General features: G+C 56.2%; 6 protein-coding genes across 6 annotated transcripts in view; 2 read left to right on the top strand and 4 right to left on the bottom strand.

Moving 5' to 3' along the window:
* Positions 1 to 11,673: 11,673 nt before the first annotated feature.
* Positions 11,674 to 15,702, top strand: phV19 (extracellular matrix glycoprotein pherophorin-V19; the record flags this gene model as incomplete). The annotated part of the gene is made up of 7 exons (XM_002956878.1): positions 11,674 to 11,909; positions 12,495 to 12,618; positions 12,940 to 12,973; positions 13,783 to 13,899; positions 14,548 to 14,653; positions 14,945 to 15,060; positions 15,291 to 15,702. The coding sequence occupies 6 exons, from the start codon at positions 11,674 to 11,676 to the stop codon at positions 15,012 to 15,014; spliced, it is 687 nt and encodes a 228-aa protein (XP_002956924.1). The 3' UTR covers positions 15,015 to 15,060; positions 15,291 to 15,702.
* A 2,816-nt stretch (positions 15,703 to 18,518) lies between these two features.
* On the bottom strand, positions 18,519 to 30,032 carry VOLCADRAFT_107448 (uncharacterized protein; the record flags this gene model as incomplete). The annotated part of the gene is made up of 17 exons (XM_002956846.1): positions 18,519 to 18,779; positions 19,143 to 19,314; positions 19,862 to 19,989; positions 20,253 to 20,546; positions 20,977 to 21,277; positions 21,623 to 21,756; positions 22,296 to 22,455; positions 22,755 to 22,987; positions 23,924 to 24,085; positions 24,614 to 24,700; positions 25,061 to 25,297; positions 26,008 to 26,169; positions 27,125 to 27,281; positions 27,537 to 27,689; positions 29,308 to 29,493; positions 29,655 to 29,711; positions 29,980 to 30,032. The coding sequence occupies 17 exons, from the start codon at positions 30,030 to 30,032 to the stop codon at positions 18,519 to 18,521; spliced, it is 2,937 nt and encodes a 978-aa protein (XP_002956892.1).
* Positions 30,033 to 30,734: 702 nt separating this feature from the next.
* On the top strand, positions 30,735 to 35,487 carry VOLCADRAFT_97953 (uncharacterized protein; the record flags this gene model as incomplete). The annotated part of the gene is made up of 6 exons (XM_002956877.1): positions 30,735 to 30,977; positions 32,147 to 33,673; positions 33,934 to 34,297; positions 34,473 to 34,609; positions 34,773 to 34,877; positions 35,185 to 35,487. The coding sequence occupies 6 exons, from the start codon at positions 30,735 to 30,737 to the stop codon at positions 35,485 to 35,487; spliced, it is 2,679 nt and encodes an 892-aa protein (XP_002956923.1).
* A 2,103-nt stretch (positions 35,488 to 37,590) lies between these two features.
* On the bottom strand, positions 37,591 to 43,940 carry VOLCADRAFT_97952 (uncharacterized protein; the record flags this gene model as incomplete). The annotated part of the gene is made up of 4 exons (XM_002956845.1): positions 37,591 to 39,691; positions 40,018 to 40,324; positions 41,221 to 42,130; positions 43,914 to 43,940. 4 exons carry the CDS (start codon positions 43,938 to 43,940, stop codon positions 37,591 to 37,593), a joined length of 3,345 nt encoding a protein of 1,114 aa, XP_002956891.1.
* A 9,428-nt stretch (positions 43,941 to 53,368) lies between these two features.
* On the bottom strand, positions 53,369 to 63,009 carry VOLCADRAFT_119548 (uncharacterized protein; the record flags this gene model as incomplete). Its single annotated transcript, XM_002956844.1, has 8 exons — positions 53,369 to 53,593; positions 53,930 to 54,019; positions 54,815 to 54,847; positions 56,395 to 56,711; positions 59,298 to 61,594; positions 61,908 to 62,125; positions 62,452 to 62,623; positions 62,906 to 63,009. Coding segments are annotated over 8 exons (3,456 nt in total), but the record flags the coding sequence as incomplete, so codon positions are not given.
* Positions 63,010 to 69,116: 6,107 nt separating this feature from the next.
* Positions 69,117 to 70,545, bottom strand: part of VOLCADRAFT_119547 (uncharacterized protein) — a gene marked incomplete at both ends in the record, with an annotated part of 29,406 nt that continues 27,977 nt past the window's right edge. The window contains 2 exons of the mRNA XM_002956843.1: positions 69,117 to 69,442; positions 70,482 to 70,504. Of these exons, the coding sequence (XP_002956889.1) occupies positions 69,117 to 69,442; positions 70,482 to 70,504 (349 nt within the window). The remainder of the gene's footprint in view (positions 69,443 to 70,481; positions 70,505 to 70,545) is intronic.

Genomic DNA, 70,545 nt, shown 5'->3' with positions numbered 1-70,545 from the left:
AAGCCCACCCACGCACGGACAGCCCAGTCAGGGTGCTCAAAAGCTTGGGGCAAGAGCTACTCATGGATTACCTCGAGCGGATGGAAAGCACCTTTCAGGCCCCCGGGGCCCCCGGGGCCCCCTGCTGGGCTAAATCCAGTGAGTGCGTGCGTGCGTGCGTGAGTGAGTGGGTGCGTGAGTGAGTGAGTGGGTGCGTGAATGCGTGAGTGCGTGAGTGCGTGCGTGAGTGCGTGAGTGAGTCAGTCAGGCAGTCAGGCAGCGTCGTACGTTATAGGCTGGGCAATCCAATAACACGTGTTTTTCATCCTCGACTCAGCTATTGGTACCACAACAGCGGCAAAACCGCTGCTCCCTGGGGACATGATACTTGCCCCTTCGTGCTCTATTTGCCTCCAAAGCCCAGCAACATAAACGAAACTGCGTTAGCTTACGATGTGCTAAGCGTCGTACGTGTCTCAGAGAAGGTAGCGGCCCATGGCTTTTGACTTCCCCCACCGCTCGCGGCCTGCCTCGCACCGCTTAACCGACACTTGTTGTATCTAAAAGCTACTACAGTCCTCCATCGATATCCCATGAATTATTTCACATAGATCTGCGCGCAACAATAGCTTTCCGCGGCCGATGGCTTTGGCTTCCTAGGCGCCCCCGGCCTCAAAACGCATCCTCAACTCACCATCGCGAAATTCATGCCAACCGCGACCATCTGATGCCGCTCAGCTCCGGGGCCACACTCCGCAACTCCAGCAGCCCATCCAACTGCCAACTGCTCCAGCACTTCCTTCCTTGCCTCCTGCTCCGTCTAACGCACATCTCATACATGTCCTCCAGTTCTCCAGTTCGGCTGGCAATGGGGAACTGGGTTCGCGCACTACCAGGGGGCTATAGATGCTCAGTCCGTTCTTGGTGAGATGGAGGCGGCGCGACAATGCACCGAATCCAGATTCTTATGGATTCGCATTCACTCCAACACCGGTACCGCCGGCCGCTGCACCCGGCCCTCGCAGCCTTCCATAACAATGAGCTCCGTATGGTCCAAACACGACACTTTTCCTCCGCTTGCAGCCCAGCGCCGTACAGCCTCCCCTGCGGAGTGTTGCGGGGCGACTGGCTGCACCGGGGCCGAGCCCTTTCCGGCTCTTTCGAAGAAGCCGCTGACTACCCTAGTTCCCTCTGTTGTGCAATCCCCCTGCGTAATTGTTCGCTTGTGCAGCATGATCTTATCTTCGTTTGGGAAGGATGATGCTGTATCCGATAATCCGGTAATATAGTGGTACATACATACGGAATGGTATGTATGTATGGTCTTTCGCTGACGGAGTGTGCTATCTATCTCTTTATGCTGTAGCTGGAATCGAGCATCACCGAGGTTTTGTGAGCACCCCTCCACCCCCTCGCTGACAGTGTACTTTGATTGATGAACAAGGTTGACGTCGCCAACGTTTGCTGATGCTTTTGACTTGTGATTGGATGAGGGTGCTGTCGCATTTGTTTGAACTTATAACTGTAGGTTTTCTGTGTATTTGCCGAGAGCGTACTCGGTTGAATGTCGTTGGTGCGTACGGCTGGACCGTACAGGGCTACAGCAGCGTTTTTTTAAGTAATATATTATTCAAAGGGAAAAAATGGGCTTTTCGCCTTTGGAAAAAAGGAAAAAACGACCATCGCTGCCAGATTGCTCCGTAGTGTGCAGAACTTAGTATTTTCAATCATAGAATAGATATGAGGGGCCGTAAGAAGGTCAGTGAGGGGAGTTGTAACTTATCGCGAGTTCATAGCGTCAGAGTACTGACAGGTTTCCGCTGCGGCTTCTGCCTAATCTACAGGCTTCAGAAGCAGAGTCGCTCGGTAAGTCAGGCTCGCCCCCTCCCACGGAAGCAAGCACATCTTTCGGGAACAGATTTGGCTGCTTGTCCAAGCCCCACAAGCAGTGCAACAATGTGTTTGAGATGTTGTGGCTCTTGCTGCAGTGTCAGCCATGGAGCATGGGAGACGATCGATATATGGCTGCAACCATGAACACCGAACCGTCACTGTTACCTGGCCCTTCCCTTACAGAAGGAGCCATTTATCGAGTTGTGGTCGACTTTGGGGGCCGCCTTCCGGTTTCGCAGCCCGGGGAGTTCCACGGAAAGGTTGGGATTCTGTTGGGGCACATCACCCCTTCTTGCGAATTGTGTCAGGCAAATCTGAGCCTTCCATTTGGTCGCAGTTTTGGCTCTCTAATTGACTTGCGTTGTCTCATCTGGCTGGTAGCCTAGTTTGTATGTTAGTCTCTAGTGCAGTGCACGGCCAGCTGGCCTGCTGGCTCTTCACGAGTCTGGAGCCCACTGTAACAACCACACACACACAACTTTCCTGCCTGCAGGTACCCCTCCGTCTGTACGACCCCTAAGCGGTAAGGCAACTACTCAAGAAAACATACTCTTGGAGGCATTCATATTCAAGCGGAGTGTATGTAATGCGTGCTTGCGTATGTATTACCGAAGGGCCTCTCACCTAGCTGTGCTATCGAAGCTAAAGGAAATGCGCGTCCAATACTATTTGCACCTACCTCGAGGAGTTCTCCTTCATTTCTTCGCGGAGTTCTCCTTCATTGCAAATATCCCTGTGCGTGTGGGACAGGTCAGCCTGGCGGGGTAGCTGTGATCAGGCTGCTGCTGTTAAGGTATCCTTCCATATGTAACCAGATGTCCTGACTACATAATAAGGGGAGGTTCGCGACTAATTAGGCCAAGGGCTCTTCATCTGCGCCTCTTCATCCTTCTCCTTTGTAAGGCCAGACCTTCACTTCTACCTATCACATCATTATATGCGTGCTTGCAAGTACCTGCCCGCCAGCTGGCGGATCCCTGGTTAATTTAGTCCCAAGCAAGGTCCACAAGGCCCAACTCGCTTGCTAGCACTGCCGCCCTTATATATCGCGGCATACATCGGCTCTCGGCTCATAAACTGTTCAGACCAGCAAAGCCCCGGACCCCCATTGGGTCCTATTACTGCTGTTACCATGTTACAAGTTACAAGTTCCGCACTTGTGTGCGAGTGTGTGCGTCCACTGGTATGAGTGTCATTTCCAACATCGGGCTATAAAGGCCGTCGGCATTCTGGATACGAAAAACGAAGAATCCAAAACGCACCCGCGGCTGCAATGCAACCCAACGTTTCCTTTCATGCAGGTTAGCATTCCATATCGGGAAGCTTGTTGCTGTGGGTCGCTTAGCTGGGGACACGGATGTAGCCTATCTGGGGCGATATTGCACTTTCCTAACTAGGCCATAGGAACGTTCGGAATAGCGAAGTACGTCACGGCAAGTTGCGCTAGACAAAACCGCGTGTAAGATGTATATACCATAACCTTTTCCAATACAACAACCGGGCTGCCTGAAGTTACCTTGCCATTTCGGGAGCTGTGTTGGTGACAATATGGGAGTTGCAGTTGTCGATATTTTTTACTAGTGCCGTCCCAACAGTGCGATTCAGCAGGAGTCATCATGCGCAAGCTTCAAGCAACCACACAGAGCCAATGTTCCTATAAACTAAGATAGGCGCATGTGCTATTTCCGTGCTTGACAAGTCGGGTGTCGGCTTCCTCGAAGCCGGAAAAAGGGCGGGCCCCCCCTGCATCCGTACAGGCCGGTAGCTACCGCGGCACGTGTGACAATTGATGGGTAGTGTCAACGCGGTGGGAGATGTGCTTTGTTGCAGCAGTGCTGATGGTGTGGGAGCTAAGCTTGCACCGGCGGAATCGTCAGCACCGCCTGCGGGCTCCACGCGAATCGCATCCATCCCGGGTGCATGCCGCATGGACAGTGCGGCAGACCGCAAGTTGGAATGCCCATGCGGGCAAATGGTAACGAAAGCTGGGTGTATTTCGGTGCTGTCTGTGATGTTTATCCCCGATGCGCCAGCGGCCTCAGCAATCCGCCCCACAGCCGAGAGCTTCATCGGGGCACACCGCAAGTCTCCGGAGGCCCCGAGCATTGGTTAAGGAAATGTACAAATGAGCAGCTTGCGTATTTCATAGAGATATGTAAGCAAATTTGTCGGCCTGCTGGTGGCAAGTCGGAATGCCCATGCGGGCAACAAGCTGGGTGTTCAAATTATCATACGCTGTCATCTCAGAATTCAATTATGAGATACGCGGTACCTTTTGAGATTAAATGTAGCCCGAGAGGCGTTGATGTGACTTTTGAGGTCGGTGAATGGAGGCAGCTAAACTTGCTTGTGCTCATACGGTCTTTGTTAGCTACATGCGAGATACCTTGCAATAGAGAATGCTGTATAGTACCGATAACGCGTTTCAGCCGGGTGAAATATTATGTTTGGTCCGTTACACACTCAAGGCCCGGGTTCGAGTTATCATACGCCGTCATCTAAGAATTCAAATACGAGATACGCGGTACCTTTCGGGATGAAATTTAGCGCGAGAGGCGTTGATGTGACTTTGGCCTCGGTCAATTGAGGCAGCCAAACTTGTTGGTGCTCATACGATTTTTGTTGGCTACATGCGAGATACCTTGCAATAGAGAATGCTGTATAGTACCTATAACGCGTTTCAGCCGGGCGAGATATTATGTTTGGTCCGTTACACACACACACACACACACACACACACACACACACACACACACACACACACACACACGGACATGGGCAATCCTACAGGTCGGGGCCCCCCTGGGCGCTTCGCGCTGGGGCCCCGCCCAAAAACAGTTGGCTGATAGGGTTAGGCGGTTAACAAGCGAGTGGACATGCAATTGATTGCGTCTCGCCATGTGCGCATTGAAAAATGATTGAGCTTATGAACGAATTCGCGTAGCTAGGTGCTTGCTGAACTTGCCACATGCGATGCCGTATACGCCTGGTGCTGCAACAAGTCGCGACGGACGTATTATGACATATGATGTCGGCCCAAGTTCTTCAAAGTTTTGAAGTGTAATGGATTAATGGATGCAGCTGCTTTGTGTAGTGATCAAGGGGTACATACATTCAAATCACGATAGAAAGGTGCTCAAATTTATTGGGTATGCAGCAGACTTCGGATGAATTTCCTTAGCAGATGAAAAAGTGGATACAAAGCCAGTTAGGAAAAAATGAATGCGTTGCAACTTGTGTGATTTAGGTTAGAATGAAAAAAAGAAGGCTTTACAACCGCCCTCCATCACGGCCCGCCATTGGCTCGCTTTCTGTTCGATGTAAATAGTAAGGCCCACACCAATTCATGTCCAGAGGCACAAATAAGGCTACGATATGAAATTGCGCGTATTAATTTTTGTAACTGCCTGAACAGTGCGTATATGGCAATAGTTTCAATGGCGGGACATGTTCTCGTCCCTGCAGCTGCTGTAGTTTTGCTATCGACATGGTGGTAAGCTAAGCACTCGTGTTGCTGGCTGTAACTCGTACCTAGCAAATTTTCTATCGACGTTGCGCGTCTTTTGGGCTGTCGATCATGGCAATAGTACACGCATGAACTTCATTCCATCCACAAACTCGTGGCCGCTTCTGTCCCTTCTCCTGAAACCGAGGACCTGAAGCCACTTGGTCGCCTGAACGCCAACACAATGCCATATCGACTGCGATAATCCTTGACAAAATGTCTAACGAAATTTGTTGAAATCCTACTTTGCTGCCTACCGGCATTGTCGGGTTAGCTTAATTAGGACAGCTGAACGACGACTCTGACTACCGCCATTTCACAACACAAACACACTTTTCATCACATGTAATTAGTTTCATGTGCATCTGTGCATGCTGGTGATTTTGGCCATCCGTTCGCGAGCCGTTGCGTGCAGGATATCGTGTACATGCAGTAACAAGCAGTCTAGAGCGAAGCACATCCGCATTCGAACAATCCACTTCACTTTTGTATACCCCCTTGAGTTAACTACACGCCTATCGCTCGCTTATGTTTGCTGCTATGCCATTGCGTGTGTGTCACAGGACCACTGTCATTCTTGTGGTTGCTGGGGGCCCTCTTCCTGATAGCAGCTTGTCGATCCGACAACAAACTGGCTCGACACCCGATTTTCCATTCAGCAAGTGCGACACCACCTGTGGCATGTTCAAACTGGCGCCCGAATGGCAGATCCAGCAGCAGCAAGATGGGCAGTACTACTGCTTCATGCTCCAAGTCCAGGACCAGAATTGCTCAACTGGGTCACACCGGTGCTTAAATGACAGCCTTCGGAAACTTGCGGTAAGGATTGGTGGCGCGCTGGTACAGGGGCACAGCAGCAATGGAAAACACGCCTACCAGCAACGCCACCCTCCGCTTGCCATAACTCCAAACGGCTTGTATAGCAAATGGGTTGAGGATCAGTGGAATAGCCAGGGCGAGGCAGTGGGTGCAGCGCTATCATGATTAAGGGAAAGTGGACGCTATTAACCCGCCGTGTATTGATAGCAAACAATTCCACCGTACATTTTCACGCGCTGTACGCTTGTAGTATCTGGCCACTGAAAAGGCCTCTCGAGGAAAAGGCCATTTCGGCCATTTATTGCCATTAACAGTTGATTCATGGCGCGGCTGAATGGCTTACTAATAGCGTAGGTAATGCACATACATAATGATAAATCTTCTCCACCAACCTTGCCAAACATTCACGTACATAAGCGGCTGCATAGAGGTTGCGAATTGCCATCTAGCGGGTATGTATGATATTGTTATAGGGTGGGTATAGCTTTACCAGCGGCCCCCTTTCCCGAGGCAGTTCCCTGCTCTCCCCTGTGAGAGGGGCACCCGAATCCATTCACCCCATCCGACTTCAGAATGTATTCGTTGGGTTCAGTAACTCACCACCAGCATCCAGCCAAATCTAGCAGATCTACGGCGCCACAACTTAGTTCTTGGTCAGCTCGCAAGATATAATGACGTCCTACACTGTCCACAAGATAGGGGGCCACCTCCCAATTCAACACCCCTCACCCACCGAGAGGTTGGCAGGCAGATTTGAACCCGGGAGCCGAAGTCAGGCCTTAACTTCTGAAGCCACCTGCCATGTATGATGTGTGAAACAGGGGGGTGTATCTTCACCCGTGGCAGCTACCCTGCGAAACCCTGCCTTCCCCGGTATTTCGGGGCACCCTCATCCAGTCACCCTAGTCAACTTCTCAGTGGATCGCTCAGGTTCCGCACCCACCACCAGCATCCAACGGAATCTGCCGGGTCGACAGCGGCCCAACTCCGTTCCTGGTCGGCTCGCAGGTTAACTATATCCTAGGTCACCACCGTCCATCAACCAGGGGCGCAATGCCTTCCACCATCGGAAGGACTTTTGACCCTAATGGGTAACGATCGCGGGATCTCCCGGGGGCAATGGTCGCGCCTTATGCCATGTATGAATGTATGTTTGGTTGTTTATAAGAATGTATTCGCTTTTGTGTTGCCACTCCTAGAATCCGCCCTTTGCGCGTGCTTTCCTCAACCCACACCAAACCCTGCCCTGCATCCTCCCACCACATGCCATCCCGCCATGTCCGCAGTTCAACGTGTCCAGCAGCTGCCTGGTGGCCGGGGCTTCAGTTGTCGCCACCGTGAATGGAGCACCCACTCGGGTTGGTGCGTCCTTCGACAAGCCCCCGACCGGCCCACCTGGCTCCGCCATTCTGCGGCTCACCCAGCTGGGGCTTGACACCACGACCGCCCAGGATGCGGAGGTGTGCATCACCCTCAAGACCAACCGCGGAGGCCAGGGCTGCACCACCCTGGAGCAACTGTGCTCGTCGCCAGGCTTTTCTGCAGGCACCTGTACGGCAGCATTCTTCAGCAGTGACAGCAATTGCTGTCCGATATCATCAGCGGCCAGGCCAGCCATCAGCGAGCCACCCCAGCCTCCATCAACACGCCCCGACTCACCCGTTATCATCCCTATGCCCAGCTTCATCTGCGTTGCAACTCAATTGCAAGCCCCGGACCCGGATAATAATCGCCCTTACCGCTACGATGACAACACCTGTGAAGCAATTCAGCAGATCATTGCCGACTCCATCAACACCGCCGCCTTGGAAAAGGGTTTCCTTATTCACTTCTCACCACGTCCCGAGCTCTGCAGTGACTACAAGGTGGAGGTCTGCAGCAGCTTCGACCTCAACGCCTCAAGTGATGAAATTATAGCTTCCATCCGGTCTATTCTCACTGAGCAGGCCCCGACCTGGGCTGTGGCTGCCTCCGGAGGGGGTGACTCCTGCCTTCCAGAAATGCAAGGATACAGTGTGCAGGTCATACTGAAAGGGGTCCACGGATTAGATGACGTTTTCGCATCACGTAATTGCACAAAGACCGCGCCACCCCCTCCTCCTGTGACACCACCACTGCCACCACCACCACCGCCGCCGCCGCCACCGCCGCCTGCGCCACCACCACCACCACCACCGCCGCCGCCACCGCCGCCTGTGCTGCAGCCGCCTCCACCATCACTGCCACAATCTTCTCCATCACAGCCTCAACCTCCTCTAACTCCTCCTTCGTCACCGCTTCCTGTTGACGAGTTCAGCAAAGTATGCATTTCGGCTGTGCTGGATTTAACAGACATCTTCCCCTACCGCTTCAATGCCGCCAGCTGCACCACCATCCAACAGGCCATTGCCAACTCTGCCAACACCGCCGCCTCTACGAACGGCATCCATTTACTAGAGGTTTTCACACCTAATGTGTCGCTGTGCGGCGGCATGGAGGCCTCCGTTTGCGGCCTGCTTTCCAGCTATGATAAGGTGGCCTTTGAAGCTATCGTCGGTCAGCTGCTTGGCTTCTGGCTTGAGCTTGCCGGCAGCGGCAGCGACTGTTCCTCAAACGAATACCGATTGACCGTAGCAGTGTCTGTAGGGGAGAAGGTGGTCTCTATGTCTATCGCCTGCTCTCCGATTATTTTTGCACCAGGTTTCCCTTCTTCCCTACCATCCTCCCCACCTCCACCGCCCCCGCCGCCCCCTCCACCTCCACCTTACCCTCCCCCACCACCAACGTACCCTCCGACAACGCCCCCATTCCCTACCGATATTGTAATCGAAGGTCACCAGGTCTGCATCTCTGCTTTGCTGAGAGAAAAACCGTTGTTTGTCGAAGTCCCCCCCCCGTACCGCTACGACGCCGCCAGTTGCGCCACCATCCAACAGACCATCGCCCACGACGCCAACACCGCCGCCAATGACAATGGCATCTACTTGTTCGAGGACTTCAGGCCCGATCCGATGTTGTGCAGCGATACCGAGGTCAGGGTATGCGGTGACATACCTTTGGTTGACCGCAAGGCCCTGGAAGAAGCTCTCAAGCCGTTGCTCCTCAAATGGTTTAGCCTAGCTGTCGGCTATGATGGCGTGTGTCGACCGGAGCTACGAGGATACGAAGTGGTGGTGGTTGCAGGGGATAATCAGTTAACAATCTCTACAACCTGTTTGATGCCTGACGAGCACCTAGCACCCCCACCCCCACCTCCACCGCCACCTCCACCTGCCCCACCTGCCTCGCTGCCGTTTGGATACCCGCCGCCATCTACACCTCCACCTCCCACGCAACCCGATGGCCCAACCATCGTGACCACATTCAATCAGCTCTGCATCTCTGCTTCGCTGGAAAAAGTATCCCCGCCTTTCGAAGTCCCCCCCTCGTACCACTACGACGCCGCCCGCTGCACCACCATCCAACAGACCATTGCCAACGATGCTAACACCGCCGCCAATGACAATGGCATTTACTTGCTCGAGGACTTCAAGCCCGATATGTCGATGTGCAGTGATACCGAGGCCACAGTATGCGGCATGCTAATCAACTATGAGGACCGTAAAGTCCTTGAAAGCACCATTAAAGCGCGGCACATCCTTACCTGGTGGGAACTGGCGGCGGGTGGTACTGCATGCCGGCCGGAGCTTCAGGGATATGCAGTATATATAATTGTGGGCGGCAGGAGGTTTTCTGTCACGGGAAGTTGCATGTGGCATGGGCCATCACGGCCAGCCAAACCATCGCCTCCTGCATCCCCACCACCACCTCCACCGCCCCCGCCGCCCCCGCCACCTCCACCTTACCCTCCCCCACCACCAACGTACCCTCCGACACCGCCCCCATTCCCTAACGATATTGTAATCGAAGGTCACCAGGTCTGCATCTCTGTTTTGCTGAGAAAAAAACCGTTGTCTGTCGAAGTCCCCCCCTCGTACCGCTACGACGCTGCCAGTTGTGCCGCCATCCAACAGACCATTGCCAACGATGCCAACACCGCCGCCAATGACAATGGCATCTACTTGTTCGAGGACTTCAGGCCCGATCCGATGTTGTGCAGCGATACCGAGGTCACGGTATGCGGTGACATACCTTTGGTTGACCGCAAGGCCCTGGAAGAAGCTCTCGAGCCGTTGCTCCTCAAATGGTTTAGCTTAGCTGTCGGCTATGAAGGCGTGTGTCGACCGGAGCTACGAGGATACGAAGTGGTGGTGGTTGCAGGGGATAATCAGTTAACAATCTCTACAACCTGTTTGATGCCTGACGAGCACGTAGCACCCCCACCCCCACCCCCACCGCCACCTCCACCGCCCCCGCCGCCCCTGCCACCTCCACCTTACCCTCCCCCACCACCGTACCCTCCGACAACGCCATCAGAGCCTTCAAGGACCCCGCCTCCAACAATGAATGGTGACTACGCCACTTGTGAAGTCTGTTTGTTCGCCGAGCTTAAACCTCCCGCTTACCCGGGTGCTCAATCCTTCCAATACGATGATGCCGCCTGCACCACAATACGGCAGCACTTCGCCGACTCCCTCAACGCCATTTCTGCACAGCTGGGCTTGTATCCCAAAACGCATCCTGCATGGTTTTGTTCGGAAAGACAGGTTGTATATTGTGGCGGAGACGTCATTAGGGATCCATCCAAAAGGATCGATGGAGCGGACGATTTGCTTTTCTCGTGGCGGGAAGTCGCGTCAGGCGGTAAGGGCTGTCTAGAGCTCGCCGGCTACCAGGTAATAGTCGGCTTTTCAGAACATCAACAACAAAAAGGCTGCATCTGGGATCTCTATACCAGTTTCTCCTGCCCAATGCACCCAATGCTGCCGCAGCCTGCATACCCACCACCACCGCCACCAGCGCCACCGCCGCCGCCGCCACCACCACCACCTCCACCGCCATCGCCTCCACCGCCACCGCCACCAGCGCCACCTCCGCCGCCGCCACCACCACCACCACCTCCACCGCCATCGCCTCCACCGCCGCCGCCTCCACCACCGCCACCGCCACCAGCGCCACCTCCACCTCCACCACCACCACCACCTCTACCGCCATCGCCTCCACCGCCGCCGCCTCCACCACCGCCACCGCCACCAGCGCCACCTCCACCTCCACCACCACCACCACCTCCACCGCCATCGCCTCCACCGCCTCCACCACCCCCATCACCGCTTCCGCCTCCTCCACCACCTCCACCACCACCGCCGCCACCGCCACCGCCACCGTACCCTCCGTCATGGGCCCCACCACTGCAGCCGCCAGTGCCTGACGATAACGCCATCAAATCTAGCCAGCTCTGCATCTCTGCTTCGCTGGGAAAAAAAAGCCCGCCTTTCGATGTCTTCCCCTACCCCTTCAATGTCGCCCGCTGCACCACCATCCAACAGACCATTGCCAACGATGCCAACACCGCCGCAAATGAGAAGGGCATTTACTTGCTCGAGGACTTCAAGCCCGATATGTCGCTGTGCAACTATGCCAAGGTTACGGTATGCGGCCGCCTTCGTTTAAGGGACCGTGTGGCCCTGGAAAATGCTCTCGAGCAGAAGGCACGCCACTGGATTACTTTGGCCGCCGGTTATGACCTTTGTGATCCAGAGCTGCAGAGCTATTCAGTATCGGTGACTGTAGGAGAACACACGTACGCAATGGGCACTAGCTGCGATCTAACTCCTACGGCCGTGACAACCCGTATGTAAGTGCGTGTGTGTATGTATGCGTGTGTGTCTGTATGTGTGTATGCGTGTGTGTATGCGTGTGTGTATGCGTGTGTGTATGCGTGTGTGTATGCGTGTGTGTATGAGTGTGTGTATGCGTCATGATCTGTTCCATCCAAAACCCGGCAGAAAGACAGCATAAGTATGCTTATAAGCTTTATGCGGGGCAGTCCAAAATTTAGGGAGGGATCTTCCCCACACCGCACTCTTCATGCACACCACCACATGTCACCCCCGTGCCCAAGTGTACACACATACATACACACACACACGGATGCGTGCCTAGCAGGCCGTTGTGCGATACTCAAAACCATTATTACATTGCATGTCTGCTATATGCATGTTAACAGTGTGAGTAGTGAGTAGTGAGTAGTGAGTAGTGAATGCACCACCACCCTGCCAACCTCCTATATACATGTATATAGCAGGGCCTCTACCTTCTGGAATGGTATTCACACAGACTCTCCCTTCCGTGTGCAATACATCCGCGTGCGCAATTTGCATTTTGTTTTCGTGCCTTATATTTTATCACAACTCTACCTTCCCCTTGTTCTGTTCTGCAGATGCGACCCGAGCCAGGGCGGCCTGCCGTACATCGTGGCACCTAGATATTTCCTGCTAGCCCAGACCAACAACAGGAGCTCTACAAACGAGTACTGCTTCGGCCTCAGCACGTGGGCCGCAGAGGTGCGGTTATATGCCATAACCCATAACCGTTATGGGTGATACAATCCCGTACTGTTTATACTGTCGTATAAACACCTCGTTCGCTTCCCACATATGTATGCTCGCCTATAGCACTGCCAAATGCTTGTTGCCTTGTATGCCTACATTCACACCGCGTTGTTAGTGCTGGGGGGGTTCGCAAGCTGGGGGGGGGGCTGCAGGGGGCTCCATCCGTTCGTACGTGTCGCGGCAGCGGTGGGTGTTCTCTCCCTTCACATAAATTCATCGTAAGTTAAGCCTGTCTCCTATTTGCGACTGCTGCCTGCTGCCTGCTGCCCGCAGGGCGACTCCCTCTCGCGGATGGAGTGGTATGCAAGTGAGTCTCCGCTGCCTGCGCTGGATAGATGACAGTACTGCTGCCACTTGGCTGGTGGCTGTGCAAATATAGACACATGAGCGCGTGCGTGCGCGCAAGCTTGCGCAATACATGTGCACAAATTGCCGTGCTTGCTTGCCTACCAAAACAAATCTGCATTAAATATGTCTTATTTATAAAATTGAATAGTCAGCCAATCCGTCATATGGAACTGAAAACGTTGCGCAACAGCAGCCGCAGCAGCAGCAGCAGCAACAACAGCAGGGCCCGCGTGCTGCAGCCAATAGCACGTAGTAGGTATGGACACGAAAGACAGCTGCTTCTGAGCGATCACGTGTATGTAGCCCAGCCAGCCATCCCTTTCCCGCACCTTCATAAGCATGAGTCCATAAGCATGTATTTATGGAGGAATGGGTGAACATACATGCATGCCTATTCGCCATGGCGGGGGACGGGGTTACCTGCTGCCGTGTTCCGGTGATATACGCGATATACCCAGCTGGGTATATCCTGCAGGATACAAAATGAAGCGCTTCACACGTAGAGGTGGCCATCTGGACTCCGTACCCAGCCGGCATGGCGAATAATGCTCTGCTTGCAATAGATGCAGCGCAGCAATGTTGATGGCTAGTTGATTGACTGATTGATTGATTGATTAATTACCTAAACTCTACATTACGCGCTCAGTCGCTTGTCCCGTTTCATAGTTCCACGACGCGTTTTCGCGCGCCAGACGTTCTTAGTTGCATCGCTTGGTCATTTGCTCCTGCCTGCCTACCTCTACCTGCCTGTCCTGCCTATCCCCGCAGACAGGAGCCTGAGCGCGTGGGTCGCAGGCTTCACCCTCTACTCCAGCACGGGTAACATCACCGCACTGCCCGCCAGATGGGCAACTGGCAGCAACGGCAGCACAGACATACTTCAAGGTACGTATGGATGTATGCATGTATGCATGTATGCATGTATGCATGTATGCATGTATGCATGTATGCATGTATGCATGTATGCATGTATGCATGTATGCATGTATGCATGTATGCATGTATGCATGTATGCATGTGGTGCTGCTGTAGCGAGTAGCATCTATCTGGCCTCTCGCGGTGCTAGTGATAATACACGCATTCACACGTATATGTGTATTGACGGTGTGTGTGCCGCAATGCACGACAGCGACTACGGGTGCCCACCAGGCCGCCGCTCACGCTGTGGTGTGGGTGCGCGAATAATGGAAGTGCACCGCAGCTGCTGCCGTAATAACGCTGTGATGTTTACGACGTAGCGAGCTAGCTAGTAATATTCTTCTTGGCAGCAGCGGCGCCGCCCATCATCCTCGCTCTTACGAGGAAGGATGATGATGACCTCCCTCGTCAATACCCGCATCAATACCAATACAACGTCCATGGGCGCCCCGCGGCTTGTACGGACACACCTGCAGAACTTGTAACTTGTAACTTACGATTACGTGTATAAGTACGGTTATGCACAAGTACGTCCGCCGCCATTCCGCCGGTCACCATAATTTTGTTGCCCCGTTCCTGCTTCCCTCTTTCCCGCGTGGCGGCGCACATACGTAGCCAACGAAATCAACTGGACCACCACGCAAGCCAATGGTGCTATGGTTTGTGTGCGGGTCAAAAAGCCGAGGACTCTACAACAGCTGTGCTTTGAAGATAGGCTGTGGTAGGATGGGTACATGGGGGATGGCAGAGGGGGAAAGTACGCACGCACTCATCGCCGACCAAACGCTGCCCTCCGATGATGATGATGATATTAGCTAGAGGACTCGGCTGCTCGCGCTCCCTCACCCTACTTCCCTTTTCCTACCTTCTGCTAACCGCTGCTGCAATGCTCCATTAATTCGTTTTCATTCTGCTGCATTCGCATCAAGTCCATGTATCACCCTTGTGCTTTTATTTTTTGTTTTTGATTTCTCGCTTGCGCGTGTGAACATATGTGTGCACATATATGCAGCTACGTCTCCTTATTCGGCAGTAGCGGGGATCGCTGTCCCACCTTCAAGACGGCGCTTCGGCAGACCTGATGACGGCAACTTCGGGAAAGTGTCACATTCGCGCAAGAAGATATCTGTAAGTGGCGGCAAAGTACAGACATACATGCATACAGCCTTACAACCGACCACGGCGGCAAATTACATCTTTGGGCTAGATTTCTGCACAGCCAAGCAATAAATAGTTACCCGGAGCGCGTGCGTTTGCTTTTACTAACACGTTGTTAGTTATCAGGCAAGTCAGCAAATGCAACCCTCGGCGACCAGCCCGTTGCATGTGTAAATGTCGCCTTGCCTTGCTTCCGACAGGGCTGACGCCATCCACGTGGCCATCTTGGGGAGTTTTTGAGTCCGAGCACGATCGATGGATGCGACTTAACTTTCCTACACAAGATATATACATACATACCGGTTCAAATCCGCCTGCCGGCTCCTCGGGTGTTTGAGGAGTGATGAAATGGGAGGTGGCCCCCCATCATATGGACGATGTAGGACGTGATAATATCAACTTGCGAGCTGACCAGGAACTAAGTTGATGCGCCGTTGATCCGCTAGATTTGGTTGGATGCTGGTGGTGAGTTGCCGAACCCAACGAATACATTCTGAAGTCGGATGGGGTGACGGATTAGGGTGCCCCTCTAGCAGGGCAGAGCAGGGACTGCCCCGGGAAAGGGGGCCGCTGGCGAAGTTAACCACCCTGTAACAACATACATACCTGCGTACTCATAGCAGCAGGTCCACGTGCATGCGTCTAAATCTGCAAGCGGGACATGCCTCCTATTTGCTTGCGGAACGATCGCATAAGGTTACTGGTTGTCGTATCGCCGTACTGGTACCGTCGCGATACGGCATGCACGACATGGCTGTTACTAGTTCGTTTCGTCCTTGATCGTGTGCAGGGGTGGTGTGCCTGCTGTGTGCATATTCCGCCAAAAAGGATATCTCGACTGACACGACTGAGATGTGGTGGGTTGCTGCTTTCCGTCGATTGATTACCCGCAATTACCCTCGTTATCCTTTATACCCGTGTCGAACTTGTTAACGGCCGATTTTATGTTTGGTGTGTTGTGAAAGTGCATGCACACAACGGGGGAAAAGTTGATGTCCCCCATCAGCTCACTACTGCTGGTGGCTACTGCTGTGGTGTCACTAAAACCGGGACCCAGTTGGTATTTGCTGGAGGACTCTGGCGGATGCACGCTTGTTTTATCCGTTTCCTCTTTTTTCTGACACCGTCGTACATAGGTACGGACTCGCCCCAAAAAAAAGCGGATCGCATTTGCGACTTGCTAGACATTCACGACTGCCATATAGTCACAGCGTTGTCAGAAACGTGCATGGCGCACTGTGTTTGGTGTTGTTGCTGGTTGGCACGGATGTGCGACGCCCGAATAACTTGCTTGGTTGCGTGCCTAGGCGTCTCGACGGCTTGCTACAAAGCTGCTGATGAGTTGCTGCAGCGTTCTTTGTTCGCGGTATTACTTCATTATTAAGCAGATATAGCGTCCCCTCGAATGGTAAAGTGAAACTACAGCACGGGCACATACACACGCCCGATGCATGCACACGCCCGGCGTGTATCGAGCTAACCCGACTGACCTCCTCACTTTCGTTTCAATACCTATATTTTACTTGATAATGTTTTCTTTTGCCCATCATTCTTACGAATGCGCACCGAGCGATGAACGCCCCGTGAATTCGGTGATCAACGGGAATGTGAGCGTACTTGCGCCGCTACGTGAATACGACTCACATACCTTGGCTGTTGTTGCATGCATGGCGTGCAGTACTCACTCACTTGTGCACGCGCTGGTGAATGGATTATCGGGCTGCACAGTGGATGGCCGTCTGTATGCTTGCTTTTTGCCTGCCTGACTGTCTGCTGCTTTGTTCCCGGACGAGTGCATGAATGGGTGAGTCTGACGGATACATGTTTGTACTTGGTCACGTGTCGAGAAGATACCTATCGACGGTCGCAAGCATGCTGTAATACGCATTTTTCCATTCTGCGTGGACGCCTCGTTGCACAGGCCAATCGGGTGACCAACAAACCACCTTGCTGCCGTCACCCTTGCTTTACCTCCGCGTCCCCTGAGCCTTTCTTTTCTGCTGTCCCTCCTACACAAACCCACTACTGCTGCTCTTAATCATGACGTCGTTTTGTCATTATATATACGGTAATTTTCTGGGGTGCAGTTCCATGGCAACATATCACGGCCACTGACATGTGTCACACCGTCTGTGTGCCGAACCCGAATATTAAGACTGCGGCGATACTTCCGTGCAGCTCGTACGGGTACAGCAATTACGCTGCGTGAAAGACCGGTTCTGCTTACATACATACCACAACACGCTTGATAGTGAACATACGCGTCAAACCAAATATTGCGTTGCTCAAGAACTCCAACCATCACATCCAAAACATACTAGTCTCTTAGATAGTATCCCCCCATTCACTATGTACATGGTGATGACAGCGACGTGAAGGATCCAGCTACCTACACACGCCCAATCAAGTCGTACATGTTTCAACGTTCGTTCATCTTCGGGAGGTCAACCCGGCAATCCCTGACAGCCTCATCCTAGACAGACGGCAGGTGCTAACTAGGATTCTGCTGCATGGCGAGACCGGCTGCACGATGTATGTCAGGTACCATCGCGCTTTCGCCCCCTGGTGATGCCTTCATCTCTAGACCTATGTTGCCACCGACCCCGCCCCAACACATCGCCCAGTCAGCCGTAAGTCAAATCCTAGAAGCTATGTAACCTGCCCCATCCGCATCCCTCTCTCCTATCTCCAGACGTGCCCCACCCATGAAACTGGGTCCGACCGTTGCTGATAGTTCACCATTTGCCTCAAATGGATGAAAGGAGGAGCCCATGGAATAAAGGCCAACCCGCAAGGCCACCAAATGATTCATTTCACCCTAAACTCTAAGTCACCAAACACGTACCAAACTTGCGAATGACGACAGCGAGGACTTACTCACGGAGGGCAAAAAGCAGCACCGCGTATTTGCCTGCGATGCCGATGCCCCAAAATTGGACCTCACACACTGCCGCATCACTTCACCTCGCTCCCGCCCTCGCTCCCTCTCCAGCTGCCGCGGCTTCGCGAAAGGTTGATTAACAAAAACCTAACAGGCGGACAAAACGCTCTCATGGGGAGCTGACACACAGAGAAAAGCAGGAGGGCGAAACGCATGTTCTTTTCATCCAGTCATGTCCAGCCGCCCATGGAGACCAACCCATCAAGCCGCAACCATCACGAACCACCGCATCAAGACAACATAACGGTCGGCCGCGCTTTTGCACCAGAACCAAAGCACCGATCATCAGCACCGAAAGAGCACCACCCTAGACTGCGCAGCGATCCTCGTGGCAGACCCGCTGCGCCAAACTCCATCACCACGCAATAACGACACAACATCACTAAAAAAACAAAACCAATGTGCCAGCAACCACCGCGTTAGGGCCGCCGGCACAGGCCCTATGGCAGCGTATCGCTCTCTGCTAAAATTTATTGTAACATTCGTTTTATGCGGTAGCAGCCACTGGCTCCGCCGCCTCGGCGGACGCCCACCGAGTGACGAGGTTGCGGTCGCCGTACACGTTGTCGACGCGACTGACGGTCGGCCAGAACTTGGCCTGCCAGACCCACGGCGCAGGGTAGGCGGCGCGTTCGCGGGTGTATGGCCGGTCCCAGGTGTCCACAAGAACCACCGACGGCGCATGCGGCGCATGCTTGAGGACGTTGTTCTCGCGGTCAGCCCTGCCCTGCTCGATCTCGCGAATCTCCTGCGTGGGCCAAACCGTCGGCGCGGCACGTCATGCATGGCAGGTGACAAAATGGGAATATGAGGTAGGGCCTGACAGGGTTTTGCTTCGAAGTCGATACGCGCAGCCGCGTCAGGTCATCTACACAGATGTGGGATGTAACAGGCGACCCGAGGTACATGTAGAGCCGCTTCCATGAAATGTAAACCCCCCGCATCGCTCGCATTCTACGGACATAACACGCAACGACGACGACGACCTCCCGGCAACCACCAGACAGACCGCAGCGTTTTTTGTCGACCATTCCGAGGTGGCGCCCATGGAGCTCAACTGTTCGGTTCTCCCAGCTGGCTTCCCTCTCCCTCTCTCAACTACCCAGCGTACCTCCCGGATAGAAATCATGGCCTCGCAGAAGCGATCCAGCTCGTCCTTGGACTCGGACTCCGTGGGCTCAATCATGAGCGTGCCCGGTACCGGCCAGGACATGGTGGGAGCGTGGAAGCCGTAGTCCATCAGGCGCTTGGCCACATCCTCAGCCTCAATGCCAGCAGTCTCCCTGCACGCGGAGGGAAGAGATACGGGTGTAAGAAAAAGGCAAGGTGTGCGCGCGTGGGTAAGTGCTTGCGTAAAGCTCAAGATGTGTATATGTGTGAGAAGCTTGGGAGGAGGGCTATGCGGCAAGCAGAGTGAGCCAAGGGGACGTGCATTTGCATTTACAGGCAAATTAATTACGTGTTGCGTTTTTAGGCAAAGGTTCAGCTTGGAGGAGGAAGGTATGTCAGGGGTCAGGGGGGAAGACCGCGCTAATGATGCCTGTGCACAGTACGGCGCGTTGCAAGGCACCACACTTGTTTGTAAACACTGCACAATACGGCACGTGAAAAGTCCCCCACCATGCATTCCTCAGCCCTAATAACCCACAACCCACGATCAGTTTTAGGAGTAGCCACTCATAAAACTGCCACAGATTCGGGTTGAAGCCTCTAACAAGGATCAGCCTCACCCAACGGCCTGAGCTCTCATTTATCCAAGCACCCTACGGTTACGAGCGCCGCAAACCTTATCAAGCCCCAACCAACCCACTCTCGAGTGTTAGAACTCACTTGAGTGGTCGCAAGTCCAGGATGAACTCATGCGCGCAGGTACCGTTAGGCCCGGTGAACAGCACGGGGTAGTGGCCGGCAAGACGCTTGGCCATGTAGTTGGCCTTCAGGATGGCGAGCTTGGAGGCCTGCGTGCAGTTGAGCAATTGGCGGTCAGGAGGAAAGGGTACTACTTTACTAAGCGCGGAAATAAAGGGCGATAGGAGAAGGAGAAAGCCACAGACTCAGATTACGCGACGAGTTCGCCCGCACGGCCCAAGCGCGAATGCTGAATGGTCCTCTGCTCAAGTGGATAGTGCCCGCCATGCATTCGCGTAACCATTGGCACATGCCTTCGCTACCAACCATGTCAGACAGTATCTGTGTCACGTGCGCACGCCGCATCACTCACCATCGTTAGACCCCCCGATCCCATCATGGAGATGTAGGCAAAGGAGATGGGCAAGATGAGCGAAGAGCCATACGGCGCCGCCGCCATGGTGCCGAAGGGCTGTGGAGCGGCGGGCCGTACAGGCAGCGCGCCGGTGGGTATGACAGGGTGCGTGGGCAGGTAGGGAGCCAGGTGGGCCTTGACGCCGATGGGACCCATGCCGGGCCCGCCGCCACCGTGGGGGATGCAGAATGTCTTGTGCAGGTTAAGGTGGCAGACGTCAGCGCCGATGATGCCGGGGGCTGTGAGGCCGACCTGAAGAACATACAAGGGAGGCGGGAGGCGGGGGGAGGGGGACCGCAGCAGCACAAGAGGAAGCCGCGCGGGGTGGATGTGGACGGCATGTGTTGAGGCGAGTAGCTCTGAGGAGGGACACGTGAAAACATGCCATGTAATCTCTGTGGTACGTCTTTCTCTGTTACGAACAGCCGTTCAACTCGAAAGCATAGGGAACAGTAACTCATGGAAGGGTTCCAAAAGACTGATGTGTGACATGATACACTTGTGTATGGGAAATATGCACGAGGAAACAAACACCAGGAGGATTGAAGTGTGTATTAACACAATTCTACGTGTGTAAAAATCAATTTCCCCAATCCAGGCTGAGGTTGCCCGGTTGCTTAAAACACAAGCATTTACATACACAAATCCCATGCAAAAATCCCGTGCACACGCCCTATCGTACCTGCGCATTCATGTTTGCCCCGTCCATGTACACCTGGCCGCCGTGCTGATGAATAATACGGCAAATTTCGTCCACGCCCTCCTCGTACACGCCGTGCGTAGAAGGGTACGTGATCATCAACGCCGCCAAGTTCTTGCTGTGCTGCTCGGCCTTCTGCTTGAGCTCCGCGATGTTCACATTACCATGGGCGTCCGTGGACACGGTGACGATCTTCATGCCCGCCATGACAGCGGAGGCGGGGTTGGTGCCGTGCGCGGAGACCGGGATGATGCAGATGTTGCGGTGGGCGTCGCCACGGGCGCTGCGAAGAATGCGCAAGAGGAATAGCTACGTGGGTAAGTGAGGCGTCGCTTAGGATGAGAAAAACATGTGTGCGGGAAGGGCGAAGTAGGGGCAGAGCGGTGCGCGTCGGAAGAAAATATCGTTTGGTAAGGTGGTGAGAAGGCAGAGAGGCCTGGACCGGAACCACGGAGGGGAACTGTCATCGGGAAGCTTACTCGGCCTTACAAGTGCTGCGCTTGCACAGACGGGCCTTGCGTATTTCGTTGGGCAGATATCACGTGGGGTTCAATCGCGAGGAGCTTATCTAAGCTTACCGGACCCTAAGTTCACGCCCTAGGGCACACAGGAGACCGGACCGACTCACAGGTGATAGGACCGGATGGCCATAAGGCCCGCATACTCCCCACTGGCTCCGCTGTTGGGCTGCAGCGACACCGCATCGAAACCCGTGATGGAGCACAACTGGGCAGCCAGGTCCCGGAACATCTCATTGTAGCCCTGCAGGGCGGGCAGAGCGAATCATATACAACCAAGGGGGAGCTATAAGCAGAGCGCAGTTCACTGGTACGTCGGGGGAGGAGGAGAGGGGGCCGACTGAATAGTGGTGTTTGGTGAGTAGACAGACAGACAGACAGACAGGACATGTGTTCAAGTGGCCCAGAAGCCTCCCACTCTGTAATAATTCAATTCAATTCAGGTAGGACATGACACACGGTGGCTGACTTGCAGAACTAGATGTGGAGGTAAGAGATGGTAGGCAAGATATAGTAGGTAGACAGGTGGTAGTCGAGACTACGAAGCGGAGACTTTGCATTGATGCAGGGTTAAAGACATTGCCGCTCAATTTATCCATATAAGCCGAAGAACCGGATGGATAGGCGTTCGTGTGCCATCCTCATCCTCTCAAGGCGCGACGACGAGAGCCGTCTCCCGCTCTCCCAACAACTTCCAACAACAGCGAGAGAGAAACATTTCCACCAAAACGTATCATTAACAGTGGCATCAAGGGCCCATCCCGCTCCTCCCTGTCTCCTCACCTCCGCCTGATCGGGCGGGCAGTACGGGTGCAGGTTGGCCAGCTCAGGCCAGGTGACCGGCATCATCTCCGAAGTGGCATTGAGCTTCATGGTGCAGGAGCCCAGCGGGATCATGCTATGAGCCAGACTCAGGTCCTTGTTCTCGAGGCGCTTGAGGTAGCTGCGCAAGGGAGGAGGTGGTAGAGAAGGTAGTAGTAAGGTGTGAAAAAATCGCTGGGTGAGAAGGGTTGCCAAGAAGAACCCCGACTCACGATGCCAAGCTCCCCAGACCCCCAAGATCCCCCAGCTCGTTTGCCCCCGCCTGCTCTTCATCGGCCCTAAATCACCCAACCAAGCAGGCAACCATTTATTCACTTCGATAGACCCCGTTGAGGTTGGCACCGTAGACCTTCGACTCTAAATACTGCACGTACATGTCATAATCACACAAACCACGCACACCCCGCAGAAGGCACCCACCGCAGCATGTCGTGCTCGTTGTGGTATGTGTTGAAGATGGGCTGCTGCAGGAAAGGTGACTGGCGAGCAAAGGGCCCCACGCCGCCCTCCACTGCTGGCGCCAGCGCGGCGGCGTTGAATGGCGCGTCCTGGCCGTTGTTGAGCACCCGCAGCAGCGCATCGACGTCAGCCAGGGTGCTGGTCTCGTCGAAGGCGATGCTGATGGCGTTGGGCGCAATCTTGCGGATGTTCATCTGCCATCATGCCGCGGGGCACAGAGAGCAGCAGCAGCAGCAGCAGCAGTAGCAACAACAAGAGGAGGCAAGATATGGAAGTACGTTCAGAATTGGCCACCAGGCTGAGGTTTCAGTAAACAGATGTTAACTGCTGACGGGTCCAGATAATGTTGGGTCCAGAAGCGCGTCGCTGGCAGACGCGGTGCAGGAAAAGAATGGAAAGCAGACACCGTCAGATGAGCGTCAGCGTCGGGTGGGCATCCGTACTTGAAAAAAATGCGATGCGGCTCAGCAGTTATAGTTTGATTGAACACCACCATGAACGCAACGGTCGGTCGACCGCGTGCGTTTCTGCGTGTTGTTGTTTCTCGTCACAGCCGCGGGCCGTAGGGGGCCCACAACGCTCCCTCCTCACGGTCAGCCAGTGCCTCAAGAGTCAGGCCCAGAGGAGTGCAGTACACTGCGCCAAGAGCAGCGGATGGCGCCAGGCATGTGGTGCTCCAGCAGCCTTACTTGTGATAATAGGCTGACGTCAAATATGACGCAACCAAACCAAACCCGAGCAGCGCAATGGCTCCATTACGAAACGTAACCACCATCACCGTATGTATGGTCGCAGCAGCGCTGGCAGGGCTCAACAGTTACAAGTAAAAATTCTTCTACCATCACGATAAGGTCTGTTTTTCCCAGCTGTTTCCTCGTAGCTCTGCCGGTGTACACACAGACCGCAGCAGCTACGGCCGCGTACACGCTCGGGTAGTTGGGTAGTTCATGAGCTCGTCAGTCAGTATCATTCCTTGACGTGCACCATCCTGCGCCCGCATAACCACCTCCTTCCATACCAGCTTGTCTCTGGTACGGTTCAACGCACCGCCGCTACTTACACACGCACCATACCTTCTCGTTCAGCGCAAGCTTAACGTACTTGTCCGCGTCGCCGTCCTTGAGCGTCACCGTGACGGTGTCGAAGAAGGGCGCCGAGGGCACACCGTGGCCGAGCTTGGACGCTCCGGCAGCCAGCACGGAGGCCAAACCGTTGACGCGGCGCGCAATGGTCTTGAGGCCCTCGGGGCCGTGGTACACCGCGTAGAGCGCCGCCATGTTGGCAAGGAGCGCCTGGAGGTGCGTGGGGATGGTGGTGTTCGTGCACGGGCCGCGGTCGAAGGGTTTGGCAGATCGTGCCATCATGAGTCCGTCAGTGAACTCGGCAACGCGGGTACGAGTACGGATCAAAGTTACGCTAAGATAACGGTGTTTATCGTGGATGAGCGCCAGCCAGCTTAATGGCGATAATGGCGATGACAGGAAAGTTTTTTACGCGTAGTCCCAAGGGCCGATCTCTCTGAACTCTCAGGGTCTGTGGTTTTGGAGCTTTCAAGACAACAGAGACTGTGGAGTGCGAGATCTGCGGAAGTGCTTTTGATCATATAATCGCGCATCAGCTGCGTTGTGCGGATGACACCTCAACCCGCACCGTTATCCCGCATGCACCAGCATCTCTCGCGACTCAACACACGCCCTTCTGCCCTTCTCCAGGCCACCGCATGGATGACACGTTACATGGAAAAAATTCTCTTCTCGGTCTTTCTTGCGTTGTGCATGTCTACGTCCCCCTGGCACGACCTCTTCTTCCCGGCCCCTTACCTGCGCCGTGCAGATGTTGGACGTGGCCTTGTCACGACGGATGTGCTGCTCGCGGGTCTGCATGGCCATACGCAGAGCCGGCTTGCCCTGTAATGTGGTCAATCGTGGTGGGACAGGAAGTACGTGGAGTTAAGATCTTCGCCAACCAAAACAGGAAATCACCCAGAGCAGGGGAAAAGGAGGAGGACAAACGGCGAGAGGTGGGCAACGATTCTGTATATTGTTATGGAGGCATATCACGTTCCTTCCACATATATTTCCAGTAAACTCCAAGGACTTGCTAGTGAGCATACGTGTTGTGTACGTGTTGCATAAGTCTCGTACTCCCTCACGAAGCAACCATAACCCAGCGCACACAGACCGGTCGTTCAAAGTTCCATAATCGCAACACGCACAAACGGTCATTCGTTTGTTCTTTAATCACATCCACGTGAAACAACCACGCACCTGCGCATCGATGGACATGCCGATGATGCGACCCGGCATGAGGCGCTTGTACTCGTCATGGCAGGCCAGGAAGGCGGCGTGGGGGCCGCCATAGCCCATGGGCACACCGAACCGCTGCGCCGAGCCCACCACGATGTCGGCACCCCATTCGCCCGGCGGAGTGAGCATGGTCAGCGCCAACAGGTCCGTGGACACGCAAACCTTGACGTTGGCAGCATGGGCTGCGGCCACCAGGGCCTGTGGTGAGGTGCAGGAGAGGAGAGAAGAGCGGGTTTTACGGATTTGCATGGAAATAAAGACAGGTAAATGGTAATTTCATTCATGTGCTCGTGACTTTGGTGTCGTCACTTCGCCATCAACGCCCACATGAATGGTAGACTGGGGTTACGAACGCTGTCCTTAGGACATTGTGCGCATATGTGGCTGTAAATGGCGCTGGTTTCAGGCGTCGACAGGGCTCAGTAGTTATAGTTTATTAAAAGCTACCACCAGCGTAAGGTCTGGCTTTTCGGTTGTCGTCATAGCCCTGTCTGCCGAGTCGCTGAGACCGCCGCTGCCGCGCCATCCTTCCCGTGCACATGTCCAGGACCTCACGAACCTCACGACAATCCCCTTAGGCGAACACCAATACCGAATTGCACCCACATACGTAGCGCGTACGAGACTGTAGCACGCTAGTACATTACGTCGTCGCTGTGCACATGTCGTCCACCCCCGCTGGGGGAGTCATATGCCAAGTTCCGGCTTGGGAGGAAGCAGATTGCCGCATTACCCGCCATCGATTTACATCACGCGCTAGGCAGTCAGCGCGCCTGCCCTTGAGCCTTAGCCCCCCTTACTTCCCCTTGCCAGCTTTCGCCCTTTCCTCCCCGCCCATCCATGCGCACCCCAAACCATACGCACCCACCCCCCCACACACACCCAAGAGCACCCACACAAGAACGCACCTTGTAGTCCGACACAGTGCCATCCGTCGCGGGGTACTGCACCAACACGCCGCACACGTCCTTGCCGTACACGAACTTATCCTCGTCCGCCACCACCGCCTCCAGGCCAAGTCCCTCAGCGCGCGTCTGACACACCGCAATGGTCTGCGGGTGACACTTGCTCTGAGGGAAGGTGAGGGAGCGTGGGGCCCATGGCGGCGGTGGAGGTGTAAGCGTATCGGTCATCGGTGGAGGTGTAAGAGTATCGACGAGTCAGTGATCGGTCAGGAAATGGGGTTGGAAAAGGACGCGAGGACGGTGAGTCTACACCCCACCCCTCGATCCGGGGGAAGCGCGGGTTCGGTCCAAGCAAGGACAGGAACAGGCTTTCGCCGATAACACAACAATTACAGCAAGGCAACCCCCAAAGGCCAGTAGCTGGGGACAAGGAGGCAGCAGAGCATAAATGCACAAGGCAGAGACGCGCCTTCCTCGTGCCGACGCCGCCGTCCGGAAGAAAGAAAAGTGCTCACCTCCTTATAGAAGGAAACCGACCCCCTCCTCCCTAAGTCCTTTACTCCTTAGGACCTCAATCCCTAACCCCAGTCACGCTCCAGGGCCCAGCTGGTTCAGGACCTCAATCCCTAACCCCAGTCACGCTCCAGGGCCCAGCTGGTTCAGGACCTCAATCCCTAACCCCAGTCACGCTCCAGGGCCCAGCTGGTTCAGGACCTCAATCCCTAACCCCAGTCACGCTCCAGGGCCCAGCTGGTTCAGGACCTCAATCCCTAACCCCAGTCACGCTCCAGGGCCCAGCTGGTTCAGGACCTCAATCCCTAACCCCAGTCACGCTCCAGGGCCCAGCTGGTTCAGAAGCACTCGCAAACATATGCAACCACCCCGCCCATGTCCGCTGGCGTCGGCAGTTACTCCTCCCTTATTAATCCTTGAGCATGATTCCCCCTCCCCCGCCTTCACCACCGCCACGTAAATAAACACCCTTGGGCCTTCGGCGCGTATGGGTAGTCTTACAGGTACGGGGTCACGCACCCCCAACCATGTAACACACACACACACACAAATAAACACTCAGCAAAAACAGCAGCACACAGAACCATTGCAGCGTTCATTCACTCACCGACACGAGGAACTTGGGCTTCTTGCCTCGGGCCACCGCAGAGCACATGGTCATGGCCTCCGCAGCCGCAGTGGCCTCATCCAGCAGGGAAGCGTTGCTGATGGACATGCCAGTCAGGTCGCACACCATGGTCTGGAAGTTGAGCAGGGACTCCAACCTGAGTTGGATATGTGTGTGTGTATGTGTCATGGAGGGAGGGGCAGGGGAGGGAAGAAAGTCATGTGAACAAAGCCATCGAAACAACTCCTGCCCGGAAGGAGAGGCGGTGAGCGGGAGTAGAGACTGCACGGGTAGGGACCACACGGGTGTCCATAGGACCTACCATGACGGCCAGGGGGGGCTGACTAAAATTTCACCCCTCTCCCCCCCGCACGCGGCCTATTCTCCGAGAACCCCCAGGCGCTACACGCACCTGCCCTGCGCGATTTCCGCTTGGTACGGCGTGTACTGCGTGTACCATCCAGGGTTCTCCAGCACGTTGCGCAAGATAACCGGCGGCACGTGTACGTCGTAGTAGCCCATGCCCAGGAAGCTCTTGAGCACCTTGTTCTTGCCGGCCATGGACCTAAAACACCCCCGCACAAACAGGCAGATAAAAAGATAGGCCGACATACAGGGAAACAGGCCGACGGGCAGGCAGGCAGGCAGGACAGCTTCAGTGCGTGCGAGGACATAGACGCACACTGAGGTGTATGACATTGGGCAGAGCTCCGTATAATTAAAAACCCATAAGGGATTATTGGGCAGAGCTCGGACCGATCTACACTCAGGCCGGTGTAAAGGGAAACCCGAAGGAAAGAAAGAAGTTGTGGAAATACAGACAGACAGACACAGACCACCACCCCAAGACCACGACTATCGCCATCGGGAAGGTACGTCATCAGGGCGCCATCAGGTAATCGACTGGGAGTGGGAATAGGGCCACGCGGTGGAGTGGTGGCTGCCCGTCCTGACTAAATCGTTTCCAAATCCTGGCAGGTTATCAAGTTGTAGCTACACTGCACGGGACACTTTATTAACTACAGGCCCCGGTTCCGTACAGGCGACAGCTCGAGGCAGGAAAGAAGCTCAGGCCCAAAGGCGCAGCAGCAGTTTTCCTGCAGGCGCTTTCGTCCACTCCCATTGGTCCGCTCTGGACGGCGGCGTTCCGGACGATAATTTCGAGGCCAACAGCGACACCAGACACACAGATACCGTTACCTGTGCATACGTAAGATATACATGCAGACACACATCGCACCCCGCAGGCACACATAGGACTACACCCGCGCTCGAAAGCTATACGTACACATACGTGAAGAAAGCCCGTAGAGAAACACATGAGACGGTCGGCGACAGCCGCCGAGAGACATGGAGTAGCCGGCGGCATGGCACCAGCCGCACGTACAAGGGGATCCATTCACCCCACACACCCCAGCCCACCAACACAAGACCGAACGTACTGCACGTGGCCCCCATAGAGCTGCAAGTGACTGTCCTCCGAGTCCAAGCTCGTGACACGCAGCTTTCACTCCTTCTCTGTCGAAATCTAAGGAGGGCACAGCTCAGCCGAAGGAGGTACGTAGATGCAACCCCGCTAGCGAATGATGCCTTGATGCTCCCCATCTTCATTTCAGTTTATCTTGGTATCGCGTACAACTCCCCTTCTTGCTTTGCTGCTAACGCCCCCGCCCTACAACACCCACGTGTGCCTCAGGAAGATTTGGGAATGACCAGGCTTAGGGCCAGCCCCATGCCACCACAAGCGCGCATGCTTTAGCAGGTGGCCATGCTGCGAGGCTTTCCGCCCTGGGATTTCGAAACCAGCAATCCCGGAGCCCAGGAGGCGGCGTTCTGAATATCATTTTATGTCCAGAAGATACGGACTGTTCGGATACCTGGATCAGTCAGTGAATAGTGCCATGATTACTTCACCAATCTGGGTTACCAACGGCTTCAGATGGGAACCATTCCTCGGTAGCAAACGGCAGCCACTCGGTTGCTTGAATCGGGAGCGCCGTGGAGCACTCGAGCAAGTAAGAAGCTTTGACCTCGACAAGAGCGTATTTCGCAGTAAGCAAGGGCTTTTCAAAAACTTGACGGTCACCTCCCCTTTTCCTTCAGGTAAGGCCTGCCAGCATTCCAAACCTCGCGATGCAACTAACCCGCATGGAAGGCCACCAGCTAATTTCGCGTGGACTTACTTGAAGTAAGAGAGGAACTGGCTCTCCGTCATGCCCTCGTGGTACTTGCCCAGGTCCATGCCGTCCTTCCGGACGATGGCCTTGGGCACCGTCGCGTCGATTAGCGCATCGAGAGACGAGAAGCCCGTCATGTTAACCATCGCATCGATTTCCGCTGGGCTGCCACTGTTGTGGCGAGGCTTGAAGCTGTGGTTAACAAGCAGCGGAAAGGGGCGACCCAAATCCACATCGGTGACCGAGACCGTGTCACGCAGGGGAACCCGACGTGGTAAATCATCAGCGCCCGAACAAGGCGTATTACACATACTTAACTTCAGTACTTTCCTATTATTTATCGTAATACTTACTCGTCGCTTGGCAAAAGGGCGTCCACCGCGATAAACCGAACACCGCTTGCAGCAAAGCTGCTCGGCAAGATCGTGCTTGCATGGCTCAGAGCACCTAAGGCACGTACAGATGAACAAAGAGAAAGAAATGAATTAACTGATAAGGCACAGAAGTGCCGGGACGTCTTGAGGATCTTCAGCCAAGTAAATGCCACCAACACACGGTACACGTGTCAGGTGTGACAAGGAAATGCTACACATACCAAGCAAGCAAGTTGACTGTGTGCTAAGCAAGCGTGCGTTGTTGATGTCGAAGAGCTTCACTGCTTCATGCACAGCGCCAGACCGGCTCTGAGCAGCTTGGCCAACGCCCCGCAGCAACCGAGCTGCACGCCTCATGCTGTCCGATCTAACAATCGGTGACGTTTACAGTTGAACCAAGGCGAAAGCGACTGATCAGTTCGGGTCCAAGCTCCAAATTTTGGATGCCGACTTGTCGTATGGTGGTATACGGCACTTGCCGAACCTACCATGCAATTTTATTACAGCTGCGGGATCAATCTTTTACAATTTCCAATGATACTTTGCAGTGTCTGACCATGAGGACCAGCATCGGGTTCTTAAAAATCAATTCTAATTGTCGAGTCCTTTTCCTAGTGAAAAATTTCCAAGTAGCTGGGGATGCTGTCTATGTGATGTTAAGGATTTCATACCGCTGCAAGTCTGCACACTTTTCTTTTGATCCGCACCCGTTGTGAGAGCCTTGGTGACACTGATTGCGGTACCTTTGGAAAAAATCGTGAGATATGGACAGTGAGCAGCAAGCTTCATGGCTAATTCGTATCGGACTTGTCCGCGCCACAGCTATCGGTGTCCATGGTCCAACGCTATGAGACCTTTACTGATGTATCAACATGTGCTTGCTATTGTGGTGCCCTTGCCTGCCAATGCGCACGAGTGTTTTGTTGTTCCGAGTTGTAGACATGTTGACACTCTGTGGAGACTTCGGAATACAATTCAGGACCCGCTCCGGCCCGCATAGGTTTGATGGCTCGTCAAACACAATCCCAGCGTACTGCATGTCAGTCAGCATTCATAGTAATGCATGACAGCATCTTTACGGGCGCACTGGGCATCCAACAGAGATGCGCACCGAAGGCCCAGGGCAGCTGTGTAGATGCGGCGCGGTACAAGAGTTCAGCTGAACTCTGGGATACTCTGGGGGCGCTCCAAGCGTTTGTGCAGCAGTCCAGGGATGATAGCATGGTGCATGGGTCATCCATTCCATCGTTATCAGGGGTGATTGTTACGTGGAGAGTTTTCGTGTGTATTCCTCATTTACAGGTGCGTTATTTATAGGTGTGCAGTAGTTTTGTGAGTAGTTTTGTGTTCGTCGTTTCCCGTCCGCTCTTTCCTTTGCTTCTTCCGTCGTCGTGAAATGGAGGAGTTTAGTCTTGTCCAGCTACAGAATGACACTTACTGTTGTGGGTAATCCATGAGTAGAGTAGGAAACTGGGTCAGCATGCAAAGCATATATCAACTTGCATAGCAAAGTTGCAGGCATGCATTGTTATGGCTGCGACACTGTGAATCTGCGCTCTGAAGTCCACCAATGTCCACAACTTTCGCATTTCGTTTACCGGTAAATAACACCAACCGAATCACCTATTAGTTTTGCGCAGAATAACGGTAGGCCGGCATCAAACGCCGGAAAACGCATATCTACGGTTAAGGGAATTAATTTCTGTCCTAGAGGACCTCTGTTCTGTGGGATGCAGCAAGTCCGCCTTTTCGTTCGTTATCATCAGGATCAGGGGCGAACCAGGCCCTTCTGGCGGCCCATCGGGCCGCGTGCGGGGCAAATGTTTCGAGTATGCAGGTTTGATTGATCCTAGTACTGAGTTCAGGGACCGAACTTCCATTGCGGGAACTTTGGTACGGCACGAAAATCCCAACGCGTTTGCCGTTGTATGGCAGGCGGCACTTGCAGCTGGAGCTTACGATAATTAAGATACGGTTTTGCTATGGGTGCAACAATAATCATAGAGAGAACTATGACAGCTGCTAACGGTTCGTAACCTGTAACCAGCAACAGGCATACAACCAACAGTGGACGGGAGAACAACATTTAAGCCGCAGACGGTGAATAACGCATAAGCTCTTATGATGCTTCCAATAAGGAAATGATAGTTCAGACTCCTCTTCACGAATTAGAGCAAGAAAGCCGAAATTTGACCCTGTCGCCTGTTGCAAGCAGCACCGCCGGCTTTTTAAGTAAGCAACAAGGCCGCGCGGATTATTTTCTTTCGGCACTATTTTGCCTTGCTTTTCCGAACAGGTGAAACTTGAACCATGAGTGGTGCCTCTGAACTGAAAAAAGCGAACATGGTCCCTGTTCATGCCATCTTTGCCGCCTTCCCCCACGGAAAGTACCGGCCCTCCTTCGACGGCTTGCGGACCCAGGACAGGGTGCTTCAGTCGCCCTGGCCTTCCTCTCCCTTCATACCAACCAGCGAGGACCCGGCTGGACCCAGCAGGCGCTCGCACGGCTACTGGACTGGCTGACCGCGCCATACGTTACAGCATCGCCGAACAGAGCGGCCCATAAGCCTGTTGGCCCGCCTCGAGACGCAAACAGCCACGGTGGGCTGGCAAGGACGGCTTTGGAACCGGGATGTGGCCTAGGGCTCGCACCCAGAGCGCTGAGCTTTCCACCGCACCTACAGCCGCAACTGCGTCAGCTGTTGGCCGCGCTGCCACGCTGTCCCAAACTGTACGACAGCCTGGACGAGCACAGCCGTCTGCTGCTGCATGACCTTTTGTCGGTGCTGCCGCGGCGTTGTGCCATGGGCACTACTACGCCTGCTCTTCATGGCGCGGGGGCGGCGGCGGCGGCGGCGGTACGGCAGCTCCATGGCAGCGGCGGATCCGGAAGCCACCCCCGGCCAGGGGCGGCGGGCGCTGGAGCGGAGTACCAGCGGCGCGACAGCGGCCGACGGACTGTGTACATAGGGCCCTGGATTCGTGCGGCACTGGAGGCATCGCGGTTGCGGTTTCAGTCCTCAGTCCCGCCCCCGCCGCCGCCGCCGCCGCCGTCGCCGTCGCCACAGGTAGACGTGGCGGCAGCGCCGCCGGCGCAAGATCCCTCGGCTTCATGGCCCGCTGAACGACGCGCACCTCTGGAAACCGAATTTGTACCGCAAGCCGACGCGCCGCACAGGGTGACGTTGCCCCATAAACGAAAGCCAACAGCGGGCGGTGACGGAGCCAGGGATCTCCGTGGCGTTCCGTGGCGCCCCTCGAATGCCGGGGGGGTCGACGCCGCTGCTGCTGCTGCCCATGGCGACATGGGTTTCCCTAAAAAGGATGCGGGTTGGTGGTGGATCCCGGATCTAGATCTGGATCCAAATTTGGATCTGGACAGGACCAGCCGAGGTAACCCACAGGATCGATACGAATCCGGATACGCCCTGAATCCAGATCTAGTTACGGCTCCCGGATTACCCGGTACCGGTTCTGCATCTCAGACGGTGCCACCGGCGCCGTCGACGCCAGGCGCGCGCGTGGATGATGATGTCTGTGCCCGCCGATGGGGCTGGCGGCAAGACCGTAGCGACGGGGGGCTACCGTACGGTCAGCGGCCAGCGCGTCCATCAGAGGCTTCGGTTTCGGAGCTGCGAAGAGCGAGGGAGGAGCGGCAGGAGGCGCTCTGTACTTCCAGTACGGTCACTGAAGATGACGGGGCTGACGTGGCTGGGGAAAAGAACACCGAAGAGGAGGACCAACGGCAACATCAGCGAGTGGCGGTTCAGAAGCGGACGGAGGAGGAGGAGGAGGAGGAACTGGGTGTCGACGGGCCGCGTGCGAAACGGCCCAGGACGGGGATTACAGCCGCGGTGGCGGTGGCGGCGGCGGCAGAGCCAGCTACGCTGCCTCTGGGCACGGCAGCTGATGATAACACAACGGCGGCGGCGGCGGCGACAGCGGGGACGACGGTTGATCCCAAGGCGAGCATGGAGAAGTTTCTTCGTGCTCTTCAGGTGGATGGAGGGAGGAAGGGGGGAAGGGAGGGAGGGATGCAAGGCACGTTTCTTCCCGTCACGGCTCCAGGGAAGGGGAGATGTGGCTCCTTCCTCGCCCCCCCCCTTCCCCGCGAAATCCGCAACCCATACGGCACCGCACCGTCACCTAGGCATAGGTTCTCGGCTGCGTCTTGCGCCACTGTCGTCTTTCTCCTCTCATCCTCCTCCTCGCTCTGCGCTGCGTTGATGGTATGGTTGCGATATGAGGTATCGTACAGGAGGTGATTGGTGGCGGCGGCGGCGGCGGTGATGACGGCGGCGGCGGCGGCGGCTTCGGGCGCGCCGCCGCGCCCTCGGAGGTCACCTCGTGGCGGCACCTGGAGACGCTCCTAGAGCAGTGTGCTGCAGCCGGCGGTACGGCGGCAGTCATGGCCAGCGGCGGCGACGGCGTCGATGGCCGGAGCTCCGCAGCGGCGGCCTTTCCACCGGACGTTGTACGGCACATCATGCGGCAGCTTCTGACGCCGCGGCTGAGTGGCGCGGCCGCGCGGATGTTGCTGAGTGTTGCCGTACTACCGGCGGTGGCGGCGGTGGAGCGAGTAATGCCGCGGCCTCTGCAAGAGGCCTTGGCCGCTGCGGCAGGTACGGATAAACCTGGAAAAGATTGTCGCACATCGTCGTATAAATGTAACGCCTATAGTAGGTGATGGAATAGAACCCTGTATGCTTCCTAACGCCGGCCGGTGGGCAGGGCTTTGGATGAAGAACGATCCAACACAACACAATACAACAACACAATCGTTTTGGCCCCCGGCAGGCGGGGCCCATCCACGGGCGCTGACGGAAGCCGTACTCATCCCTGCCGTACAATGGCCCCAACTGACTCCTGGTCAAGCCCAGCTCCTGGTCAAAGCAGTCACTGCGGGCAAGCCGCCGCTGCCGCCGCCGCTGCAGGTCTGTGGTGTGGCGCTCAGTGTGCGTCGGGAGCTTTCGTGCTGCAGCCACTATGTATATGAGTACATATATATTTAGTTCTATGTCTATGTATGTATATATGTATATGTGTATTATATATACTGTCTCGGAGTTGATTTTCCCTTCTCTCTTTCTTGCTCAGAGTCTTCTCCTCCGTGCCTCATCCGCGTGTGGGTCTGTGTGGAGTGAGCCCCACGTGACGTTGGTCCACGGGCTGCTGGAGGCTGCTGGGGAGGGACTGGACCAGGTACGCCGACCACTGGGTGCATGTATGTATGTATCTATGTATGTATGGATGGATGGATGTTGCTTGCTGAGGCCTCTCTGGGTGGTCACTTCCTGCCACTGTGTTTACCATTTCTTTTCCCCCAACCAGTCATTCCCCTTCCTCTCTCTCTTTCCCTCTCCCTCTTCCTCTTTTTTTGTTTCTTTTCTTATCTCTTTCTCCTCTTCGTAAGTCCTATCTCTCTAATCCAACCTTCTCCCCCCCCTCATCCCCATCTGCGTGTGCCGCCCCGGGTGAACCTCCCCTCTTCCCCCCAAACGGCAAACAGGTCGCATTGGGATTGTTATGTCAAGGACTGCACGCCGCAGTTCGCAGCAACGACAACCCACACATCCAGGCAGGCATGACCCGCAGTGTACCGCTCTGCCGCCTGCTGCTGAGCCTGCTGACCAAGTACGGCAACCGGCTCAGTGTCGTACAGCTACGGCAGCTGCAAGAAGCCGCTGCCGCCATGTCCACCTTTATGACGAAACCCTGCATGGTGAAGTTGCAGGAGCTGATGGTGGCGGCGGCGGCGGCGCCGGGTGCTGGTGCTGTCGATGGCGGTGTTGGCGGCGCGTGGGAGCTGTAAGGAGTGGGGGTCTGGGAGAGTGTGGGGAAAAGGGAAGATCGAGACGGCGTGTTCTTCCTTTAGAAGGTTTTTGCTGGAGGGATTTATCTTGAGTGATTTAGCGACGACAGCGACGACTGTCGCAAGGGAGGCGGCGGCGAAGTCGACATCCTGCGGAATGGAGTACCCGCTGACGCCTGATGAGCAGGTTGAGGGTGCGAAGCCACAAGGTTCCTCCGTTGTTCCTCCTTGTTCCTCCCTGACACAGCAGACACAACATTTCACGGATCGGTGTGGTTTTCAGAAAGAAACTGTCCGTCGAAAAGAACCCCTGTTGGGGAGTGAAATAGAACATGAAACCGTATGCTGACAAGCAGTGGGAGCAAGTAGGCTTGTGACCGCGTGCCTGTTGAAGAATGAGCCGGCGACTTATAGGAAGTGGCTGGGTTAAGGAGTAAAATCCGGAGCCCAAGCGAAAGCGAGTCTGAAGGGGAAGAACTAAAGTATCTGTATCTGTTACATATCGAACCGGGCCTGACGCTGGCCAGGGGCACCTAACAGTAAAAAACCCCAACGGGAATGAGCGACCGCCGAAGCACTCTCCCCTTAGCGGCGGGAGGAGGAGAAGGGCGTGAGCGGGGGCCCACAGCCCCCTAGTACTGCTCGTCCCAGGGCGCGCGACTCTGTGTCTCTACCTAATGTCTCCATGATGAAAGAGCGCGCGTGTGTATATGCGCGCACACACACGCACACACCGCTTGAGAGTAGACGCTACCTAACTGCGTAATGCTGCCTGGCCCACAGAAGCGCTTTTTATTCATGCACAAACTGCGGACTAAAGAAGAAATGCCAGTTCCTTCTTCCAGTACGCCACGTGGCGCACACTGGTCGCACATGCGCCTACACATTCCCAGGTATACCAGTGACCACAACAAGAACAACAATAATGACTACTAATACCAAAAGAAAACTTTACTTCGAACTCGATACTAATTAAACACGAAACACTGCTGTACATTACCCCTCTTCACGTCGCAGGGGATCTGTCAACACAACCTAATGCTATATATTATACACGTGCGTGACTGACAACTACAGCTTTTGCCATTGCGCTAACCTCCGTGCGCAAAAGCAATCTTTTCGAAGCTGTGCTAAGTGCGCTTCTCTTCCAGTTGATCCTCATTTATTATTGATTTAATAAAAAGTACACATATGTAAGAACTCCTAAGCAGCACAGCCGTGCACAACGAAGGAACGCGACAGCAGAGACTGATAACGAGGCTTGTAGAATTGGGCTCCGAGGAAGGAAAAGAAAAATGAAAAACATTTAATCCCGGGCTTCGAGTACGACACCCTGTGCAACCGTACCGTTCATTACTTCTCTTTTATTTACTGTGATCTGTTATTTAATTTTCTATCCCCCCAGCAACAGCTAGCAACTAGCAGCATCCATTTAATGAAAACTCCAACCAATGAAAAACGCCGAACCATTCCTAAGGCTCTTCAAACCCTAAATTCCCTCGGGCCCGCGTCCATATGAAATTTCTCTCTTTGCTCTGTCTTATTATATGCGGGGTTCCCATCCCTTCCCATCGCCCAAGAATTATAGCACGTATGCGGAGGCATGTACGGAAAAAACACGCTTTCCTTTACGTGCGCTTCCTGGTCGGTGGTCGAAGAGTGGTTATAGTCGTTGTGGTGAGTAGAGTGCCCAAACGGATTTAGAACCGAAAAACCGAATTCCGGCTCACGTGCCCCCTCGTGTCGCGTGTCGCTAGGACGATCGTCGCTCGGACCGCTGCTCAATGTATTCCATCACCCTCATCTCGCTGCTCCCACAATCACCGCCATCCCCAGCACTGCCACCACCACCGCCATCATCGACATCCCCGACCCATAAAATCACCTCTCCATTCGGAATTCAATCTTGTTGTGTTGGGCAACCAACAAGGGAGGTTCTGCTTTACGCAAATGATAAAAAACATGGGGGCGTGACATCTTATCCCTCATGCCACAGCACGTCACAACATCCTCCTGCATTATACAATTTTTTAAAAAGCCCGACCACAATATTAAAACGATAGCAACCCAGTTGCCGTACAGCATATGTCGACATGGGGGGTATCACCACGAGCTGAGCAATGCCCGAATGGCGTCAGACCCCCCGGCCGCTACCTCACTGCCGTTGCCCTCGAGGAAAGAAGCCGCCGCCGTCGCGGTCCATTCCTCCTCGAACGTGTCGTACGGCACCGGTGGCGGCTGATCCGCCAGCCGCCGAGCACGCTTCGGCGCCGGCGGCGGCACCGGCAGAAAGCCGAAATGACTTCCGTAGACACCGCTGACGTCCGCGGCGGCGGCGGCGGCGGCTGTGCGTGCAACGGCGGGTGCGGCTCTGCCGAATCCCGAAGCGTCTCTGGTGCCGATTCTTTTGCTATTGGCGACACCACCGCCGCCGCTGCCGTACAGAAAATCCTTATCGCTTTCGTACCCCTCCACTCCGGCGGGCGCCGCCATGCAGAAGCCGTCGGCGCCGTCAGCTGACCTTCCAGCGGAGGCGTCTGGACATGGCGGTGGCCGTGCTACAGCTGCTGCCGCCGTCGTCGGCGTCGCTGGCAGCGGCACGGGCGTCTCCGCCTCCGCCATCACTGTTGTACTGCTGTGAAACGGCGTGTAATGATGTGGAGTTGCTACAGCCGCTTTGCCATGCGGGGCCGAACGCGCGCGGCTCGGCTGCAGCTGCGGCCTCCAGGCCTCAGAGCCCACATCGCCAGCGCTACCGCCGCCGCCGCCGTCGCTGCTACTGCCAGTCCCTGGGCCCCTCGGAAATGGGAACGCCAGAAGTCCGATAGCCGCCATGCCGATGGACTCAACGACAGCCTCGCTAAAGGACCGAGCAAGCTGTCGTACAGCGCCAAACGGCGGACAGACCCGTGGGTCCACGCCAATCGCACTCGCCTCTTCCTCCCAGAGCGCCCAGCTGTTGTTGCTACTGCCGCTGCAGAGGCTGCTGCCGTCGGCCGGCGGATGCGCCGCCGAGCTGCTGACTGGTGCTGCTGCGCTGTTGTCAGTGGCGGCGGCGGCGGCGGCGGCGGCGGGGATGGAATTATCAGGAGTTAAGGGATCACGGTCCTCTTGCAACGAGCGCGACTGCGTAAGGGTTGTTGGCGCGGCTGCTGTTGGCGACGGGCGCTTTGGCGGCGGCGGCGGCGGCGGCGGCGTTATGGCTTCAGCCGCCGCCGCCATGTCTCGTGGCTGCGCTGCCGCCTCGACAGCTGCCGGTAGCAACTCATGAACGAACGGCGAAGTCGCATCAGCCGCTATGGCGGCAGCGCCAGCTGCAGCCCTGTCGACTGCCGCGTCGGTTAACGTCGACGGAGGCGCATCCAGCTCTGCTGCTGCCGCCGCCGCCGCCACTGCTGCCGTACACGCCTGCAGCGCTCCAGGCGCATCACAGGTTAAGAACGTGAGGAGCTGCTCCTTGCCGCCGACAGCCTCAAGGAAGCCGAACAGCCGGCAGAACGCATCCGCAACCTCCTGTGAGCTGACGGCGCCCTCCGCCGCCGGCGCAGCGTCACTGTACGACAACACTGCCGCCAGGTCGTTCAGCAGCGGCACCATGTGCTCCTCCCACGCCCACGCCGCCGCAGCCGTCAGCTCCGGCGGCAGCGGCCAAATATCGTTGTACGGCCCCTGCGATGATGCCCACAACGCGGTCAGTCCCTCCGCCGCTGCCGCCGCTGCAGCTGCCGTACTGTACGGGAGCGATGCCGTACGGGTTCCGGAAGCCGCAATCCGGGGGGTGCAGCTCCGAGTAGGCGACGCCGCCGCTGCCTTAGGAGGGCCTTGTGCCATCATCAAGGTAAAGAGAGGGTGATCTAAAGACGACGTGCCGGGCCCGGCCCCGGAACTGTTGACGTCATCAACGGCGGCGGCGGCGGCGGCAGCGGCGGCGCCGCCGACGGACGACACGATGGCCGGGAGGAGCTGCCGCAAGCGCTCTGGCGGAACCCCAGGAAGACCCTCCCGTACAGAGTCGGCAAAAATCTCCCGCAGCTCCGGAACCACATGCGGCGGCAGCACCAGCAGCGGCAAACTGACCAGTGGCGAGGACGGCGGCGGCGGTAGTACGGCGCCGCTGGCGTCTTTGCTCGCGGCATCCTCCGCCGCCTCCGGCAACAGTCTCAATCTCAGCACACCAGGTCGCTCGCGCGCGGGAACGTCTATGCTGCGAGGTCAGTTGGTTGGGTTGGTTGCTTGGTTGGTGAACAGCATGTGCATGATAAAAACATAATCAACCAAGAATTCTTATATATAATCTAATGCAAAACGGACTGAATATTTTATCTATATGACCAGAATGATGAATATGTCAGCGGCAAAACTGCTCTCGGGATTCGGTAAACCAATCGCGGTTTGGTCCCGTGGTGCCGTATTCCAACATCAACCGAAACAACCGCCATGATGCAGGGCAGCAACCGCCAATCACAACGGTCAAGAATTTCACAAAAGTTGACACTTGACAGGATTTTGCGTCGTCCTGCGCGGGCTCACCTTACGAAACACGAGACCCCCGAAGACGGGACGCCGTCTGACTGGATTGATCTCGCTCCCGGCCCCCCGCTGGCCCCCACACGCACGCCACGGCTGATGTCGAACGCGGCATCAGCTGCCGCCGCCGCCGCCGCCGCCGCTGCCGCCGCCGCCGCTGCCGCCGCCGCCTGTGGTTCCGGGCCCTCCGACAGCCTCAGCAGCACCTCTTTGCTGACCACCACATCCTCCTCCTTGGCGAAGGGGAGGTTACCATCGGCTCCGGAACCCTGCTCAATGACCAGCCTGTGCCGTGTGTGCCCAACAAGTACTTAAGTCAGTGAGTGTGTATGTTATGTATGCATGCATGCATGTACGGGCCCAACCTGGGTTTGAACTTCAGTTCCTTCCCTAGAGGTTCTTATTCTTAAGGGCGACAATAATAATCAGACAACAACAATAATCTCTATATGCCACCTATACCAGGCTCAGAGCCAACGATGCCGTCATGGAATCAGCCCCACGCCCCAGCTCAGCGAGCCCCGTCAGCTCACATGTATATTATGTCTGTCTGTCTGTCTGTTTGTCTGTCTGTCTGTTTGTCTGTCTGTCTGTTTGTCTGTCTGTTTGTCTGTCTGTATTCATATGAACCGATAGTTCAGTCCTTGCTGCCGAGGTCCACAAGGTCCACAAGAGCAAGGAAACGTACACAGACCAGCATGCGACACACCAGGACAGGACAGGACAGGATAGGGCCCCTATCATAGGGGACAACGACCCACAAATAAAGGGAAGCTGCCCGACGGACTTACTTGCATCGAACTGTTGTCGCCAGGTCGCCAGGTACCGCCGCCGCCGCCGCCGCCGCCGCCGCAGTCGCCGCCGCCGCCGCCGCAGTCGCCGCCGCCGCCACCGTCAGCGAATGTATGTATCCACACGCGCTGTCCGCTGCCGCCCTCGCAGAGGCCGTTTTAGCTCCCCCGCCACCAGGCGACGGCATCAGGGTGCAGGATGAGGAGCAAGAATAAAAGCGGGGCGGAAGCAGCAGGACACCGACACCGTCGACGACATCATCTGCGCTCGCCCCTCCGCCTCGGCCTCTGCCGGGGATTACTGCAGACGCGGAAGATGCGAGGGGGATTGGAATCGGCCGCGGCGCCGTCGGCTGTAGCAGCGACCCGTCCTCCTCCGCCTCGCGAACGTCAGCTACCCCGACCGGCGGCGCACCCTCCTCCCCCCCTCGCATCGACATCGGTATCGGCAGCGGCATCAGCATATCTCCAAGGCTCCGAGCTGCCTGTACCTCTTCCACCTCCGTCTCCGCTGCCACCGCCGGCGTTGCCGCCGCTGCCGCCGTCGCTGCCGCCAGCACAGCGCCCGCAGCGCCGAATTCCTTGCCAGCAGCACCCGCCGGCGGCGGCGGCGGCGGCGGCGGAAGCGGCGCGAACGCTGCACTGAGAAAGGGACTTGCGCAGGTCGGCAGTAGCATCAAGTAGTCGCCCCCGCCGCCCCCGCCACCTCGCCCACCTCCAGAAACAGCCTCGCCTCCCGGACATCCCGCCAGCAGTTGATTCCAGCCGCCGGGATCCTCCAGGGCCCGGGTCTCCAGGGCCGCCACCGTGTGGTGAAGGCGCAGCCGCCGTTGTCGAGGTCCTGTGTTCCCCTGTTCAATCCTGTTAGAGCTATCACAGATGACACCGGCAGGCTGCTGCTGCTGCAACTGGCCCTCTCTCACTTGATAATCTTGCTGATATTGACGTGCTTGCGGCTGCGGCGGCGGCGGCGGCGGCTGCATCAGCAGGTCCGGCGGCGCAGCAGCGTCAGCCTCCACAGCGGCCGCAACTTCGCCTCGGTCCGATGCGCATGCGGATGTGGACGCCAAAGAGGCGCTCGGTCCTGCGGGTGGCAGCGCCGGGCCAGCGAATGGAGAGGTGGAGTCGCAGGGACTCACAGGCAGTAGCAGCAGCCGTTGCGGCGGCGGCGGCGGCATCAGGGACGACATGGAGGGCGGCGGTAGGTTGTTGCCGCTGCCGCTGCCGCTGCTCGGCGGAGGCGCGGCTGTGCTGTTGCCGCTGCTCCACAAGACCGGCGAAGATGATATCGAAGCAGGCGACGGCAGCAGCGCGCTGTCATGATGCTCCGTCGTGGATATCGGCGGCAGCGGCAGAGGCAGCGGCAGCGGCGGTAGGTCAGCATCATCGTTCGGGAGTGACGCGTACGAGGCCGCCGAAGCAAAAAGCGGATCTTCTGAAAAAAGAGATCTGAAAGCAGGAAAATTCCGGCTATTATCGCATATCGCGATACTGTTAATATTCCCTTGTCGGGCGCGGTCGCGGCTTGGGCTGCAAAGATGGCTGCCGCTTTTGGCGGCTAAGTCGGGAACCGCATCTGTCGCAGGTTCTGGAGCTGATGATGTCGCTGATGCACTTGAGCCTGGAGAATGATCTGTCCTAACTGGTGACTGTAGACGCTGTAGGCGTAGCAAGAGATGGACCTTGCCGTCCGCACCAGTTGTAAGGAAGGGCGGCCACATGAGCACCGCCTGCGCGACCGCGGGCTGATCCTGCTGTTGGTAACTATGTCGCGATAGCGATGTTGGCAGCAGAGTTTGTTCCCTGCGGGCCGCCTCACAGCTGCTGCAGCAGCAGTCTTCATGACAACAACCGCGAGGGCACCAGCCGCTTTCGTCAATCTGCATAATGCCAATATTCCACTGTTGGCGGTCTTGATTATGTGTATGACCCTTGTTGTTGTTGTTGTTGTTGTTGTTGTTCTTATTGTTGTTTTTTTATTGCTGTTGCAGTTGTTGCTGCAGCTGCAAAGGAGTTCCTCGCTGGTCTTGCTGCTGTCCTTCTTGGCGGGAAGCGGATGCCGGAGGCAAATGTCTTCGAGGCAAACCTTGCTCAGGTCGCAAAGATGCAACGTTTGCAAGTAACTAAATCCAGGAAGTAGGACGCCGTGAAAATGGTTTAACAAAATCAGCTGTAAACAAACGAGAAGGAGAAGTTGGCAAGGATCATACCCTCCGGCTTCGAATGCAGAGGAGTAATACCATTCATGTTTCGGCAGGACACATGCGGTCATAAAGTTCTTTCAATGAGTATCGGGCGACTGCTGGAAACTGGGGGTCGTCCCAAATCCCGAGACCATCCCGGGACCCGTTGGTCGAAACGTACGGAAATCCCATGCATCGTCAAGGATCGCCATCCAGCTAGCATTTCACCGCTAGGTAAATCTTCTCCTTATAGGAATCTCGTCTGTTCGGAAAGGTTTCCTCGCACCGCGACCGCAACGCTGCCGGCAGGACGATTCACCTCGGTCAGACGACTTCATCCTCACCCTGAACCATCCAGGAAAATGGTTTAGCATTGCGAGGAGTGCTTTCAAAGTGCTTTAACGGAATCCCTTTCCACTCCAATTAACCTGCCTTCCTTTTTGAAATAAAGCGGTTCATTCGAAAAGATGCGCGCAGACCCATGGGTCGCTTCCTGTCACACCATCCCGGAATAAAACTGATTGGACTGATGATAATAATGATGGGGAGGAATCCAAGCACAAAAATTGTCAAGTTGCGGTACCTATCAACTGCGAACCTCAAAAATGTGACAGGTGGTGGTGGCCGTGGTACACCTTTCGTATGTGGGTTGCTATGACGGAAAACATTTTATGGTTATGATAGCGGTGCACGACATGCAATGTGAGCAGCGTGCATGCCGGCTAATGTGCTTGCATGCGTCCATGCCCGCAATATGCTTGCATCCGCGCAATATGCCGCATTGCCCCAAAGGAATCGTGTTCCATATATATATCCGGGGGGAAGCCCGAGTTTATTGCACGTAATAATTACAGCCTTGCCAAATGAGTGACACCCCCCATTCACGTGCGCTCCGAAACCACACTCCGCAAGAACCCCAACCCACCGGGCCGGTCGGACCCCCAAGTGCCATTTTAAAGGTTTAGAAACCCATTGTTCTTGTAGTAACATCTACATCCTCTAGTATTTTTACGACATCATCACCTCGTACGAGGCAGTCAATCCTCTTCTCGATTACGGACTTCGCAAGCTGCAGCCTGGTGTGCGCATTTCCTAGCATATCCTAGCCAGGGTGGAGTTGCAGGCAGGTTTGATTGAGTGAAGTAAATCACAGAAGTGGGCGGGCGGACGGCGCCTGGTGTGACCCTGACCTCATGTAAAACACTTACAAATTGTTGCCAGCCGGACCCCGAATTTCAAATATCTCAAGAAGTGCTAGGGCACTTTCCCGGGTGCCGCAAATTCATCTTTAAACGGATAATAGCTGGCCTATAGCATTAGCAGCTACTGCGGCGATGGCTCCGTTTTTGCCGTACAAAGAGTAGGGTAGTTACAACGAACACATCTTAGAGCCGCATGATGACGGCGAGGTGATCAGGATTGGCCTTGCGGGTGGACACACACCCACCGGAGCACACGGAGGGGGGAACCAACACAACCCACGAGGCCTGAGGGTGGCCCTAAACGAACTCTCCGGAGGTCAGTACGGCAGTACGGCATGTGGATGCGCCCTCATGCGAGGCAGGCACGCAGGTGTGCGCCCCATTTGTGTTACAGAAAACTCTATATATGTATGTATGTATGTATGTATGTATGTATGTATGTATGTATGTATGTATGTATGTATGTATGTATGTATGTATGTATGTATGTATGTATGTATGTATGTATGTATGTATGTATGTATGTATGTATGTATGTATGTATGTATGTATGTATGTATGTATGTATGTATGTATGTATGTATGTATGTATGTATGTATGTATGTATGTATGTATGTATGTATGTATGTATGTATGTATGTATGACGTTGATTACACTGTGGGCTGAAAAGCCGGGGGCCCAGGGCCGAAGCACAGCGCGGGGGGCGGGTGCATACGGCTGGTTAGTCTCATGCACTCCGCCCCCGGGTCAGGCCGCACGGGAAACGACGGCCGGCACGCAACAGCGCTTGTTTGGCGCTCCAACTAGACGGGATCTATGCCCGTTGGTCTCCTAACATAAACGAAGTCGCAACTGGGGGGCTCTTCCTGCCGACCGAACGAACCGAGCATCTCAGAGAGCTCGCTACCAGGACTTGGGCGACCGGGAGCCCGACGAGTCTTCCCGGGCTGGGGAGGTCACCAAGCTCAAAAATCCTCACGCAAAAAAGAGCGCAAAGAGCTCACACCACAAGACGCCAAACAGCCTCCTGAGACTACTACCCTCCTCCGCCTCTCCCTCCCTGGGCTAGTCCAGGGGAGATAGCCCCCGTCGAGGGGGTAACACCGCACAAGTCCGCGCCCTTCCACAGCACTGGGTCTAAATTGAAAAGTACTCAAACGGGAAGACCCTGCGGCAACGCAGGGCGATCAAGCCTCCGGAAACCACAGGGGGGGGATGTATGTATGTATGTATGTATGTATGTATGTATGTATGTATGTATGTATGTATGTGTGTGTGAGAGAGAGAGAGGGGGGTGATAGTCCACACATGTCCACATCATGCATTCATGAAAAAAAATAGGTGTATTATTGAGTGTATACGCGCTGCCCAGATCTGGTCACCTGCCCCGCACATATCGCCCAACCTCATCAATGCCCTGCGACCTCAATCCCCTCCGGTCAAACACGGCATACACGGCCAACACAAAAACGTCACAGACAGCGTTTTGGCGGAAGCAGTGTTCCCTTCACCCTGCAGCAGCAGCAGCAGCAGCAGCAGCAGCTCTCACAAAGTGTTGTCGCCCACCACCAGTCTGAAATCGTCAAACGACCGCTCCAGGTCATGGCTGCCATCCGCCACGGAGGCCTGCCGCTCAAGCAGCTCCTCTAGCAGCAGGCGGCTGCTCTCGTCCATCGAGTCGTACGGCAGTACTGGCTCGTCCGCTTCGACAGCCTCCCGAAGCACCTGTCGGGGTTGTTTGGGGAGTTGGGGGGCAGAAAGATAGAGCCGTACAGCTCCTGGTTGGAGAACGGGGCAGACCCCATGCACGAGGGGTTAGGTGGGTGGCAGGCGGCAGGTGGTGGTGGTGGTGGTGGTGGGATCCTGTGAAGGCACATGCCGAATTAAGCCGAATTAAGGATGACAGCCCCGGACTTAGCCCGATAGCTCCGGTTTCTGCATATAATTTAGTACGACATGCGTGCTGCTGAAAAATATAAATCATTTCGTATTATTATGTTTTCCTTAAACCTATATATCTAAAACTTGTAGGGGTTGGAGGTAGGGAGGAAGAAGGAAGCGCAGATGCATGGGTGTGGCGAGAGCTTTTTTATTATCCATTTCTAATTAAAATTTATAGCTATATTTATAGCTACTTAACAAAAAATACTGAATATAATTTAGATATTGATCATATATATTTGTGTTGTCGGTAAAAAATATTTACTGTCTTACATTTTATTTTTTTTGTTGTGCGCGAAAGGGTATAGTAATATTCAATTTAGTGACGTCGTACGGAGAGAAATTCGTACGACGCTTTGCGTGGTACATCATTGGTGCATGTACGACAATAACCGAGGTACGTTCATGTTGCCGCGCCCGTCGTACCTCGTACAGACCCTTCTCCTCGCCTCCCTCAAACAGCGCTCGCCAGTAGCGCTCCCGTTCCGATTTGGTCAGCAGTACCTGGTACGACGGTATGCACGCACAGGCAAGGTGGTCGATGGGAGGCTGTACATTGTACGGCGAGTGTACGAATATGCGACTTTGGTACACCATCTATCTTGGCGTCCATCCATACCTCACGTGTCCACACCATCCTCTGCCTTCAACACCGTTTGCTACCGCGACGACTCCCACACATTACGCTGTACAGCCTGGGTCGGTGGTCGTATCCGTCGTACTGTACTGGGTGGTTAAAACAGTACGCACACGGCGATGTGTTGCATACCTTACCTTACCTAGCAAAGCTTACGGGTTGGCTACGCAATCTGCTCTGACTCACGGGCTGGCTACGCAATCTCCGTAAACATAACCTGAGCTGCGTTGCACTGCGCAAGACACAACCTAATTGCGGCTGAAACCTGTGGGGGCTGAAACATGTGGGGGCTATGGATGTGACACACACCCCAATACACCCCAATACACACCAGTACACACACACCTGCAAGGTGTCCCCCTCCAGCACCCACAAGCTGTCCCCGCTGGCGACCTCCCTGTGCAGCGGACCGTCCACCACCCGCCCGCACCACCCCAATCGGACAGCCAGTCGGCCCGGGGTGATGGTCACTCCCACCTCGCCCTTGCGCGTGCCTGTCAGTTGGGCAGTGGGTGGCAGAGGGTGTAACACAACAAAAGGGGTCGCTAGTCCCCCCCTTTATTAGGGGGGTAATGTGTATTCAGGTAAGACGGTTGTGGAGGAAAACGGATCGGAAAGGTTTAGGGAGGGAAGGGCGTTGTACAGTGTGGCCGCTGGCCGTATTCTCCTGCCGCACGAACCCCTGACCCTTTTTTTAAAATTGTGCCTGGATTCTGCCGTACCCGGAGGCACAGAGATGGTGACGTACACCTCGGTCGACGTCTGTGACCAGGTGACTCTCTCCCGGAGGGGTACGGCAGCCCAAGCCGCGCGCGCCGCCGCCACTGACGGCTTTGGACCTGAGTCCCAGACTGTCCGGAGCCCGTCCTCGTCGTACTCGACGTCACCGTCGCCGCCGCCGCCGGTGATGGTGGTGGTGCAGGTGCCGGCGGCGGCGGCGGCGCCGGTGACAGGCTTGCCGCTGGCCGTACCAGCACGTGATGCGGCGGTTCCGGCGCCTCGAGTGGATGGCAATGCCGCCGTCGCCGCTGGGGCGGTGGCGGTGGCGGTGGCGGGATCTGTTGCCATTGGGGACTCTGCCGCGGTCACTGGCGATGATAATGATGGCGATAACAGAGTTGGTAACATGCTGGGGTGAGGGCGGGCAGAGGTGTGTTGCCTGCCAGTCTGTTCCGCGGCTCGCGCCGCCGCCTCCAGCAAATCTAGTCCCGCCGGGCCCCCCCCCGCCGCCGCCGTCAACACCGCCCAAACACTGTCCTTCAGACCAGCAGCCAAAACGCAGCGGCCGCTGCCACAGCCGCCTGCGACGCTGCAGGTGCCGTACGCATCCCCCGCTGCAGCACGCGGCATTCGGCATGCCCCGGCAGCCGGCTGCTCCACGAACTGGATCCACGCCGTACGACGGGCACGATCCAAACATGCACGCAGCATCCTCGCAGCGGTACGGACCTCCTCGGGAGAATAGGGGCAGATCAAACCGCCGCAACTGTCAGCAACATTCCCCACACCATCATCTCCGAGACCTAGTCGCCTGTGTCTCTCATTTTGGCCTGGGTGAGTATGAGCCATCGGGGCAGTGGCGGCGACGCTGCCGGTGGCAACGGAAGCGCCGTTGCCGCTGCCGCCGCCGCCGCCAGCACGAGATGATGGATAGGGATCGTACGGATAACCGATCCATCGCAAGGCCGTCAAGAGAGGTGTGGCCGCTGCAAAACCGCTAACGGTACAACCGGCGGTGGCGGCGGCGGCGGCGGCGGCGCCGCCGCCGCCGCAGTGGCATAGAAACGCAAAGTCGTCCGGGTCACAGGAGTCCACGAGGGAGCACAATCGGGCGGCAGCACGCAGCCGTACGGCCGACGGCAAGGACACAGGCGACGCTGCCCCTGCTGCCCGCGCCGTGGTGGCTGTGGTGGTGGCGGCGGCGGCGGCGGCGGCGGCGACCGCGACGGGGGCGGCCATGAGGGCCGCCAGTGCGCGCATGTCATAGCCCGTGCAGATGTCCTCTGCAGCTGCCTGCAGACGTCAGCGTATGGTATGGCGTCAGGTATGGTATGGTTAATGGAAGCGGGGATGAGGCGATAAAGAGGAGGCGGGGAGGACGGGACTGACGTGGTGCAACCCGTGGCGTCGGTTTCATTGCTGTTTGACCGACCGACAGACAGACAAACCCTAATACTTGACCAGCTGAAGACTTACCCCCCCCTCCCCCACTTACGCTCACCCATCTGCAATGTAACGGACATCCATCTGCCCACCTGACACTGGGCCGCAAGTGTCACATACAGCTCGTCCATTACCGGCTCCAGCTCCGACCCACGAGTCACTCGCCGTCCCGTGGCTTCTGGCTGCAGCAAATCCAATGCGCCGGCCGTGTAGGCGGCCCGCGCGGCACGGCGGCTGCAGGCGCACAGGCTGCATAAGGCCCTGACGGCGACGACTACTAGCGGTGGCAGGTCGAAAGGGAGGTCCATGCCCTGCTGCTGCTGCTGCTGCTGCTGCTGCTGATGATGATGATGATGATGATGATGCGCAGCATGAGACATGTTCTGCATCTGCCGGCGGTTGGACAAGGCAGCAGCCGTCGACGCGACGGCAGCAGTAGCGCCTGCTGGGGTCTTTGCAGCTCCGAAGCTCCGGATGCAAAAGTCGGTGCTGCTGCAGCCCGCAGTGGAACGTTGGCGTCGGCGCCGGCAGGGATCAGCGGCAACGATGCCGCCACCGGCGTTGTACGACGCCAACCTGCCGTCACGGCCGAGACGAGGTAGCAGGCAGCGCGGGCAGCCCTCCACGAGGTGCCGTACCTCGGCCACCAGACCTGTATGTATGTATGTGTGTGTGTGCACAGCATTTGGCGGCGAATTCGAGTCAATAACGAACGCAATTTGCGGAAGACACAGAAAAAGCACAAGTTGATGCAAAGAAATGCCGGAGATAAACGTTTCCAGCACCAAATTGCGCATTCATAGGTGAATGCCGGTATCCGCGTGTATCTTGTATCTTGCGTCTTGACGGTCATCATCAACATCACCACATGGGTTTCCAGCGCAGTGGCACGATGGTTTTGACAGATGTGTACGGATTGCGCACCTCGCGCCAGCTGCTGCTGCTGCTGCTGCTGCCGCTGCTCACTCTCCACCTGCGGCTCTGCCGCCGCCTCCTCCTCCATCACCTCCCGCCGGACCGCCGCCGGGGCTGTACGGCACACGTCAATCACTGCCGCCAGTAGCTGCTTAGCCGCCATACAACACGCCGGCGTCGCCGTCACAGCCGCACTCGCTGTACTCCCTGCACCCGTACCCATGCTCGTACTCACTGCCGTACTGACGGCGCCCGAATGCAATCGCTTTGCCAAGGAGTACAACCTTAATAGGGCGAGCAGCGGCCGCCCCGCCGTCGCCTCCACCCATATTTCTACACCAGGGGGACCCCGACCATCCTTTTGCTGCGGCTTGATAATAAGCTGGCAACAGGGCAAGGAGGTGGAGGGAAAAAGGGACGATGTGGACGAGCAGGCGGTGGGCGGGGGGGAAGGGAGGGAAGAGGCGGACGCCGGGCAGGAAAGGATGGCTCCACGTAACGCACACGCCAGCTGCGCAAGGCCCTCCGGCGGCAGATCAGCGACCCACGGGTCGAATCTTAGCGCCGCATCCGCCGTCGCGCACATCAGGCAGCCGCAGCGGCTGTCGTCACTGGCGCCGTTGCCGCCGCCGTCGCCGCCGCCACCGCCGTCGCCGCCGCCGCCGCCTCTCCCGCCTGGAGGACGCACGCATTTCGGCATTTTCGTTTCAAGTCCAATCAGCACCACAGAGCTTCCTCCTGTTGCTGCTGCTGCTGCTGTTGTTGTTGCTGTCCTGATGTCGCCGCAGCAGGCGACCGCCGTTGCGCCATCATCGGCTTGGAGGGCTCGGCCCAGGCCGGACTGCTTCCTTTGCTGGGCGTTTATTTGTACGGCACAGCCGTTGGTATGGCATGCCCCTAGGTGCTTGCCTTTGCGGTGCGGCTGCAGGAGCCAGGCGGCAGAGACGGGCGACGACGTGGCGGCTGCACTCAGTACGCCCAGTGCAGCTAGGGACCCGGGGTGGGGGCGGGGTGGGGCGGGGTGGGTGGGGGGGTGGGGCAGTGGAGAGGACCAGTGCATGCAAAAAACATGTCGCCATCATGACTTCATCATCACACGTAATCGGTTAGTTAGGGTGTTAGTTAGGGTATTGGTTGGGACACACAGTAACATGGTAACAAAAAGACGGTTGTGAACGACGTACGATACCGGCAGAAACCGGCAGTAACAATACCGGCAGAAACCCGCAACCCCAAGACGTCACCCTGCAGCTCATCAGCCTGACTCCGATGCTAGGCCAGCGGTCTCACTGGCGTATTCAATTTCAAAAATTTCACTGTCATGTACGTGCTGCGGATGGTGGTGGTGGTGGTGGTGGTGGTCATCGCACGTGACATTGATCGGTTGGTCGGTTGCGCAAGTTGATCGTTGGTAACGCGGCGCACCTAGCGCGACTTGCGGCGTCGCATGGGGAGCCGCGTCACCTCCGTCACCGCTTCGTCTGTCTCCGCCTCTCTTCACCACCGCCGCCACCAGCGTCTCCCAAAACCAGTTAGGAAAGGGTGACAGGGGGCCCGGTCGTGCGATTGCCGTTTCGTCGCCATCATCAACGGAATCGACGCCCTTAACGTCTCTAGTAGGCCCCCATGTCGCTGATGTTATTGCTGCCGGCCCTGACGGTGGCGGCGGCGGCGGCGGCGGAGCCGTCGCGGCCGCGTCGTCGCCATCGTCGTCGATGGTGACGGCCGTAGCGCCAGCAGCGGAAGCGGCGGCATGCTGTAGCAAAATCATGAGTTCCGCAGCCGCCTGCTCGCAAGTCGCAGGCTCGATCAACTCGGCTAACAACGCGCCATACGTGCCGCGTTCTTTGTTCTTGCAGTCGTCGTCGTCGTCGCGGACGCCGGCGTGCGCGTGTGTGGTGTTGTGGGCAGCACACTCCAGGACGCGGTAGCGGGTTTCGCGGACGGAGGTGGCGGGCGCCGGACGGGGGGTTAGCACCGAATGTTGTGGCGCACTGACTTCCCTTTCCGCTGCAATCTGAACAACAACACTCTCCGCAACAACAGACGTTGCATCTTTATTTCCTTTGCTGGGGATGCTTCCCCATTGATAAGAAGAAGAAGTAGAAGAAGATAAAGAAGAAGAAGAAAAAGAAGAGGCCATGTCGTGACGTTTCTTGTTCGGACCTCAAATCCCCCAGGTAGGGCTGTGTAGGGCTGTACGGCTTCCCTCCCACCGAGGCAGGTGGTTGAGAGGGTCTTGCGGTTAGTTAGTTAGCTGCTGTACTGCGGGTAACGACCTCGTGTAGACGAGATACACAGGCAAGTGGCCGTTGGCGCGGGGCGCAGGGGTCGCGGGCGTTGCTGCTGAGGGGATTTTCCTCGGGTTGTGTAACGACGCAAACACAGGGAGGGGTCCCTCACCCCCGGGGGGAATCGGGTGGTCGACAATGTTGTGAAGGAGAAAAGTCGGAATGCCGAAATGCCGCAAACCGCACAACTGGTAACCTGTAACCCGTATTAAAGAAGGGACCTGCCACTACTGTACACACAGCGAGTGTGGATGATGAGTGTTGTTGTTATTGACGCGCGTTCATGCGCTCGACCATCACTTTCCACTTCCAGAAAGTTAACCAGATTTTCGTAACAGACAGAACGTATTTGGCGCGTAAAGATGAAGGTGCAGAAGGAGAAGGAGGATAATATGGATACGGTGTTGTGTTGCCACTGCTGCTGCTGTTGTCGTCGTCGTGTCATTGTCATCGGATAGTCCCACAGCGAGATCGTCCGCCGTTTCAAGACGGCGGACGGCGGACGGCCAACCATCAGCTAGACAGACAGACAGACAGACAGACAGACAGAGAGCTGCGACAAACGGACGACGACACACCGTACAGGATTTCCCAACTTTTCTTCTTGGACAATCTCTCGGACCGACCTCCGCTGTGAGAAAAGAGTTTCCTGAAGCCCCTCCTGAAACGGATAAGTTCCCTTCACTCCCGGAAGGGCCCCCTTGACGATGAAAACGTCTCATTTGTCTGATCCCGCTTCCACGCCGAAACCCATTCCTAAGCTCGATATAAAGGTATCGGCGCGGAGGAGTATAATCACCGTAGTAATAGCACTGCACAACTCGCACAAATAATTATGCCCTATAGCCAATTAAACGTGAGGGCGCACCTGGGGAACCTGGGGGACGCATTTCTATTATATACATTCCGGTTCCCTTTCCCGCCTGAAACTGAACTCAACTGAACTAAACTGCAGATGCAGGTGCAGGTGCAGTTGTGAAGGTGCAGGGACACCTACGTGAAATCGAACAAAACGCGATACCGGCGATGCCCAACATAATGTAATATTAAATAATATACTCATATAAAATCGTTCTCAGCCTCCTACCTCCCGCCATCTGTTGCAAACCATTCACCATTCACGAACATCCGCCCCCAGTCCCTCGGCAAGATGCAGATCCCAAACACCTCTTGTACAACACTTCATGTTAAATAGTACAGGCATACAATTCATTCGTACGCGTCGTAATTCAGAACTTGGCGATGCTACCATCCGCAAGTCCCGCCAGCTCCTCTGCCGTACTGGTACGACCAAGCACCGTGTTGCGGTGGGGAAAGCGGCCCCATGCCGCCACCACATTGCGATGCGCCTCCATGTACGACAGCGCATTGCGCAGCGCCTTTGCCGCCGCGGCGGCGGCCGGTCCGGCTGCTTCCGTCGTCTCCGCCGCGACCCGAAATAGCTGGACGCCGCGCTGTCGGCCGCCATCCGAACGAGAGAACGGTATTACGGCGGAGGCGGCGGCAGCAGTTGATAAGATACGATGGTCGGCACAGCATTTTGGCAATACAGCAAGGCCCAGAGGCTGATTAAGTTGCGCAACTTCATGAGGTCCTTTCTCAGTCCTCAAAACACACACACACACACTCTCACACACACACGCGCGCACACACACACGCACACACGCGCACTCTCTGTTACCCCCCCGCCTCCCCCACTCGAAACCCGGAACCCCCCTTCCCGCCTTCCGCACTTGCCCTAACCCCCCTGCCCCGCCACGCCTCTGAAGACGCCTCCGCCGCCCTCTCACCTCCTGCGCCTCCAGGTCCTCCGCGTGCATGTACGGCATATACGCAAAGTACCGCACCATTGCGGGTAACGCCTTGTCGGCTCCCTCCGCCTGTGTGTGTGTGTGAGAGAGTGCGGCCGCAAGCCGCGGCCGCATTGCGTATCAGGGTTTTACAATAAGTCGGGCATTTCGTTCCTTCGTTCATTTGGGCAATTTCGTGTTATAGCCAAAGCAAAGCGGCATTCCAACAGCAGCATGCAGCAACATCTGCCCCACACCCTTCCCTCTTCCCCCTCTTCCCTCTTTCCTCCCTCCCACGCACCACAGCATGGTCAGCCCACGCCAAGGCTTTCGAATCCAGAGCAAACGCCTCAGGCCTGCCTCTGTAGATGTTTCTGCGGGGAAGGGGTTCAGGCGGGTTTCCGAAAAAGACACACATGGGCGCTACGATGCAAATACGGGACTGTGCTGGTTTAACTGGTGTGGAAGAAGAAGAAGAAGAAAGCCTGCACACATTCTTAGAGAGATTCCTAGGACTATAAAGTGTAAGGAAGTGCGCGATGCATGTAAACGCAGCTAAACGTTCCTCACGCTCCTCATACATACCTGGTGAACTGGTCCATGAGGATGATTCCCGCCACCAAGCTCAAGGGATTACCGTCGCGCCAGCTGTCGTACTGGCCTTCGCCGATCTTCCGTACATCTTGTTCAAAGTGCTCCGTGATATACTGTTTAGTTGTACAACACAAGGGGACCATCACCACAACCGAAAGGCGGGTTACAAGGGAAAGCATGAGGGGGACTGTTTACGTGTAAATCGGTGTGTGTTGCAGACGAAATGAACCACGCAACGTTATCTTATTTCTGTGTATGCTGCATGAGATGCTGCGTGGACATGTCACGCACCTGGTCTACAGCTGGTCCGCCGCGAAACCAGAGCTGCATCTTGTTTTGGGGCGTAAAGGAGTCATCGGCAGTCGAGTACTCAGGGCCGAACCTTTGGAATATAAGCAGTCCAGTAAATATGCATGTTGAGAAAAAAATGGATGGCAGTATCGACCAGTCCGCCGCGAGCTCACCAGTATTCAAGGACAGCCCGGGCACGATCCGGAATATCAGGTGATGCCATCGGACCTAAACTCTTCTGTGCAGCTTTTCCTTGTGTTTTCAATCCAAGATGGTTGGCGAAAGGGTGCAGCCGAGTCCTTTTAGCGCGACATGAGTTGTTGAAGTAGGTAACGATGTGCCGAAAACGGACGAGCATTCCGCTCTTGCGCAATAAGATTAAAAACGTCCCAGAAATGTGAGTTTCCAAAAATGGTGATATATGCAAAAACGGCACCGGACCTGTCGTTGTATAAAACGTCGTACAAAACAGCGACTTACTATTCCGTTAGGACCGAGCCCTGTGAGAGGCGCGAGGAGGAGGAGGAGGAGTTGGAGGACGAGGAGCCAGCGTTGCGGGGCGCATGTAGGCAGGCTATTGTGGGAGGCTTGAGATGGTGTTGCCAGGGACCACGGAACGGCGGAACCCCCTTCCAGCCCCTAGCCCATTCCCTAGCGGGGACGTAGTGTAACGAGGGGTTCATGCTTCAAAGCTCAGTGCTCAGTGTGCAGCCAGCTGCCACAGGACTTCACCACGTCAAGCAGGACATAATGTTAGTTACAAGTCAGAAGTTCCGCACAAGTGCGGGGGTGTCCGCAAAAGCCGGGGGAGGGAGCTTTGGGTACGGGGTTGGGGGCCATTAATGAGACGGGGCGGGTGGAACCCCAACCCCCCCGGGCGACCGCTCCGATTTGGCGTCTGCGTCGGGCCCATCAGCTGCAGCCAGTCTGTCAGTCTGTCTGTCAGTTTGCTGCCCCACATGCACACGGCCACGGCCAGAGGGGAGCGGGGCCTTGGGGGCGTGCTGGGTGACATTTTCGAGAGACAAGGCTACATGCGGTTCTGCGGATAAGGCCCGGCACCCCTGGGATGACCGGGAAAGGCCGAACAACCGGCCCGATGTGGTGAGTGAGTGGGAGAATGAGTGAGAGAGCGAGTGAGTGAGAGGTGGAGAGTGTGTGTATGTGTTTTTGCTGCGGCGGCCGCTGGTAGAGTCCTGTGCTCCAGACAGATTCACGAGACCCGCCCGTGGCTGGGCTCCAGACGACTAGTCTCGGCTATAGGATAGCGACGATGCACAAACGTTTGCATGGACAGTACTATGAAAGCACCGCTATTGAATTATCATGGACAAGTGCATTGCCGTACGTTATCATGTCCGCCCTGAACTAGCGCAAGATTTCACAATTCTGTTGTTGATGATGTTGTCCTGTCTGGCCAACCCTGGGGCTAGTTTTTCGCTCTGTCCCGGGAATCCTAGCTGCGACTCTGCCGCCGGCGGCAACAACGGTGATGTCAGACAAAACTCACATTGCACATACATACATACATATACATGCACACTCACTCACTCGCTCACTCAATCAATCAATCACCGCACCGGAGCAGCGTGTAGCGCGTAGAAGCACCAGCAGGGGTGCAGCAGTGCGTATGGGACGGGATCAGCCTCGCGGCGCTGTCCGATATGGAAAGTGCACGGGCTGGACTGCGGGTCCCACAACCCGCAATCCAGACCCCGCGCCCGAGGCCCCGGCAGCCCCGCTGGAGGCCGCGAGAGCCCGCATGCGGTGCCGTCGACTTGCAGCACAGGGCTTTGCGGAGCTCGCCGTGCCCCGGCGCAGCTGGGACAGCGTGGGCCCCGACCACCCCATTCTATCGGTGGTGGACGGGCGCCTGTGTTGCGTACAGCCAGTAGGGCTGGGAGAGGAAGGGGGGAGGGGGAATAGAAAGGGGTGCTGGGAGGACCCCGGTAGATGGGCTGGTCCGCTGGGCGCGGGGGGGGAGGGGATAGGGGCTCCTGAGAGGGTTTTGGTTTTCTTTGTTGGGTCTGGGTAGAGGGCTTTTCGAGGGAGAGGGCGCGCCTCGCCATAGGTTGCACCAAGGGCAGGGGCAGGGTTTTTGAGAGGCCGCTGCTGTAGAGGTCTTGGAGGAGTCGCAGGCGACGGGGGTGGGTGTAGAGCAGACTGGGTGACGCTGTGTGATTTGTGCCTCGAGTGGTGTGGTGTTGCCTCGAGGCATATCCCTAGCAGCCCCGTCTCGGTGAACTGGTCGGTAGCTGTGAACAGTGCCCGCCCCCCATCGCGCGCGCTCGAGAGGTGGTTGGCGCGAGGAGAATCGCGTGAGAAACCGAGCTTTACATTAGGGCCTCGTGCCTTAGTATTGAGGGTATTGAGGGTCTGTACAGGGTTTCCGGGTTTCCTCTGTCTTAGAAGTGAACCCTTACCCCAAGAGCCGGATCAGGCCGGGGAGGGAGACGGAGTCTTGTTTCGTGTTTCAGGCTCAGTGAACGCAAGTTCGAGCATGTGCGACGCCTCCCAACCCGCCGGTGGGGAGGAGAGCGGAGCTAGCAGACCTGCAGCTCTCGGCTGCTTAGGCGGGGGGACAGAGGCCCCTCTAGCGCCCCTCTCCCGTCCGCGGGGGAGAGAGAGAGCTTTAGGCGGTCACTTCGTTGGGGCAGCAGGCAGCAGCCCCTGGCCAGTGTCAGGCATGTCCAGTCAGATACTTCACACCCGTACACACACACACACAAGCGCACAAACTGTAACTGACATAACTGACAATATTCACGTAGGTGTCGAAGAGTGAAGTGTCGAAAGGAGTGTGCGCGTGTACGGAAATACACACACATACCCCACTCATGATTCGGGTCCGGGTATGTCACCCTGGCGGCTCTGAAACCGCCGCCCCGCTGTCAACCGCTATTAACTGCCGTAACACGACGAGGGATGCAAGGTTGGATGTATGGATGGAAAAGTTCTTTCTCTCTCGGCTAACTACTAACTACCTAACTGACACGTGCCGTCTCTCCTTCCATCTCTCCATTCGTACACTCTCCAACCCCCCCCTTACAAGGGAGGCCCCGAAATAGGATTTAACTTCACAGATGCATACATACATACATACATGCATACTCAAACGTATGCGTGTGCAAGATGCGGCATCACCTAGCAACACAAATGTACGACCACTACATATGTACTGCTTCGCATACCTTAATTAGACGGGGGATCATCACCGACTTAACATGTGACACTCCACTACTACTTCTCAACTTCGTGCTCTTCATAAACTTAGTTTGGAAGGAATGTAGTAGTTGAATGGAGTTGTGGGGAGTGTAAAAAAGCGCCGAACATTACGCTAAGAAAATTTGAGGGAAGTACGGAAAAGAATACGACACAGACTGACAGGTGGACAGGTGCCGTACTCCCGCTGTGTTGCCGTACACACAAGGCGTTGGCCAAAATCTCCTCCTATCTCCTCAAATTCCATTATTACTACAACTACTACAACTACTACGATGATGAAGACGACAGCTCACTGGTTGGAGTTGCGTAACGACGTCATCCCCCTGCTGCTGCTGCTGCTGCTGCTGTGTAAGCACCTAGCAAAGCTTGGTTGTCCTGAAGCTCCAGGATGAAATAACATACATACATACAGACACACATACATACACACACACCGATCCACACAAACACAGAACAATTAACAAAATCAGCCCAAGGAGTTCGTGGAGAGCCATTACTCTGCGTACGGTGTACGGTGTACGATGTACGGCCGTACGAAGGCAGGAAGCAAGCGAACTCCCCCCACGGCTTCTCAACGTGCACATACAACAACTGCAACAGGATCCAGTCCTTCCGTATGTATGTATGTATGTAAGCTCCTCTCCTCGCTATTGCACCAGCTCCGTTGCTATGCCTGCCTCTCGCTGCCCTTGCACATGTGTGTGTGTGTGTGTGTGTGTGTGTGTGTGTGTGTGTGTGTGTGTGTGTATGTGAGAGAGAGAGAGAGAGAGAAACACACACACAGGGGGGGGACTGTGGCCGCCACCACATCAACACAGCGGCCCTAGCACCCACCACGTATAACTCCTCTTGTACGAAATTACCAAATTAACCAAACAACAAATCATTGCAGCAGCATTGAAACATGAAATAACTAACTACCATCAGCACTGTCGTCGTCCACACGTCGTACACCACGGCGAAAGGTCTGCACCAGCCGCATGTTGCCCGCATACTTGGCTTGTGGTGCAGCACGATGACGTCGGCGTGACTCACACCACCTTCCCCGCCCGTCTGTCTTCTTGTCGCTCTCCGCTTATATATATACATACACACATACATATATATGTATGTATGTGCGTGTCTGTGCAGCCAAACCCCGCCGGCAATACACCGTCCACCAATCCATATAGACACCATCAAAAGTTAATCAAGTTAAAATATTAATGCATGTACGCCATGTACGGCGTTCGTACCACTGTAAGAGCTAAACGTTAACCGTGCCGTGCAGTTACAGTGGGGGCCCCGCAGACGGGTACGGCGTCACTGCCGCTGCTGCAACCCGCGTACCGCTCCCCATAGAGGCGGAGAGCTTCCGCTCCGAGACCGCTGCTCACCACAAACGCGCCGCCGCCGCCGCCGCCAGTGTTGATGCCGTTGACGTCGCCGCTGCTACCGCCGCGCGGCGACGGAATATCCACTACAGCCACGCTGCCGTCGTCGCTGAACTCAAGACTCCATTGCAGCGCCGGGACCGGCCCCGATTCGTTAATGCCGTACAGGTCGCCAAGCGCGGGTGCCGTAGAAGCGCAGCTGCCGTACCGGAGACCCGGCGTCAGCATCGTCCGTCCGTTCGCTACTGCCCCGCCGGCTTGCGCCCTCCACGACGGTGGTTCAGCTGCCGATGCGCTGGCTCCGCCGCCGCTGCAACGCGATGCCGTCGGCGCGCCGTGCGTTCTCGTAAACCGCAGTGCGGCGGCAAACGCCTCCGCCGCCTCGTTGCTCCAAACTGCCGCCGCGGCGGCGGCACTATCGCGGCTCCAACGGCCGCGGGCTCCGCCGCCGCGCAACGACGTCCGTACTTCACTCAAGTCGCCGCCGACGGCGCTGCCGCCAGCGCACTGGCTACCCCAAGCCCCCGACAGCCGCGCCGTACTGCTGCCGCCGCCGTAGATGCACGTGTTCGTGTTACGACTGCTGTTAGTGTATCGAAGCATCGCGTCGACAGCCATCATATTTGAATAATCCGTACCGCAGCTACTGCCGTGAGCCATCATCAGGCTAGCCGCCGCCGCTGCTTCATCCGACGGCTCCTGCGATGTCCGGCCGACATGAGCAGCGGCGGCGGCGCCGCCGCCGCCGCCACTGGCACCAACGCTGCGTTCCAAAGGCGCTCCTCGCAGCATGATGCGGCTCTCCATGTTCTTAGAACTATTGTGGAATGCTGGTGCTTTCTGCACATTCTCAACGTTGCCGCCGCCACCGTTGCCGTCGCAACGCAGCGCCGCCGCCAGATCTTCCGTGGATCGCGACTCGATCATGTACGGCACCTCAGCGCAACCTGATTCGGAACTACGGTTAGACTCCACCACCATAGAGTGAGCTGGTGATCGAGCGCGGGAAAGGGCCAGGGAAGCCTCGACGGCGGCAACCTTGACGGCACTTTCCGTGGTGGCGGCGGCGGCGGCGGCTGGCCCCGCCGTCGCTGCCTTGGACTGCAACATCATCCCGCCACTGACACTGTCGGTGGTGGACTCCTCGCGCCCCGCGGCCTCGCTGACGCCGCCACTGAACTCCAAACACGAGAGGCTCCTCGTGCTGCGGGAGGCATTCCGGTCGCTGGCGGGTACAGCAGCGGCGGCGGCGGCGGCGGTGGCAGTTGTGGCGCCACTGACTGGCTGCTGGACCTGCTGCTGCTGATGGTGATGGTGATAATGGTGGTGGGGGTGGTGGCGGGGCGGCGGCGGCGGCGCTGCCTCCACACCACGGAGATAGTCTACCGCCGCCGCCGGGGGACTGCGATCCGGAAGGGACCTTGACGTACTGACGTACGGCACCCGGATCCAGCCGTTGTCCGGCATCACCAATGCGCTGTGGGATGGCGGCGGCGTCGGCCGCGCTGACGCGGAGGGTACGGCACTTGTAGAGGCTGCCGCTGCGGAGGATACCTCCGGCACCTCTGGCACCGACACCGCGAGGTCGGAGGTCAGCACCACAGCGTACGGCGCAATGTCGGTCATCGCCGTACAGAACGTGTCCGTCAGGAGGAAGGAATGGGCGGAGGGGCAGTCCAGCTGCTGCTGCTGCTGCTGCTGGTTGGTAACGTGCCGCAACGTGGGAGTCACCGGCTCCGCCGCCGCCGCCGCTGTCGGCACCGTCCAGGAAAACCCTGCCGCCGCCGCGGCGGCCACAGCCGCCGCCGCGTCGAAAACCGACCTTTCCTCCGCCGCCTTCCTGCAAGCCCCGCGTGCACCGGATTGCTGCCCTTGCCCGAGTCCCTCGGCTGCTGCCGCCGCTGCCAGCGGCCGCCGCTGCTGCTGCTGCTGCTGCTGCTTGGATGCGCTGGCGGAGCCGCGGTGTACGGCACCACCTTCGGCAGTGGAGCGGCAGACGATGGACGCCGCCACGGCGCGATCCAAATTAAGCAACTCTCCGAGGACCTCGTGCGCGAAATCACTCACGGACTCGTAGCGGGATGCCGCTTGGCGGTTACACAGCAGCGACGAAAACTCCAGTACGGCATCAGTTACGACAGGGGTGATCTTGAAACACAGCTCCTCCAGCTTCCTCAGGAGCCTGAAATGTCATGTAAGGGGGGGAGAGGGGGAGAGGCGCCGTCTGGGGAATAGTTGAGGAACGGAAAATGGGCGCCGCTGAGCGCCCCGTCAGAATGGACGAGCGGTGGACGAGCGGTGGACGAGCACTGCAACTAAAAATGCCGGCGCTTGTCAAGGTGAAGGTCAAGGTGAAGGTGCGAACGGAACCTCTGAAACGCCGACGGAAGGATATACCGATGGATGTACAAGCATAAAGCATAAAAGCCCTCATCATCCTTCTCCATCAGTGCCCAGCCCAGCCCAGCCCAGCCCAGCCCAGCCCAGCCACTTACAGATGGTCGAGGCTCTTCTGTTTGGAAGCCACGGTCAGCACGCCCGTGACGTCGGCGCCCTGCATGCACGGCAGCGCCAGCACGGACCGCATGCCGGCGCACCGCAGCCAGCCGCCGTCCTGGGGTAGGCCGAAGCCGTTTGCCGCGGACGCGCAGTCGTAGTACCAGGGTGCCTTGCTGCCCACCACGTCTTCCACGCACCAGTTGCAGTCCCTCACCTGGTGCGGATGAGGAGAGGAGGGCGGTGGTCTGATGAAGATTCGGGGCTGTGGGGAGGCAAGCAAACAGGCAAACAAGTTCAAAAGAGAGGGCGAGCATGTGCTCTTCCTGCTACACACGATGGACATAAATTCTAATTACGCATGGATAAAGATTATGGCAAAAATATGAAGAAGGCCAATATGAGGAAACAACCATAAACGAAAAAGTAAGGTACAGAACGCAAAAGCGCATTTACAATAGGCTTGGCTCACGGAGCAAGATCATGGAGAGGCGCCGGCAGCTAGGCTTGCGTGCTAGTCAAGAGAAGGTAGAAAGACCGTACCTGGAAGACACAGCGTGTGAAAACGTTGAGGGGGGATGGCGATCCGAAGTCGCTCAACCCGACGGCTCTCTGCGCTTCTTTTCCTGTGAGCATCGGTGGGTACAGCTCCGAGCCGGCTCCGCTGAGCGCGGCGATGCCAAACGTGCCTCTGGCAGGGTGCACGAGGTACACGCTGCAGGGGCAGATTAGCGGTGGTGGTGGTGGCGTCAGCCCGGTCGGGCACGTGATTCAGAGGTCGCCAAAGTCAACATGATCAGCAACGAGCAATGTGCAAAGGGAGACGGTTTCATGCATTTCTGTTTAAATATGCGTGAACTTGAGAGGGAGAGGGAACATCCGATTGCAGGTTGCGTAAATTTCGTTCGCAGTGGGAAAAAGCGACTGAACAGCCCATCGACGTTTTGTGCCAGTTCGGCTAGGCATTTTATAGTTCTTGTCGGGTTCAACTGCTTACCAGCAAAAGTTAACCAAACCGGTGTCCGTAAGATTGCGAGCGAGAGCCTTCAGCTTATCGCCCGAGGACGAAAGCCTCAGGGTGCTTGCAAACGCGCTATCAATCTGCGATGGCAGACAAAGTTCCGAAACGGTGAACAATGTTGGCAATAAAGCGAACCACCGAAATGGTTTCCCCGGAAAGAGTCGCGGCATACCATCCGTTAGCCTTCTTGCATTTCGCAACCATCGCTACCCCCGTACTTGCCTTGTAATAGCTTTTCAGATGCAGGTCCAGGCTCCGCCTTATACCTTGCACAACGTTGAACCAGCGCGGTCCATGTTGCCGCCCGCTACTCGAAGGCTGGCATTGCATGGTCGCGTTGTCATCATTAGGTGTCTCTGCAGCTCACAGGAGAGGATTTAATAAGAAGAGTGCGCTAGAGCCGACTTGCCGCGAGCGCTGTCTGTAAGAAACTTGCAACCAAGCCAACACACCAGAAAGTCTGCTTCTGGACGCATGACATGATGTAAAATGACAAAGAAAAACAAATTTATGTTCGAGCACCATCCGCACAAGCTCACCTGAACTGGAAGCGCTTTCAAGCCACTTGCTCCGCATTCCTTTGTACTAGTAAGCGGAGAACGTTGTGCAATCAGTGAGCCACCGGCTCGCCACAGGGCAACAGTCGGTGTCAGATGTAGAATTAAGAGACCAAAGATTTGCCGATTCACTCTCAAGGACCAGGTTGTTAAGTCGCCTAGGATGAAGTTGCCTTGGCTGGAAGAAGAGCGTCAAAGTTGACTTTCAATGACTTAAGTATCTAGTGTATTCAGCCACAAGACAACGAATATTGCGAACAGATATTGTGCCTACCTGGCGGCAGCACAAAATGCCGTACGAATTGTGCCGAGCTGGCTACTCCTTGTCACGCGATCGCCAGCCTCAGCCTGACCTTTACTCATAGGAAACGAGGTGCAGCACACACATTGATGCCTTCCAGTGGCCTCTTTGCGTTGCTTTGGGTCCGTTTTGATGAGGGCATCGCAAGCCATCGTTGGACACGACTTTTTTCTGTCAGCCAGGTCAATTAGATTGAGTAAAATACGGCATTTCACATAGCTTCCATCAGCAATGGCCAGCTTGTTGTCAGCAGCATATAATTTGCAACGGGCACATAGTTGCTTTGCGCTATTTTGAGGAACTCCACGCTTCGCAAATACGGGTCGACCGTAACCAGATTCAGTATCAGGAAGCTGCGCGAAATGCATGCAGTTTTGCAACAACTTGACTTTTCTTGAATACATACCGATTCGCAGCCGCAGCCCTCTTCATCTCCCTCGCTCAGTCCGCCACCATTGGCCTTGTTGCGCTGCCACCTGATGCTGCTTTAATGGAAGTCCTCTAAAGTGGCATCGTGTTTGCATCGTGCAGAGGTCGTTTATCGTTCACAGGTCTCCAGCGGTCCTCAGCACCAGCGCCTGCCTCTGGCCCGTAGCTCAGTGCCCTGCCCGCCGGGCCCTCTGCCCAGCCCATGCGGAGGGCAGCCTGTAGGGGCTGTGACAGTCCGCAGCCTCGTCAAGAAGAAGCGGTGCTGAATGTCCCCCTCTGCCCTCGGTCTAGGTATGGGGACAGTAGCGGACACAGCATAGCAAGCTCTTTCGCATTACATCTGTCCCAAGAGTTGCCTGCGTCTGCTCTGGCCACATGAAGCTGTTTCCTGACCCAAATGCCGTTTTGGGTATTAGAGACGGATCCAGTGAACCATGAGTCAAGCGCCACTTTAAAGGCGTTTGTCTCCAGCTCTCAATATGTTGGACACTCTGCTGGACGAACATTTCCAGAGCGGCCTTCCAACCCACCGGATTGCTCTACGAAGGTCTACTGTTTGAGATTGGGAAATGCATGTCCAGGCGGGCCGGTGCTTCCACCCCAGTGCTGATGGGCACGGGACACACGAAGGGACTCACACGGGGCGCCCTAGGGAAACACCAATTTTGGCCCAATGAAGGAGTAACGCTTCCGGCAGGGACGTGCTCTAGAATAAGGCCTCTTCCGCAGGGACATTAACATGGCTCCGCGCGCTGCGATGACAACTGCGGATAGTGATTAGGCTGTTGGAAGGAAACTACGCCCTTTCCCTACGCCTTTTCTCTGAAACTGTGATGTGAGGAAGCGTCTGTGCCCTACATTTACACAGTAAACCCCGGCGACGTTCTTCCGCACCCCACATACAAGGCCATGCTGGCTCCCAGACCACTCTCCTTGTGCAGGTGTGTGTACGACACGGCAATCAGCAGAAAAACGAAACCCGTCATGCCGCCCATGGGTCGTTGTCCCGTCTGTGGACAGCAGGTGCCCAAAGCCATTCGCGGTCCTTGGCGACCTGACGTGATGAGAGTTCCATTAAGACCAAACGAATGCGCACCGCACCGGGACAGAAGACAGCTAATTGAGCTAAGGCAGCGCGGCCTCATGCCTTATGCACAAGCCGTTATGGAAGATCAAGCTTCCCCGCCTCAATGTCTATGAAATCTATAATCAGGCCAGCGGTTTTCTCCGGTCAGGCCATGCCTTTTCCCCGGGCGCCCTTGCTTTCCTCAACATCGGCCAAAGAATGTCGGCGAGTGGAATGAGACACACATGCACCAAAGCTCGCCCTACGGTATGCAACCACAGCTTCGCCATTTTCGGCCGGAATGCAGATACGAAAATGGTAGGCAGCTGTCTGTAAAATTTCTGCTTTCGAGGTCTTTGTCCTCCATTCGCTTAAAGCCCCAAGCGCATGCCGTTGCTAACGGCAATCCGTCAGCTGGTTTCTTTATTGGCCGAGGCATCCGAAGACCCAGCCTGCTCCAGGAGCTCCGCAATTGTCGCCTCCAGACTGTCGATCTTCTGACCCATGTCATCGATTTTCCTACGAAATGGGTGAGGGGTGCGAGTCTGATCAAGTTGGTGCAAGGACGCGGGGGCAGGGTACGTGGCGGGGTAGGGGGACTTCCCAGGTACTCCGGACAAGAAAACCATAGCAGCAATTATTACCCAGCAACAGTACGTAAGCGGCCGCTTAAACTTACGCCACAATATTATTTGACATGGTCTGGAAGCGCGCTTGCATTTGCGTCAGGAGCCCGGAGACGAAGTTTGTAAGCTCGGCGCTATTGTCGGCATTCTTGTTTTCCGCCATTCCTTTTAAGTTATGTTGCCCAAGGCTCAACACCGAAGAGTAATTGAGGTTAAAGGACGCTTCAGGAGAGTTCTAAGAGCTCTTCACTTTAATGATATAAAATATCTCTTGGGCTATAATGATTTCAATTGGAACTAAAGGTAAACTGGTCCAGTAGTTGTGCACGGGCTTGTAAGTGCGAGGGAGGGCCCTCTGCAAAAAAACGTTAAACCACGAATTGTTACGCAGCAACTGCTTAAACGGCTATTTTGTGTACGTAACTAGGTAAGGCATGTCTTTATCCATTAAAATCTGCCTCGGATGGACACCATCTTTGACCACGAAGTACGGAAAATGAAACACACCCCGAATTGAAAACTTACGCATTGTCATACAATCCAACTGATTTCCCGGGATTGGCTTCCTTCTTTTCATGGAAAGCTACCTATGTCGATGACCCATGTTGGCTTCTCGGACGATTGAAGATCTGTGAACGCGTTTGAACTAATGTTCCAAGTCGCTCCTGACAGCGGTTCTGCTGGGTGGGGGTATGAAGGAAGGTCCTCTCGCGGTTCATCCGGCTCTGCGGCCCATAAGGACGCTGGGCGTTAGAGACAGCCACCACGTAGTGCACGGGACAGCTCGTTGCGCTGAAGCTGATCCATCGCGCATTTGATTTACCAAGAGGCAAAATACCTTATCCGGGAGCTGCTGATCCATCAAAATCACTCCTCAAAACCTCGCATGCCCGAAACACAAGTGATGGCAACTGCCATGCGGCCAGTAGAGATGGTAGGTGTTATCATCCTGGTGGAAACCCCTTCTCCAGGCCCGTGGATGCGGAGCTCATCGCGCAACAGCAGGTGGCTCTGAGGCTGTGTATATTTTTAATGACAGAGCGTTCGAAGGGGCATCTCTTCTTCTGCTACTGCGGCTGATTTCAGTGCTGCCGCGGCTATTGATACGGAGTCCTCCTTGACCTGCTACTGCGGCTGTTATTGCTGCATACCTCGCTCCCTCGTCGTCCTGATCGCGATGCCCGCTCGTCTTCCTCCTCGTCCTCCTCTGCCTACTGCTATTGCTATTGCTGTTACTGCTAGAGGACACATCACCTCGCTAGATGCGAGTAGCCTCGTGGACCCCTAACGAACATAACCGCTGTCAAACGGACCACGAGGAGCGAGAGGGTGTCATTTCCTGGGCTAATGAGTCCTTGCTTGCTGTGGCGGACGAGAGGGGGACTGAGAAAGACAGCATCTACAGCGGCAGCAGCGGTGGCGCTGATGTGTAATTAAGGAATATGAGACCACCTCGTCATGGCTCGCACCACGCATCATCTCACGGTATTGAGACTATGTGTGCGTGTGTGTGCGTGTGTGTGTGTGCGTGTGTGTGTGCGTGTGTGTGCGTGTGTGTGTGCGTGTGTGTGTATGCGTGTGTGTGTGTGTGTGTGTTTTTGGAAGGTAAGTAAGAGCTGTGAGAAAAGCGACGTAGGGGTGAGTCTTATACAGTTCGTGGCGGTCCCCTCCCCTTCCCGTCTCTCTCCCCCCCTTTTCGAAGGAAGGTGCAATCTGTGTCTCGTAAACTTAGGGTTTTAAACGCAAGCATGCAAGCATGTTGTTACAGGGGGTGGTATAGCTTCACCAGCAGCCCCCTTTCCCTTGGAGGCAGTTCCCTGCTCTCCCCTGCTAGAGGGGCACCCTAATCCGTTCACCCCATTCGACTTCAGAATGTATTCGTTGGGTTCAGCAACTCACCACCAGCATCCAACCAAGCGGATCAACGGCGCCTCAACTTAGTTCCTGGTCAGCTCGCAAGTCGATATTATCACGTCCTACACCGTCCATAAGAAGGGGGCCACCTCCCATTTCAACACTCCTCAAACACCCGAAGAGTCGGCAGGCGGATTTGAATCCGGACACTCCGGGAGCAGAAGTCAGGCCTTAACCTCTGCCAGCCACCTGCATGCATGAATGACTGAATGAAGAGGGGCCGCAGGCGATATCTTGGTAATGCTGTATGCCTGCATGTATGTAAGTGTTTGCTTGGATAATTGTATGTATGTATGTACGGCTGGGTGCACGTTATCACCCCTTCTGCACTCCCTCAAGGCCTCCAGCCCCGTGAGGGGGAGAGGCGGGTTCAAGGGAGGCGACGGGATGATCTGTCCGACGTAATTCTTTCCCCCTTTAGGAGAGATGTAGCAATCATCCGGACATACGTACATACATATACCAATAACGCCAACAGCCGCCGTAAACACCACAAAAGTACAATATCACCGCCACCGTCACGACAACAACAATGCAACCACAACAGCCGCAATGCAACCACAATGCAACCACAATAACGACAACCGTGACTGCGGCAATAGCAACAACAGCATACCAGCAGCGATAGGATGAGCCCCAGAACCACACCAGTGAAAAGCATCAGGAGCAGAATCAGGAGCAGCAGCCCGTACGGCAACACGTGTCACCGAGCTTAACCTGCTTTGGATGGGAAGGAAAGAAGGTTTTTCTCCCCTGAAGAGGAGTGTGGGGAGGGGAGGAGAAAGGCGGGAATTCTCCCCCCCCCCCGCATAACCTGATCCGACGGTATACACCGTCAAAGACGCCTTCAAAGACCCCTTCCGTACACATACACAGCAGGAGTTGGCTGTGGCCCATCACTCCCCTCTCCTCCCGCCGCTAGGGGGAGAGTGCGTCGGCGGTAACCGTTACCCTTGGCGTTTTTACGGTTAGGTGCCCCTGGCCAGCGTCAGGCCCGGATCGATGTGTGTAACAGGAATGACGACAGTTGCCCCCGACACCGTAACTTTTATAAGCAGCCCGTGGTCCCCCCGGCTTTGGGGGAAGCCCCCGCGCCTGTGCGGACACCGTAACTGTAACAGAAACACATACACACACACACAACGCAGCCGTAACCAGGGGCCCCGTCCCCCAACTCTCCTCACGGGGCCGGCTGTTGTGAAATAATCTCCCATTTTCCCCGCTATCAACCGACAACTGACAAACTGTCAACTGACAACAAACGCAAACAGCTCGGAACACACCCAAGTTGAACTCAGGTTCTATCTTCCTGTGGGACATCATTCCCATCTCCAGCCTCCGTTCGTGTTTCCACCGCAGCAGCCTCCAGGGGGGATTGGTTGGCGGCCGGGGGGGAAATGGAGGGCGGAAGTGGAGCAGCAGCAGCAGCAGTAGCAGCAGCCGCTGGCGGCGGTGCCGTGGCTGGGGATTGTTCTTCAGGAGAAGCAGTGGACGGCGGCAGCGGCGGCGGCGGCGGTAGCACAGCTGAGGAGGTGCCTGCGGGGGCCGGGAGGTCCTCAGTCTCCCGGGCTCCAGTGTTTGGAGGGCTGTCCCGGTCCATGGGGGGACTGGCGGGGCGACCTGCAGCGCGAGGAGGAGGGGGAGGGAGGGGTGAGAAAGGATATTATGTAGCCGGGGAGGGAGGAGGACGGCAGTCCAGACAGGCTGGCTGGTGCGTGGCACCGATGGTGGGGGCGGCAGACGAGCTGCCACGTCATTGGGTTGGGTTGGGTCGCAACAACAGCCGCAAGAACAACAGCACCAACAACAGGCGGACTTCTGCAGGAGCCCTTTCCCTCCTTTCCTCTATATTTCCCCCCCCCAAGCCCCATCCTCCTCCACACCCACACACCACCACCACCACCACCTGCCTCCCTTGCTAGCTGCCGCACCCTCTCACACACATGCACGCACGCATTCACATACACATACATACATACATACATACATACATACATACATACATACATACATACATACATACATACATACATACATACATACATACATACATACATACATACATACATACATACATACATACATACAGCCGCAGCCACAGCCGCAGCCACAGCCGCAGCTACAGCCGCAGCCTCAGCCGCAGCCACAGCCGCAGGTACAGCCACAACAGCTGCAAACACAACCACAGCTACAGACACAGCATCAGCCGCAGCCGCAACAGCAGCAACAGCCGCAGCAACAGCTACAGACGCAGCCGCATGAGCAGCAACCCCAACAGCAGCAGCCAGAGAGGCCAACGGCGGGGGATATGGCGGCTCCAAGCACCCCCAACAGCACTCAGGCGATGGCTATGATCCTAAAGCGGGTCGGATGGCAGATGCCGGGCGGCACAACAACCGTCCCACTCACACGCCTGACGGTCCGCCTAGCGACACAGCTGCAATGCGGGGCCACCGAGGAGAAACGGGGACGCTTGATGGCAGCATTTGTGCAAGAAGCGTTGCACCCGCAGGAAACGACACCTTCCTCCTCAGCGGAAACAAGCCGCTTCAGGGCGACGCAAGCCCGCTTGTGGTCGGGGGTGCGGTGGGAGAACGAGAACAAAGAAACGCTGTGGCGGCTCGCCGTGGACGGCATCCCCCTGCCCGGCAACACGCACCTGGCCCGCATGGTGCCGGAGCGCTGTGGGTGTGGAGGGTTCGGCAACGCCAGCAACCAGCACT

Source organism: Volvox carteri, assembly GCF_000143455.1.
Source record: "Volvox carteri f. nagariensis unplaced genomic scaffold VOLCAscaffold_66, whole genome shotgun sequence".
In the NCBI taxonomy this organism is placed as follows: Eukaryota; Viridiplantae; Chlorophyta; class Chlorophyceae; order Chlamydomonadales; family Volvocaceae; genus Volvox; species Volvox carteri.
This window is presented reverse-complemented; position numbering and strand designations above follow the sequence as displayed.